Genomic DNA, 72,089 nt, shown 5'->3' with positions numbered 1-72,089 from the left:
AACATTATTATCTGCAAATATCCACAATATCAAACAGATAAAAGGCTGAGTACACCAATAGATGGTCAAGCAGACATATGAATCTGACAGGATACGGCTCATATGTACAAGAGACATATAAAGGCTATAGCTGACTTTCCAAGCCACAGTCAGATAGAACAGGTAGGTGTATCGGTAAGTTTAGGCAATGGATTACTTCTCTTATAACTACTACTGAGAGCTTTGTCCACAGATGGAAGAGGACACTTAAATCGCACATGTTTATATAGCAGAGAGTAGACCATATGATAACAGGACACAAGATGGCAGAAAAGCTACATCCACAGATGAATGAGGACACTTAAATCATACATATAGATAGGCGATGATAATGTCATATTGACCCCACAGGGAGCTAAGTCCACAGATGTATGAGGACACTTAAATCGTACATGTGAATATACAATGACAGTATCAGGTTGACCCTTTTTAACAAGACACAGGATAGCAGAATAGCTACGTCCACAGATGGATGAGGACACTTAAATCTTACATATAGATAGGTAATGATAATGTCAAATATACCCCACAGGGAGCTAAGTCCACAGATGTATGAGGACACTTAAATCGTACATGTGGATAGACAGTGACAGTATCAGGTTGACCCTATATATAAAGTCCACTGATAAAAGAAAATCTGTAAGTCACATATGTTCATGTTGCAAATTATTAGCAGGTTAATAGGTGACCCAGGTAAGATCTGGACAAGGAGAAGAAGGGGGGAAGGACCAGTACTCTAATGTACTCTACCAAAAGGTAAGTGGCGAAAAAAAAAAAAAAAAATATCAAACCTAAAAACGTGTCAAGTGTCTAATAAAATTATAAGTGAATGATAACACATTATATATAGTAGATATATATATATATATACCAGAAAAATAGATATATAAGGGGTGAAATTGACAGAATGTAGGATTGTGCTGTACTGAACGGAACCACCCCAAAAGGGTCAAAACGGTACCTCTAACAAGTTAACCATCTACCTGGATCCCACTGCCCACGACAGTCAAAAAAAGAGTGAATATATGTTGACCCAATAAAATGTTGAAAAATGTATAGTGTATATATAGGAATGTGCTCATCTCTTTGAGACCGCCCAAAAGGTCAATACGGTCTCATGCAGTAACAAATTAAGAGGATGCCCTACTCTATGAATAAAGAATACAACTATTTAATAATACAAATGAGGGAACGGGAGGGCGGGAGGGGGGAGAAGGATATGAAATTGTGTATAGTAATGAATTATAGAAATGATGAAAACAGGAAACCCTCATTGAGGCGTTGGGGGGATTGGGTATTGAGAATGTAAATCCACCGGCATTCACTTTGGCGTAGTTTCCGATCCCAATCCCCTTTCCTTGGACCCCACGGTATATGTTCAATTCCTATAAAAGTAAGGACAGACGAGTCACCTTGATGTTGATTCCTCACATGTCGAGACACTGGAGTGTCTGTTTCATTGCGAATTGATCCTAGATGTTACAACACCCTGATCTTAAGTTGTCTATGAGTTTCACCTACATATTGCTTACCACACTTACAGGAAATAAGATAGACCACCCCGGTGGTCAAGCAATTAATGAAACTTTTGATTGGAAAAACCTTGGTGGTAGTGGAATCTGTAAATGTTTTAGTGACCATCATAGTGGTACATGCTTTACATCGTCCACATGTGTAAAAGCCATGTCCGATTAGATTTGGTTTGATAATGGCTGTGTACTAGACGGTCTCTAAGGTTTTTGGGCCTACGACATACCATATCCGGAAATTTTTTAAGAACTTGTGATAAATCTGTATCCTGTGTGAGAATATGCCAATGTTTCTGTAGGGTTTGTCTGATGGATCCCCACTGGTCATTATATGTACCAATAAACCTAATGGTGGTATCAATGTTGGGTTGTGTATGTTGACCTTTCGTGAGGAGTGTGGACCTATCAGTGTTAAGGGCCTTATAGTATGCTTTCTTGATAACTGCTTTGTTATAGCCTCGTTCACTGAATCTGTCTGTCTGTCATGTCACGTGATTGTTGTTTGTATTCTTTGATGTTTGAGCAGTTCCTTCTAAGACGCAGAAATTGTCCTGTTGGGATACTGTTTATCATGTGTGGTGGATGATGACTGTCCGCCTTTAACAGGCTATTTGTCAAGTGGTTTTTGTAAAGATGGTGGATTCAAGTTTGCCATTCTCACCTTTCATGATAGTCAGGTCCAAGAAATTGATTTTGTCCCTGTGTGCCTCAAACGTTAATTTCAAATTATGATTATTTTGGTTCAGTTTATGTATAAACTGTTGTAGTGTAGTCAATGTCCCACTCCATAGTAGAAAGATATCATCTATGTATCTTGACCATAGATCAATATGGCCAATGTACATGTCATACTCCTCCATGAACACCACGGCCTCCTCCCACCATCCAAAATATAGGTTTGCGTAGGTGGGGGCGCACGTGGTGCAACGGGGAACTAGGGCAGCCTTGTCTTTCATCTCCGCCACCTCCATGGTTGAGGCAGAGAAGATAACGGCATATTCCTCTGTGAGTTCTGTAGGCGGGGGTATAATATAATATAATACTCCAATTTTATGGGGTAGATATATCAATTTTTGAGAAAATTAAGTAGTTTGTTCCTTTTATCCTTAAATGTTTTTTCACATGATTCATTTATGATACACTAGTTCACTAGAAGTGACACATATTAGTATATATATATATATATATATATATATATATATATATATATATATATATATATATATATATATATATATATATATATATACACACACATCTAATTTCCTTGTTCATATATTCTCTGTCTATAAAATTTCAAAAGTCTCTCTCAATTTGATATATATACATAATCCCAATAATAAATAGACATAGCATTAATTTGTTCTATTAATCATTCTATTCACTATGGTTAAGATCTTTTATGGTATATTCAGTTTATTCTATTTTAATATTTGTTTGTATATATATGCTTTATGTTTATTGTAGGCTGTTTTTTATATTCACCAATTTTGGTTCATACGATTAATTTTAGTGTTACATACAACATGTTTATTTAAAAATATATGTCTCATCTCTTCCTTAAGTCACACATCGTTCTACTATTCGTAGTATCACGATGTGTGATTAATTAATCAAGCTTAGACATTTATTTCATTAACATTATTGTAATATACTGTATTGTGTTTCAGTTTATTTATTTATTTTATATCCTTGACATCTTTATTATAATTGTGAGGAAGATTCATTGATGTATGACTGTTTAGATAGAATCATACTGATGTATTATAGATCAATTGTATTGTATTATATTGTATGTCTTTATTTATATAGCGCCATAAATGTACATAGCGCTTCACAGTAGTAATACATGTCATATAAATAACAAATATAAATAACAGATCATGGGAATAAGTGCTTCAGACATACTGTAAAAGTAACATTAAGGAAGGAGTCCCTGCTCCGAGGAGCTTACAATCTAATTGGTAGGTAGGGAGAACGTACAGAGAAAGTAGGAGGGAATACTAGTAAGTGCGTCTGCAGGGGGCCAAGCTTTATGTGTCATGTGTCCATGATTATCCAGTGCTACTCATATGCTTCTTTAAGCAGATGTGTCTTAAGGTGGGTCTTAAAGGTGGATAGCGAGGGGGCTAGTCGGGTATTGAGGGGAAGGGCATTCCAGAGGTGTGGGGTAGAAAGTGAGAAAGGTTTAAGGCGGGAGAGAGCTTTACTTGTTACCAGCAATTGAGATTAATGTATTTGTTATCTAAAAGTATACAAGATCAGCAACATCAGTTATATAGGTTGATTTTCAACTTTCAATAGTGAATAACAATATCAAATTGATCAATGGTATATTTTATGTAAGATACATTTTATACTTCCTTATAGCTAGTTCATCAATATTCCCTGTAATTACTGTTTTCTTTTAAAATAGTATGCTTAATATTAATCTGTTACCTTATAGTAACATCCAGCACAGATGACCTGAATTAATTATCAAAACCATTTGGGTTATATTTAATTGGACAGATGCATTATAAATAGCAAGCCATTACAATGATAGTCCATCCCCTGATGAAATCCGCCGAGTCGGAAGAAACGCGTAGGGTCACGTGGTTGAGGAACTACGGTGGTGGAGCAGTCCAGACGCCTAAACACAGACACCAGCATAGAAGTTCCCTGTCATCTCCTCCAAGTAGAGCTGTGCCAAATAGGAACTGCAAGCTGCTCATTCGGGTTGCCGTGGAGACGCTGAGACGGTGATACCAGCAGCAGTGAAGTCTTGCGGTTTGCACAGCCAGATGGAACGGAAGGAACTTGCTGCAGTCTGACATTTGTTTGGTCCATGGGTTTGTCCCATACAACGCATTTAATACACTGGCAAAGTGTGAGTGTGCAATTGTCTATGTTCATGGTAAATTAAACCTTTATTGTTGGATTTTACACATGGATCGGGCGCTTTTTCTTTCTCTTTTTTTCTAATATATATATATGTATGTTGAAAGCAGAAAGAAGGATATTCAGCGCTCGTGCTGCAGATATGAAGATTGGAAAATCCCTTTGCTGCACGTGCATGGAGCGTCTCCCCAAATGCTCCCACTTCAAAGGTGATCCCCCCTAAAAGGGGGGAGGACACCCTGAGAAACAGAAAAGAAAAAATGCACAGAAGCGCACCAGGGATTAGATAAATGTTATTTATTAATAAAAATACACAAGGATAACTGAGAGGATCCAAACCCTCCTCAGCTGAAAAAGGTTAAACTGCCCAGATACATGGACCATATATATGGACCCTGGAAAATCGATACCCTAAACAGTAAAACACACACAGCACACTAACAAAATATACATTCAATGTAACAGGAAATAAACAGAAAAAATAGCAACAGTCCAAGGTAATTTAAGTTAAAACCGCCATAGAGGACTATCACACTGGGGCAGAAGTGGGGGTCCACGGATGACCGCACAGGATCTGGATCGCGGCACCGCAGAAGTTGAAAAACACCACTTGTGCCTCAGGCAGGCTCCGTCTCAGCCTCTCAGCAAACACGCGCAGGATGACCGGTCGTGACCTCTGAAAAAAAGAAAACCTCTAAAAAGCACTCAAACAAGTATGTGCAAAATAGTTATGGTAATTTTAAGAGCACTCCTGCAACATGAATGCAGGTGGATTGTCACCCTAGGATCCATGCTACCCAATGGTCTTAATGACTATTTGGGATTTGCAATGTTCCTGTAAATGCCACTTGCTATCTCTTTCCCAATTTTTGGTCTCCTTTCTACCCGCTCACTCTTTTTTCCATCTATTCCATGTCTATGCAAAGTAATAATGTGTTTTAGGGGTGTTTTATTATAGGGGGGTTTGGTTGTAGAGGTTTAGGTTTACGACTGTTTTTTATGATTAATTTATTAACAGTTTTATACAGTTATTCACACACAGTCCTCGCTTTTTTATTTATCTTTAATGTTCCCCTTTTACATTCTTTCACCCTTACCTAGAGATTGATTTAAAATCTAAACAAAGATTTTTTCCTCTACAGATTATGGTTTGTGTTTTAATATGGCATTTTAATTATTTTTCTTTCCTCTCCACCACTTTAGAACATTATCACTGTTAACTTGCAGGTTATTCTTGCTCCTGCTAAAAAGATCCTTAAATTACCCTATTGTGGTTCTGACTTCCCTATATTATAAGGGAACATTATTATCACTGGCACTGATGGTGTTAAACCTCTCAGATGGACATTTTCATCATTGATCTATCTGTTTATATGGTCCATGGACTGGATTTTCAATAAGGAGTCTCATATCTACTCTATATAGGACCAGGAATGGCTCTGACATGGGCTGCTGCAAATATCATGCATCTTTCATTTCTCAGGAGAAGCGCAAGTATCATCAAACAGCCAAATATCTCTGTGGGGCTGGTGGAATCCGTTACACACACTGCGCATGAGCAAGGAATTGACTCCACTGATCGTGCATTGGAGCAGTTGCTCTGAGTAAGGGCAAAGTCATGACCTCACCAATGATGGCCGACACTATCGACAGGCTGTACTGAGCATGAGCGGGATGTGGTCCGCTGTTCTCGCGGGATTTCGTGATGTCATACAGCATTACTTAAATGAGTATTGAGAATATAGTAGGCACCTTGAGAATTACCAGCGCCATCTAGCTGGAACCAAGCTCCATCTACACAATAAACGGACACTAATAATGATGTATATGATGTGCACCTTTGTAAGGGTTTTTTTGGCGCGAAATACGTCATAATCAATAGCCCTATTTAAATGTTCTTGCTCCATGGCCCTAGTACCACTTGTGAAGAAGCCTTAGCGGGCGAAACGCGTTAGTGGGAATTTTTTTAACTGTTGCTGCTGCTGACCCTGCCTGCTTACACTCTATTGGGACAATTATTTTAGTTTTTTCCATGGAAATTATTTTTTGTGGGCTATGCTTACCTGAGACTGCAGTATCATGCCACCAAGGAGCTGAGTATCTTCCTACATTTTCCCCATTAATATGACATATGTATTTGGGTCACTGAAGTACTTAATATATATGCTTCCTTATTGATATACACTGTGTGTTTGGCATTAGGCTTACAGGTTTTCTATCATCTAATATCCTGTATTCTGGTATAGCATATTTGTTATTTATTTAGCAAAATTGTATATGTTTCCTTTAAGGTCAGATATCTAATTACCTTTAGCTTAAGTATCATTCATTATGACCGGCCGGTCTTTTTTCACTGCGGGAAGTATGTTCCCATAAGTGATTTATCATTCTATGATACTGTATTATTCATGCTGGGTTTACAATACTGTATTTTTGTTATTTTGAGTGTATCTATATGATTTTTTGTCTAATTTAGTCAGACAGTCTCTCCAGTCAGGTGTTTGTTTTTTCATTGTTTTTTGATTTAATAAAATTACCATAACTATTTTGCACATACTTGTCTGAGTGCTTTTTAGAGGTTTTCGTTTTTGTGTTTATATATTTACTTTTTCCTCTAGCACCACCTAGCAGTTAATGTGTTTGCTGTGATTTCTTTTTCAGATATATTTTTTCTGGTCAAGTTAGGCTTAGACATTGCATTTATTTATTGGAAGTTGATGCGGTATTCACTTTCTGTGTATGGTATATATGTATGTAGCCCTCTTAACCCTTTATGGGAAGAGTCTATGGGTGCTGATATTACCTGTTGGCTCACAGAGACCTGAGCCTCCGCCACTGAGAGCCTGGGGAACATCTGAGCTACTAGATAACAGCGCCTCCACCTGTACGGGATCCCTATTGTTGGGGATAACCCGTGCAGGAACAAATAATAGTACCACGCAACATATAACAATAACCTTTTACTAATATGATATGCAAGCAGTCTTATACTGTAACAGGATTACCGATATGAAATACCCCTTCCCCCTAGAGATAAAACTGACCAACGCACCTCGCAGGGCGCAACCCACACCGTGTCCATAATACTGTCTGAGGCCCTTGGCCACTCTACCACATAAGTGTCCCCAAGTAATACCCCCACCCTTTAGACGTGATCAGCGGTGTGTGGTACAGTGTTGGTGCACTTGTAGAACGATACCTGTCCGGGGCTCCTGCACCCGGGTATCGCAGAATACACATGGGACCGTCCTGTCCAACGTCTTCATCCGACACCGTGTGGGGTGAATTCCGGCATGGATAATATCACCGTATAGCCTGTGTCCTTGGTGGCGTTCTGATCCCAGAACCCACCTTGCAGGGCTGCTCTGCGCAGCACTGTGTCTCTGACTACCAAATAGATAATGGGGCAGAGTCCCTACCTAAGGGCCTGTCCCTAAAGCAATCACTGCTCTACTAGTAAGTCGGGGCCTAACTGGGGCCATGGGGACACAGTCTGGCCTAGCCTAGAGGAGTACCACTTCCTGGACAATACCTGACCCTTTGCTGTCCCTCTTCCGACTGGCGTGCTCTTCTCAGCGCGCAAAATGTATCTCATTCTGTGCAGGATAATCTGGCCACGCTATTGGCAACCTGGCGTCATGTGTGGTGTGCCCCTAGGCATCATGGGTCTTGTAGTTCCCCAGACAGTTTTATGTTCTGTCTCTGGTTTTAAATATATATTGCCATGCTCAGTAGCACTCCTCTGTGACACTCATATGCTTATATATATGTTGTGGTTATTTTGGGGGTTCAATAGGAGCTTGTTAGGTGTCCAGTATATTTTACAATTGTGTTTCAGCTAGTCCTGGCTGATTGGAGGGTGGCAACCTCCTACTTAATTTAAGCTCACCCCCTCCCACATTTAAATGGTTAAGGGCTCACTCCATAGCATCTTCCACACAGGGGAACTTGTTTGCTTGCAGGATGGTTGTGACAACTCTAATACAGAGTGCTTTTCCTGGTAATGTACAGGTTAATAAAGGCTTCAATCAGACTTAGAACTTTGCAACTAATATTGACAGATTTACTATAAATCATTCTTCCTGTTATTACACAGGTTATTAAGAATTTATATTAGCGTTAGGGACCCCTGAATTGTGGTCTGCCGTGAAGTTGGCTCAGGGGCTTACAACAATTTTGGCCAAAAATGTCAAACTAAAAGACCATTTTACTTAATAGATATTTATACATATATATTTAGGCACTGTACCGTGTATGAGTTTCACTGGATGTGCTAAAACTGAGCTTTGTCTGTGTTTTATGTTCTGTCTCTTGTTTCACCGACTCCCAAGTCTCCTGGACTTACTTCTGCTTACATCGCTACAGGTGCTTTACCTGACATCCGTCTATAAGGCTCCACAGGTAGTGACATATGTCTCGTGACTCTTATGCTGAGGATGTACTTACTGTACACTTGTTACCTGTAGTAAGGGATACATTGGCATAGAGTTAGTAATGCCCCATATCAAATGGGCCTTATCAGGAATACACTTCAGGCTGCTGAATTAGTAATATGCCGAGTACCGCATACTTCATCCATACCTATCTGATCAGGATTGCACTAGGAACCTTTCGGTTCTGCCGGTCCAAAAATACTCCAGAGTTACTATGCTGAGAATTCATTACTAACAGCATGCTTCCTCTTGTTCAATAGTGAGAACAGTCTCGGACCCGTAGTACTGGCGCTTCCGTAAAGGGGCAAGTTCCTTAACGGAAAACAACAAACGGTGACAGGACACAACTTAATAACCTTAAACTATACACACAAACCTATTTACAGGACTCACGGTGAGGACCACAGTCTGAACTCTGATGAACCTGTTTCTAGAACATTAGGTGGAACTATATATATCCTTCTATCTCCCAATGGTGACATCACAGTCACAAGACATACAAGGGAGTGACACTCCCTTCTGCATAGTCATCCTACATTACATGGTGGGGAGGGGAGAAACCTGAGTGAGCCCACCCGGTTATCCCATTAACTCCTTATATAATTAGTAGTCCCCAGAGTGGCCTGGGGGGGGAGCTACACTCACATCAAAGTTACCTTAATAATCTTTCATACAGATAGATAACCAACATACAGAATAAGTGACACATTCTTGGTAATAGAGAGGATGTTGCAGTAAATGTAGAGTCCAGCAGGGGGAGACACAAACAATGCAGAATGTAGGAGCTTCCAAGCTACATAATGAAACATTAACAGGCAGCAAAGAGATTTACTGCACTGTCTCCCAGGGGACAATTACTTTCTTACTTAATGTATCAACTAAACTGTGGCACACACGCGATTGTATAAAATACAGTATTGATAACCCAACTCCCTGTCATCATGACATTAACACATCCAGTCACGTTGTTTTGTCCCCCGCTCAGCAGAAAGGCTGTGCTGAAGCATTAATGCACCGGGGTTAGAGTCTGAAACACAAACTGGGTCAGAACCTCACAGTGACAGGGAGTCAGATTGAAGAACATTATACAGATCCGGGAAGCATAAAGAAACACGAGGAACTTATCAGGCGCCTCCTGACAAGAAAAATACTCTGTCAATTTCCCATAAATCTATGTATCAAATCCAAGTCAAATATCGAGATTAAAGCCCAAAGCGGATGCTATATGCCTGTCCCAGGTTTGATAAATACACTCAAACCGTGAGATGATAGAAATGTCCTGGAACGGATATCAGAGGTGACGGGGGCTCTCCAGCTGGCAGTCAGACGGACATCGGACCATGTGAATAAAGATGGCGGAAAGAATACATAGTGTAATACTGTATGATGTGATTGACTGATGGAAGGAAGGGGAGGGGTGTAGGGGGCACTGGGCAGACAAACGAGGGAAATGGGGAAACAGATGCAAAGCTATATCCCAATTTAATAAAACTCATGAAATAAAAATCCATTGATAAAAACAGATTGCAGAGAGTCTCAGGCGAAAGTGGAATCCTACTCGCTGGTGGGTGGATATAAACAGGCAGTACGTGCCGGTATCGCTGGCATGGGGACAGGGGAACCGCTGGAGGCAGATTGGCAATACTGGAAATAGCATCTCATGACATTACATTTTCTTGTATACAGCTGCCCCCGAATAACAAAAAGAATGTGACATACTTGATACTGAAAGCAGAAAATATCATTTACATTTCATACAATCTCAAATCTCAATGATTATCTGTGGGTTTCCCTGAGTATGAGACGCCGATGCTAACAGACTTCAACAGCCTCATAAATACAAACAGGGGGCCCATCGGGTCATACCTGGAAATTGGTCACAACTGGAATTGCACAGATCCCCCTCCCTCATTATATCTGGCTCTTTAATTACTTAGGGCTGTATATTTTCATGTTTATTCAGAACCTAGGAAACAAAGCGTGGGGCCGTCCCATCTAACTGCCAAGAATTTACCAAAATTTACCAAAATCATTGGCTTCCTTTACCATATTAGATCACGCTTGGTGTGTAAACATTAGTGTTTTATTTTCACCAATAACACTTATTCTTGTTAGTTTCAGACACTTAATGTCCTACACCCTTAGGGGTTTGTCTAAAGATAACATCATAATCACCTTGTCACTCAGAAAAAGGGAATGTGTAGGGGGTGACTACCTGTCGTAAAGGAGGTTTTATAAACTCCTGAAGCATCCAGAGAAATACTAAGGAAAGTTATGTACCAAAGTCTCCCGGGAACAGCAAAAGGGGGGTAGGACAGAGCACACGTTTCAGCAAAAAAAAGCCACAAGGGAGATCGAGGAGAAATAGACAATAGAGAGAAACACGCCCTGGGATGAGCACGATAAACCATTTCCAATAAGCATTGCACTCACACGGCCAGCAGTCTCTGGCAGTCGCTCCATCACGTACTTCCACCAGCCTCATGTACCTATTTTTCATGATATGCATCTACATCCCTTAAACACATCTCTCACAGACCCCATCACTCATAACCCTCCAGCTATATCCCTTCCACGCCATTACAAGACTCCAGTGCTATATCATACCATACACCTTCTACCCTCAGCACAGCTAACCCTGCACAATTATCAGTCACTTCTGACACACTTACTCATGCATCAACAGCCCTGTACTATCGACAAATGAACACACTTACCTTATTAATGTGATGAGACAAAAGTACACATACTTCTCTCCTCTGATGGTGGACAAGACAAACAGTTGGATATTTTCCTTTGCTCAGATAAGTTCCACTTCGGCTCCTACATACAGTAATGTATGGTCATCCATCAGTATTACCTGACCTGCTATGTCATCCTGCCATTGATCTGGTGCAATCTCAAAATGAGCCACAAAACATCCAGCTGCAGAATGATAGGACAACCTGCTGGAGCAAGAGAGAGTGGAATCACTGCCGTGTAACATGCACAGTTGCTCTTTCTTTACACACGAGCTCAAATTGGATGAGGCATCTTGCTCAGAAACAACACATCTGTCCTCAGTTTGACACTTATCTATTTCCATTACAAATGATTCTGCAGAAAGCGTGTCTTCCTCGGCTGAGTCACTGTAGGATTCTTCCATATTAGTGTCCACAGTTAAAATGCTGCTAATCTCTGTCTCCGTGTCATCCAGACTTATTCCACTTGAATGGGGAATATCTGTTTTCCAAGACTCACCAATATAGTTCAAGACTTCTGTAGCTTTTCTCCTCTCTTTAGGATCTATTGCCAATAGGGTATGAAACATTTTCAGTACTGCGGTGGTCAGTCTGTTCCATGGGGATGGTGGGTCAGCAACTATGGGGCTATTTTGCCAGTCTGCAAACCTGCTGTACCTTTGATCTGTGGGAAGAGCCACCCGCCATGGAAACTCACCAGTGAGCAAGCAGAAGAGAACCACTCCAAAAGCCCACACATCGATACTGGAATCAGCCTCCAAGGTGTCACTCTTTGCGAGTTGACACAGCTCAGGGGACATGTAAGGTACTTTTCCTTTCAGGGGTCTGATAGCAGTTCCTTGGAGATGTGTGAGACCAAAGTCACTCACTTTAATACAGTGACATTCTTTATCAAACACTAGAATGTTGTCGGGTTTAATGTCCCAGTGAACTAGTCCTTTGCTTTCCATAAATTCCAGTGCACTGGAGATCTGAACTGCACATCGCTTTGCTGCAGCTTCTGGGATCCCAACCTGAAATATAAAATGCGTCTCATTAACGGTCAATAAAAAGTATTTTCCATATTGTAAGATTTCTGCAATGTTTATCAAAAGTGCAGCTTAAAGGGAAAACAATATTTCCATATTGCTACATCTAACAGGTCTCAGTGTAACTGCAATTGTACTTGTAGAACTATTATGGTACGTGACTTCCTACTTACAGGAGCCTGAATGAGAGAGAGAAGATCAGCAACTGGTGAGAGCTCCTGGGCAAAGACGAAGTGTTCACAGGTCTGGAAGGCTAGACCATAGCTCCCGATGACATTGGGATGAGATGAGAGGAAGAAGGACACACTGAACTCCATGAGAAAGACTCTCTGTGTTGTTCTTTTCTTATCCAGGAGTTTCAAAGCCATCATCTTATCTGTAAGGAGGAGAGGAAATCGTGGTTAGTTGTGAATACATTAAATGTGCACTCACTGCGTATACTGTGAGCTCGATGTAAGTTTCAATTATGTCTGCAGCATTTGTCCATGTATTGATCCTCACACCTGTTTTATCAGTGCGGTACTGTATATTACATTGTAAAGTGCAGAGTACAGCATCAGTGCTATATATGAATAAAGAAGTTTGTGCATAAATATATGTATGCATCTTTTATAAAGACCAATGGGGAGCGCTCACTAACTACACCTGGGTAGCAGTTGGGCTTTTAGGAGTGCCAGAGAGCTGTCACTAAGAGGTCCACCTGTACCTGTCAGTGAATCGGACAGGGTGGTGAATGGAAGCATTGCCAAAATACTAACACTCATTGCATTATTAATATCTGCTACTTTTCCCAGGCCTGACCGAATAGGGGCACTAGTTTGTGGGGTTTTAGGGAGGAGCACTGGAGACTTACTCACAGGGTATGGCTGGGAACTTCGTCTTAATGGATGTGGTCCAATCACATATTTTCTAGTCTAACCATCTCTATTAGCTCAAATATTACCAATATGGTGGGCACGTGTTTCGCCAAATTTGACTTGATACTATCTATTTTATTCATTTGCTTCCCTGGTGAAACCTCTGTCCAACTCACTGGCTAACTCCTAGTGAAGGGGATACTACACAACATGTGGGAGTTAAGCCCTTGGTGGCCACATTTTGTACGTGAATGAACAGCAAGATCTTAAGACATGGATGGTAATTTGATCACTCACCTGTGTTTTTGTCCTTTACCATCATCACTGAACCATAAGACCCCCTGCCAAGCTCCTTTATGACATGGAAGTGTTCCTCCAGCTCTGTATGCTGCAGGCTTTGGGATGTTAAGGTCACCAGTCCTTCTAGGATAAGCTCAATATCTGACACATTTGAAGCCATTGTTCACACCTGTAAATAAAGGAATTGTAATTAGTTATATTTAATCAGTAGTTTTTATAAATATCTTAACTTTCTAATACAATAGTATTGCAGTCTGTGTAATCTAACTAATATATCTAAATGAGTTACATTGTAATAACCACTGTGTTTAAAAAATATTAATGAAAATGAATGTGTCCCTATTACCACACAGTTTTGATCTCATAGAAAATAAGAGACCACAAAATACATTATGGTCTGGGATTGTAATAGGAAAAATGTTGTATATTACGTGAGAATATTGGATATTTGCTAGTAGCAAAAGTGTCACAAAACTATCAACATTCATCCAGACTACAAAGAGTGAAATTGGAGCGAGGGAGAGAAAAGGGAGAGAGGGAGAAGAGTAAGGAAGGGTGAGAGGATGTGTGTGAAAATGTCACAAATATACAATATACTTAAACATTTTGCTAAAGTTTTTGTGAGCCAAAATTGGGGACATTTGCACATCTCTAGTGACCACGATTCATTCCTCTAAACAGATCTCAGAGCCTCTCTGACAAGTACAAATGACCACACAGCATATTGATTAGGGGCCATAGAATGAAATGGGAAATAGTCCATCTGGTCTTATTACAAACACAAAACATTTAATATCAATGTTTTTGCCAATATATAACAAAGCTCGTAAATCAGTTACCTCTTCTTTCAGATGATATAACAAAGCTTGCTGTAGAGATATGACAATCCTTTGACTGTGGGTCTATAATTTGTGTCTCAGAGTCTGATGGATTCTCCAGCTCAGGGTCCTGCAGAAGAGTCCTCCAGAGGATCACCAGGCACTTGTGAAAGGGAATCTGTAGAGTGGCACTATTTATTTAGACCACTGCATTGTGGGTGGAAACCTTGTAAGTCATGTGACTCACATATTAGCATACTAGGCATTGTTAAATAATTAGGTGTTAATGTAACAGATCTACAGTGGGACCCCACCCTTATCCCTGAATTGTGCACATTAAGTATCCATTGATTAGTGGTATTAGGAGTAGCCCAAACTGTTAATGTTTCTATAGAATGGCAGTTTCTACACACAAATAATATCTGGTAAGACATTTCTCATAATTATCTACAGGAATCAGATGTTATGGTAAGACCAATTGAATAAAAACAAAAACGAATTAAAAATAGTAAATTGAGAAACCCCAATGTTATGAAACATTTTGGAACCAGCACAAGGGTTTATCACAGATGTTATTTTTATAATTTTTCAAAAGCTTAAATCTCTCTTCTTTAGGAGAGAAGGTAAAACAGCAGAATCAGAGACATGTGGACATTGAAGTCTCACAAAGAGCAAAATATATGAAGAATTCTTATGTTTGTTCAATAAAGAGAACTACAACATTTGATATAATTTCTGTACCTACTCAGTGCTTTCAAACTCATATTATTTAATGTGATTAAAAGTTCATATCTATCATACTGTAGCGTGACGATCCAGAGGAAATTAAAAAGACTAAAGTCAATTAATGTATATGTGTGAGTGTGTATATATATATATATCTGACAAAGTGGATACTGCCACGAAACGCGTAGGAGTGGTGCTGTGCTGCAATTGTTACGATCGTGGGAAGCGTTACATGAGACCCTCCTGTCCTACTAAGAGTTTCTAAGAACTTTTGCTAAAATCATCACTTCAGTTTCCGCTTCTGTGATATCAGCTAACGCTGAGACAGCATGAACACAGGACGCGAGTGACAGAGACGTTCCGAGAAGTCTGGAGACGGACATCATCCGCAGTTCACAATTAGCTCTATCGTTATATACCCTCTGTAAGGGCTCATCTGTTGTTTCTATTGATCAGAAAGATACTTTTGTAACGTACTTCCCTATGGCAGTTTGTGCTTGTATTTGGTCTTATAGATAACATCCAAGGCTGTGGAGATCCTTTTTGAAGCCGCATCTTCCTAGAAGTTTTTGTTCCTTATATATCATTTTTATATACAATTCAGTTTTGCAATTTCTTTCCTTTTCCTATCTCCCCTCTCACCCACCCCTATTTTCTATATATCTTTAGTCCCACATTATCGGACCTCATGTGGACACTGTACGAGCACTTTCTCTTTTAAAATGTTGTACCTTAGATAACAGGTTCAGTAGGTTACTTTATGCATTGGACTATTATTGAATACAATACAGTTTCAGTTCTGTGATGGTCAGTCTGTACCATGGGGATGGTGGGTCAGCAACTATGGGGCTATTTTGCCAGTCTGCAAACCTGCTGTACCTTTGTTCTGTGGGAAGAGCCACCCGCCATGGAAACTCACCAGCGAACAAGCAGAAGAGAACCACACCAAAAGCCCACACATCAAGGCTGGAATCAGCCTCCAAGGTGTCACTGTTTGGGAGTTGACACAGCTCAGGGGACATGCAAGGTATTTTTCCTATGATGGGTCTGATGTCGGTTCCCTTGACATGGGTGAGACCAAAGTCTCTCATTATAATACAGTGATATTCTTTATCAAATACTAGAATGTTTTCAGGTTTAAGAAGTAATGTTTTTGATAAGAAGTATTTTCCACATTGTAAGATTCCTGCAATGTTTATCAAAAGTAAAATATAAGGGAAAACAACATTTCCATATTGCTGCATCTAACAGGTCTCAGTGTAACTGCAATTGTACTTGTAGAACTATTATGGTACGTGACTTTCTACTTACAGGAGCCTGAATGAGTGAGAGAAGACCAACAGGTGAGAGATCGTGGGAAAAGACAAAGTGTTCACAGGTCTGGAAGGCTAGACCATAGCTCCCGGTAATTTTGTGATGAGATGAGAGGAAGAAGGACACACTGAACTCCATGAAGAAGATTCTCTGTGGTGTTCTGTTCTTATCCAGGACTTTCAGAACCACCATCTTATCTGTAAGGAGAGGAAAATGTGTCTATGTATTGATTCTGCTGCACACCTGTTTTATCAGTGCTGTACTGTATATTACTTTGTAAAGTGCATAGTACAGCATCAGTGCTGCATAGCAATAAAGGGGTTTATGTATAACTATATGAATGCCGTTTTATAAAAACTCAAAGTGCACTCAGTAACCAGACCTGGGTATCATTTGGGATTTAGAAGTATGAGAGAGCAGTCACTAGCAGCTCTACCTGTCAGGGAATCAGACAGGATGGCAAAAGGAAGTATACCATCTATGTTATTCTGGGGCTTCCCTGTTGAAACCTCATAGAAGCGCAATTCACTGGCTAACTCCTAGGTGGCCACATCCTTTACATGGATGAACAGCAAGATCTTAAGCCAGTGATGGTAAATTGCTCAGTGACCTGTGTTTTTGTCCTTCACCATCATCACTGAACCATAAGCCCCCCTGCCAAGCTCCTTTATGACCTGGAAGTGTTCCTGCAGCTCTGCATGCTGCAGGTTTTGGGATGTTAAGGTCACCAGTCCTTCTAGGATAAGCTCAATATCTGACACATTTGAAGCCATTGTTCACACCTGTAAATGAAGGAACTGTAATTAGTTATATTTATTCAGTAGTTTTTATAACTATATTTATGGGTGGAAACCTATCTTATTTTTAAACACCTGTATTAAGATCATGGAATATTTGTAAATCGGTATCGCTGACCTGAGGGAGAGAGAAAACTCTCAAACGCTTGTCTTATATTATTAATTGTTAGTCCAAATAAAAAAGGTATCACCCAATACTGAAAGTACTCATTATGGGTGGGATTCTTGTAAGTCATGTGACTCACATATTAGCATACTAGGCATTGTTAAAGAAGTGAGGTGTTAATGTAACAGATCTGCAATGGGACCCCACCCGTATCCCTGAATTGTGCACATTAAGTATCCATTGATTAGTGGTATTAGGAGTGGCCCAAACTGTTAATGTTTCTATAGAATGGCAGTTTCTACACACAAATAATATCTAGTAAGACATTTCTTATAATTATACTGAATACAGGAATCAGATTTTATGGTAAAATCAATTGGATATAATAATTAACAAAAACAAATATTGAAAAGACAGCCCAATGTTATGATACATTTTGGAACCAGCACAAGGGTTTGTAATAAATCCATTTTGTATAAGCTTTCAAAATCTTCAATTTCTCTTCTTTAGGCAGAGAAGGTAAAACACCAGAATCAGAGATTTGTGGACATTGGAGACTGACGAAGAAACAAAACTATGAAGAGTTCTTATGTTGGTTCAATAGAGTGCTACACAATTGTATATAATTGCCATACTACTCAGGGTTGGAAACCGATGCTTTCTATAGTTATGACAATGTTTATGTTGGTTTGTGATATATCTGGATTTCCTTATTGCCTATGAATTTGTGCTCAGCTGTAAATATGATCATTGCTGATACCTCCTAACTTCCATGTTTCTGTTTGCTGCTGGTTTTACCATATACAGTACTGCCAGTTTTTATATGAACATTACTATTCACTATAGTTTTTACCATTTACTATTTCTATTTCTATGTATATGTGGAATGTGCTGCCATGTTCTTCATACAATGCTGTGCAGATGTAACACTAACATTCCTTATATCAGAGATATCTTCTTCATCCTTCATAGAAACCAACAGAGTTTCTGCATTTCATATATTCCTTAATCCGGGGCCCTTTTTGATCAGATTAAATGCAGCATTGCCAACACACCTTCATGTCCACATAAGAACACAATAGTGTCTGGGTTTGTGGGTGGAAACCTTGTAAATCATGTGACTCATATTAGCATACAAGGCATTGTTAAAGAAATGAGGTGCTAATGACATCCTTATTGAACAGATCTGCAATGGGACCCCACCCTTATCCCTGAATTGTGCATATTAAGTATCCATTGATTAGTGGTATTAGGAGTAGCCCAAACTGTTAATGTTTCTATAGAATGGCAGTTTCTACACATACATAATTTCTGGTAAGATCTTTCTTATACTTATATACAGGAATCAGATTTTCTGGTAAAATATAAAATTGATGTCAACACTAATAGAAAATAAAATGTAGATAGAAAAAAAGAGAAACACTGAATGTTGTGATTCCTTTTGGTACCAGCATGTGGGTTTGTCAGAGATGTTATTTTTTTATATGCTTTCAAATCCTTCAATTTCTTTTTAGGGAGAGAAGGTAAAACACATGTGTGGCAGGGTAAATAAAAACCACCAGCTATATGCCTGGCAGACATATGTTTAGTCTGCAGTACAGCAGTGATGAGGTTAATTTCAGCTGGGAATCTCATGACAATTAGTTGGATCCCAGCTGCTTAATCAAGGTGTGTTAAAAACCCCAGGCTATACACACATCTAGCCTAGTTGGTCAAGAGACAGGAGTGAGTTACTGAAGAGATTACTGATATAAGGTCTGTTTGCAAAGTACATGGTTGATGAACTGTTGTGTCCTGCATGCTGAAGAGAAACTGCTTTGTTTGTCATGCTGAAGATAAGCTATTTTGTTTTGTCTGCTGAAGAGAAGCTATTTTGTTTTGTGTGCTGTATGTTTTAAGGCTAAATAAATAAGCCTTGTCAAGAGACCGCGCGTGTGTAGTTGCGTGTATTCTGCAACAACCTGAATGAGACTTGTGGACATTGAAGGTTTATTTAAGAGCAACATACTGTATACAAATACATCTTATTTTAGTCCAATACAAGTTTGTTACAACTATAGCAGGGCTGGTTTCTGGCTACCAGTCTGCCCTTACTGGCTGGAAGCCCTGGTAAGAGCAGCTTTGCCAGTAGTACTCATGGGGTTTTCCAACTTCCTGCTGTACCCTTGAGTGACAGGGGGAGGAGGTGGAACTAGGCCTGAGTATACCCAATCCTGGCTCAGACCTGGTGCCCTCCTCCTGGCTGTACTTAAGGGGTATTGCCACCCAAATTTAGTAGTGCCTCTCCCCATTTGAGAGAGGCAGGTAACACAGCAGCGTGCCTGAGTATTGGGCCTTCTCTGTTCCTCTTCCCCTCAGGGGAGAGTGAGTGTGGACAGTTGCAGGGGCCCTTAACCCGTAGTGGTTGCCCAGGGACCATCCTACAGCTGGGTAGCCGACTCAGAGACTGTGTTGGGCAGGCCACTGCCGTGCTTGTGAGTGTGGACCCAATAAAACCATTCCTGTTCATATACCTTCTGCCTGGTGTGTGATCTTACTGGGGAAGGAGAGGGAGTATTTCTACTGTAGGCGATCGCCTCCATACATCTGGAGCCTACAGCAGATGGAGGTGCTGCACTGCTAGAGAACCATGTGGGGTATGTACCCCAGAAACCTGTCCTGTGTCCCCACAACCATCGGTGGACGACTCATCCCTCCTGATTACCAACAGGTAGCATGCACCACACAAGCGGTAATGGCAGAATCTCCCATCGGGTTGGGGAAACACCGTTAAACAACCTTTTACATAAGTGTAGCACACTTTCCCCCACCAACTGGGAGATGTGTGGCTACGGTGTGTCTTAAGGTGCAATACCTGTGGCTCACAGGAGGCCTGAGCCTCCGCTGCTGGGAACCTGGATCGATGCTCAGAAGAGCCTCCACCTGTACGGGAAGTATGACGAGAGAGAGAGCACGCGAGAGAGAGAGAGCGTGAGCGAGAGAGAGAGCGCGAGAGAGAGAGAGAGCGCGAGATCTCTAAGGCACAGTCATGGACCTGTTGCTGCGTGGGAGTGAACATGGTGTTTGTATGATTTACAATTTTGTCTGCTGAGTAGGGCACCCCAGGTCTGAGATCTCAGCAGCGCCTGCAATTGTAGCGCACTAGTGACATCCATACGAGTTTTGCTCTGTGCGGTTTGGGCAAATTGGATATTTATTCCCCGCATATGCCTTGACCAGCGACCTATGATTACTGTGTTATTTACCTTATTACTAAGTGGACATTAGTCCAAACACTTAAGCTACGGTTTATTATACACCTGCTTATCTCCCGGCTCCACCGTCCTTTCCACCTGAGGATTTTATCCTGTATGTATTTGTATATGTATGTTGGTTTGTTAAATATAGTTTAATAAAATTTTGTTATTTTTGGTTTTAAATTAGCACTTGAGTCTGCTATTATAGGGGATTGGACCCTTCTTTTGGTCCTATATTTATATACAATACCCACTTAGCACAGTGTCTGATAGGGACACTGTAACTTTAGAGTGCAATATATAGGGCTTTAGGTGACCCCTAGTGGTCACTTGTTCAAGTGTTGATTCCTTTTGTTGTATGCTAATCTCATTGCCCCATTCTATGTCTGGATAATTAAAATCCCCCATTATGCAAACATGACCCAGTTTTGATGCCTTCTCCATTTGCAAAAGTATTTTAGCCTCCTCAATCTCACAGATATTTGGTGATTTATAGCATATTCCCACAAACATTTTCTTAATACTTTTTCCACCACTGCTAATTTCTATCCACAAAGTCTCTACATTTTCATCATTCCCTTCATAAACATCATCGCTTATAATAGGTTTTAGATCCGGTTTAACATATAGACATACTCCACCTTCCCTTCTATTTGTTCGATCCTTCCGAAAAAGGGAATAACCCTCTAAATTAACTGTCTAGTCATGAGTTTCATCCCACCATGTTTCAGTAATGCCTATGATATCATACTGCTCCCTTGCAGCTATTAATTCAAGCTCCCCCATTTTATCTGTCAGGCTTCTTGCATTAGCAAGCATGCATTTCAGTTTTTTTTCAGTCTGTACTATTATCTTAACGTGCAAAAAACTAACTAAGCCCTGATTACGTCAGCGCTTGACCTATTTGCTGCTAGTGTTAAACTATTACAGTGTTATATAAATACATACAATATTACAATTGTGATTGTGCTGCGATTGGTAGCTGCCGAGGTTTCCCACAGTACAAGTTATTTCCGTAACTTGTGTTGGACAAATGGTAATGGAAAAGAAGGATACCTGGCGCTGAAAAAGACACTTAGTCCATGTGGTACACAGTTCTTATATTGTCCCATTTCTTGATGAGAGATGGTGACAACGTTCTTGTCCGCTACGCTTCTCAATTATCCCCCTAATAAAGGTTAGAATAAAAGCACAACATAGCGCTGTATGCCTGGACTGGAAGGTCTGAACTGAACTTGGTGTAGAGTGTCTACTTACAAGATGTCTCTTGTCAGAATACGGTTGAGAGAATCTGTGCTTTTACCTCTTCTTCTCCTCTGCTGTCACGAATCCCACGTGCAGTAGTTCAATCTCCTTCACCTTAGAATTTCTCAGATGACCGGTGAGTTTCAACCCAGTAGAGGAGAAAGTATAGAGATAGTGCAGATAGTATAACAATTTTATTAAAAAAACGGCTACAACAGCCAAAAGAACACTCACATGTGAATGCTGTAATAAAATAACATTAGGACTCCGTCCGCTACTTGTAATGGAGTCCCCTAAGTGCCGCAAAACATCTGAGCGTTAGTACCGACCCTCTGCAGTGGGTTCTGTAACAGGATCCACCGACAGAGGAGTCTCCTGGTCACTAAGGCAACGCGCAAGGTGTGACGTCAGCAGGACCAGTGCCGGAGTACACCACGAGCAGCAGCAGGAGCTAGCACTGGAGCACCTGTACCGGAACCCACTGCATAAGTGAATGATAACACATAATATATATATATATATATATATACCAGAAAAATAGATATATAAGAGGTGAAATTGACAGAATGTAGGATTGTGCTCTACTGAACGGAACCGCCCCAAAGGGGTCAAAACGGTACCTCTAACAAGTTAACCATCTACCTGGATCCCACTACCCACGACAGTCAGAAAAGGAGTGAATATATGTTGACCCAATAAAATGTTGAAAAATGTATAGTGTATATATAGGAATGTGCTCATCTCTTTGAGACCGCCCAAAAGGTCAATACGGTCTCATGCAGTAACAAATTAAGAGGATGCCCTGCTCTATGAATAAAGAATACAACTATTTAATAATACAAATGAGGGAAGGGGAGGGCAGGAGGGGGGGGAGAAGGATATGAAATTGTGTATAGTAATGAATTATAGAAATGGTGAAAACAGGAAACCCTCATTGAAGCCTTGGGGGGATTGGGTATTGAGAATGTAAATCCACCGGCATTCACTTTGGCGTAGTTTCCGATCCCAATCCCCTTTCCTTGGACCCCACGGTATATGTTCAATTCCTATAAAAGTAAGGACAGACGAGTCACCTTGATGTTGATTCCTCACATGTCGAGACACTGGAGTGTCTGTTTCATTGCGAATTGATCCTAGATGTTCCAACACCCTGATCTTAAGTTGTCTATGAGTTTCACCTACATATTGCTTACCACACTTACAGGAAATAAGATAGACCACCCCGGTGGTCAAGCAATTAATGAAACTTTTGATTGGAAAAACCTTGGTGGTAGTGGAATCTGTAAATGTTTTAGTGACCATCATAGTGGTATATGCTTTACATCGTCCACATGTGTAAAAGCCACAGGGTTTGGGGCCAAGCCATGTCCGATTAAATTTGGTTTGATAATGGCTGTGTACTAGACGGTCTCTAAGGTTTTTGGGCCTACGACCTACCATATCCGGAAAATTTATAAGAACTTGTGATAAATCTGTATCCTATGTGAGAATATGCCAATGTTTCTGTAGGGTTTGTCTGATGGATCCCCACTGGTCATTATATGTACCAATAAACCTAATGGTGGTATCAATGTTGGGTTGGGTACGTTGACCTTTCGTGAGGAGTGTGGACCTATCAGTGTTAAGGGCCTTATAGTATGCTTTCTTGATAACTGCTTTGTTATAGCCTCGTTCACTGAATCTGTCTGTCATGTCACGTGATTGTTGTTTGTATTCTTTGATGTTTGAGCAGTTCCTTCTAAGACGCAGAAATTGTCCTGTTGGGATACTGTTTATCATGTGTGGTGGATGATGACTGTCCGCCTTTTACAGGCTATTTGTCGAAGTGGTTTTTCTAAAGATGGTGGATTCAAGTTTGCCATTCTCACCTTTCATGATAGTCAGGTCCAAGAAATTGATTTTGTCCCTGTGTGCCATCAAACGTTAATTTCAAATTATGATTATTTTGGTTCAGTTTATGTATAAACTGTTGTAGTGTAGTCAATGTCCCACTCCATAGTAGAAAGATATCATCTATGTATCTTGACCATAGATCAATATGGCCAATGTACATGTCATACTCCTCCATGAACACCACAGCCTCCTCCCACCATCCTAAATATAGGTTTGCGTAGGTGGGGGCGCACGTGGTGCCCATGGCTGTACCTTGTATTTGATGGTAAATTTTCTGATCGAAGAGAAAATAGTTTTTGGTAAGGACTAGTTCAAGTAATCGAAGAATAAACTGATTGTGTGTCCGACAGTTCTCATCTCGTACTCTAAGAAAAAACTCTACTGCTTTAATACCTGCTTGATGTGGGATGCTGGTGTAAAGACTTTCAATGTCAATACCTTGCATCCATGTGTCAGCATGTACAATTACATCATCAATACGGAGAAGTACATCCTTAGTGTCTTTAAGGTATGATGGTAGTGTACCTACATAGGGTCTTAAAAATCGATCCAGGTATGCACTCGCATTAGAGGTGATGTTATTAATACCTGAAACGATTGGTCTCCCTGGCGGGGGGATCTTATCTTTATGTATTTTGGGAAGGTGGTAACCAGTTGCCAAAGTGTTTTTTTTTACCAAGATGAAATTATATTCTTCCTTTGAGATGACCTTAGAGTCTAGACCCTCTCTCAGCAGAATCATAAGTTCATCTTGAAAGATGTTTGTTGGATCTGTTTGTAGGACCTTATAACACTTTTTGTCCAAAAGTAGTCTAAGACATTCTGTAACGTAGGATTCCTTATCCAGGACAACTAGGTTTCCACCTTTGTCAGAAGGTTTTATGACAACGGTGTCATCCTTTTCAAGATCCAGTAATGCTTTGTATTCACTAAATTTGAGATTATAATTGGTCTGTCTAAGTGACAGGGTTTCCAAGTTCTGTGTAACAAGTTTAGCGAATACATCAACGTTGGTACATGTTTCAATCGGGGGAGTGAATCTTGATCGACTACGTAGGTCGGTGAAAGGGCCTTCGCCAAGAGGTCTTTCGTTCTCCTGTAGAAGGCTATTCATAGTAGTCAGAAAAGCATGATCTCTATGGTCAAATTGCTCGAAGGGGGTATCCTGATTCATCAAGATTTGACGTCGCCTAAAAAACTTATGTAGGGAAAGTTTCCGAGAAAAAAGATTAAGATCTTTAATACATTCAAAGACATTAAATTTATAGGTAGGGCAGAAGGTAAGGCCTTTTAACAGGACTGTCATGTGATCATTGTCCAAAACTTTCTTGGACAGATTGATCACCTGTAGCGCCGTTTCCGGCTTCTCCTGTATGGGCTCCTCGTGCCCTGGTCCTTGTATGCCCAGATGGCCCTGTCCCTGAGATAGTCCTCCCACCCCTCTCCTGGTCTTCCTGGTCCTGGGGCGATATGTTGGGGGCCAGGGAGATCCAAAAAATTAGGATTGGAGGTACTAGGTGTAGCATAACGTCCCTCCTGCCTAGTGTTCATACTCCCAGGTGGATGGGTATGTGTATCGGTTTCTAGGTCGCTTGCTGATGCTTCCCATTCGGTAGAAGAATCAGTCACTCTAGCTTCTGCTTTTTTGAGGTTTTTCTTAATTTTATATCGAAAGATCTTATCTTCCATAAAATCAAAAAAATCTCTGGTGTATTTATTATGTTTTCTCTCTTTGATCTCTTTGGTAAATCTCTCAGTATGTGCTTGGAGTTTATTTTCCAAGGTGTTGAATTCTGTGTCTGTTTTCCATGTGTCCATATTGGATAGTAATATGTCTATTTCCTCATTCACTTTGGCCAGTCTAGTATTCTCATACTCTACAAGCTGTTTCATAAGTTCCCGTGAACAGTTCAAAAGTGTTTTTTCCCATTTTTTAATAAAGCTTTGATCCTCACTTTGGTGAGAGGTGGGAATATACAGTCTAAGGCCCCATGGTACGAGGTCAGCTCTAATGTAGTTGTTAAGACTTGCCACCTCTCACCATATTTTGATCCTTGAGCTGTAAGTTTTCTCAAGATCAGCAAAATATTTATTAATGTCCTCAGGAGAGACATTGGTTGGGTTGGGTTGGGTAAAGCCAAATTAGAGAAAAGATGTGTAGCTTCATCATTCCAACTGTCAAAATCTGGTTTGGACAGAAGAAACCCAGACATATTGGGAAAATGGATACAGATATATAACACTACTGGAAAATCAAAGAGAGAGGTATAGAGAACATATAGAATCTCGGAGAGTAATGATACTTGTAGATAATAAGGAAAGACAACAACTCCCTGGGAGCTGACTAGTCAAGAAAAGGGGTACCACGTATCCCTAACTCTACACGACATACACATAGTGACTAGTCGCTCACCTAATAGTACCGTATAAAAAACTTGGTGCATAGGGAATAAACCATAATCAACACTTGAACAAGTGACCACTAGGGGTCACCTAAAGCCCTATATATTGCACTCTAAAGTTACAGTGTCCCTATCAGACACTGTGCTAAGTGGGTATTGTATATAAATATAGGACCAAAAGAAGGGTCCAATCACCTATAATAGCAGACTCAAGTGTTAATTTAAAACCAAAAATAACAAAATTTTATTAAACTATATTTAACAAACCAACATACATATACAAATACATACAGGATAAAATCCTCAGGTGGAAAGGACGGTGGAGCCGGGAGATAAGCAGGTGTATAATAAACCATAGCTTAAGTGTTTGGACTAATGTCCACTTAGTAATGAGGTAAATAACACAGTAATCATAGGTCGCTGGTCAAGGCATATGCGGGGAATAATTATCCAATTTGCCCAAACCGCACAGAGCAAAACTCGTATGGATGTCACTGATGTAGCATGCTGTGGCACATAGAAAATATCCCAAAGTGCCTGCAGTATTGTCTCTACTCAGACACTAATGTTATTGCATGTGCTGCGATTTCACCAAAGGAACCGTGGAAGTATCCAAAAGAGTCTGCAGTACTATCTCTGCTTAAACGCTAGTGTAGTTATATGTGCTGCGACTATACCAAGGGAAAAAAATCGTGGAAATCGGTTGGATGCAGCGTTGTTTTACCTCGTGTGTATTCCCCCTTACCCAACCGTCCCTTCTGGTGTACGTCACGGGTCCGACGTCACCATGCCCCGATGTACGTTTCACGTGCTAGGCACGCTTCTTCAGGGGGAGGAGTCACAAAACTTGAATGTGGAAGCCACAATTTGAGTCTGAAACTAGGGGAGAAACCGCTGTGTCAACCAATGGAAATACAGGTAAGCTTCCGCCTTATACAGGCATGTATACATAGCGGGGAGATAAGGGTAATGTACAAGGAGTGTTTGAGATGTTCAATTAATCCCCAATATAAATCGAAACATTATTATCTGCAAATATCCACAATATCAAACAGATAAAAGGCTGAGTACACCAATAGATGGTCAAGCAGACATATGAATCTGACAGGATAGCTCATATGTACAAGAGACATATAAAGGCTATAGCTGACTTTTCAAGCCACAGTCAGATAGACAGGTAGGTGTATCGGTAAGTTTAGGCAATGGATTACTTCTCTTATAACTACTATTGAGAGCTTTGTCCACAGATGGAAGAGGACACTTAAATCGCACATGTTTATATAGCAGAGAGTAGACCATATGATAACAGGACACAAGATGGCAGAAAAGCTACGTCCACAGATGAATGAGGACACTTAAATCATACAAATTGATAGGTGATGATAATGTCAAATTGACCCCACAGGGAGCTAAGTCCACAGATGTATGAGGACACTTAAATCGTACATGTGGATAGACAGTGACAGTATCAGGTTGACCCTATATATAAAGTCCACTGATAAAAGAAAATCTGTAAGTCACATATGTTCATGTTGCAAATTATTATCAGGTTAATAGGTGACCCAGGTAAGATCCGGACAAGGAGAAGGGGGGAAGGACCAGTACTCTAATGTACTCTAACCAACAGGTAAGTGGCGAAAAATAAAAAAAATTTAAAAAAAATATCAAACCTAAAAACGTGTTACGTGTCTAATAAAATTATAAGTGAATGATAACACATAATATTTATATATATATATATATATATATATAGCAGAAAAATAGATATATAAGGGGTGAAATTGACAGAATGTAGGATTGTGCTATACTGAACGGAACCGCCCAAAGGGGTCAAAACGCTACCTCTAACAAGTTAACCATCTACCTGGATCCCACTACCCACGACAGTCAGAAAAGGAGTGAATATATGTTGACCCAATAAAATGTTGAAAAATGTATAGTGTATATATAGGAATGTGCTCATCTCTTTGAGACCGCCCAAAAGGTCAATACGGTCTCATGCAGTAACAAATTATGAGGATGCCCTACTCTATGACTAAAGAATACAACTATTTAATAATACAAATGAGGGAAGGGGAGGGCAGGAGGGGGGGGGGAGGATATGAAATTGTGTATAGTAATGAATTATAGAAATGATGAAAACAGGAAACCCTCATTGAGGCCTTGGGGGGATTGGGTATTGAGAATGTAAATCCACCGGCATTCACTTTGGCGTAGTTTCCGATCCCAATCCCCTTTCCTTGGACCCCACGGTATATGTTCAATTCCTATAAAAGTAAGGATAGACGAGTCACCTTGATGTTGATTCCTCACATGTCGAGACACTGGAGTGTCTGTTTCATTGCGAATTGATCCTAGATGTTCCAACACCCTGATCTTAAGTTGTCTATGAGTTTCACCTACATATTGCTTACCACACTTACAGGAAATAAGATAGACCACCCCGGTGGTCAAGCAATTAATGAAACTTTTGATTGGAAAAACCTTGGTGGTAGTGGAATCTGTAAATGTTTTAGTGACCATCATAGTGGTACATGCTTTACATCGTCCACATGTGTAAAAGCCACAGGGTTTGGGGCCAAGCCATGTCCAATTATATTTGGTTTGATAATGGCTGTGTACTAGACAGTCTCTAAGGTTTTTGGGCCTACGACATACCATATCCGGAAATTTTTTAAGAACTTGTGATAAATCTGTATCCTGTGAGAATATGCCAATGTTTCTGTAGGGTTTGTCTGATGGATCCCCACTGGTCATTATATGTACCAATAAACCTAATGGTGGTATCAATGTTGGATTGGGTATGTTGACCTTTCGTGAGGAGTGTGGACCTATCAGTGTTAAGGGCCTTATAGTATGCTTTCTTGATAACTGCTTTGTTATAGCCTCGTTCACTGAATCTGTCTGTCATGTCACGTGATTGTTGTTTGTATTCTTTGATGTTTGAGCAGTTCCTTCTAAGACGCAGAAATTGTCCTCTTGGGATACTGTTTATCATGTGTGGTGGATGATGACTGTACGCCTTTAACAGGCTATTTGTCGAAGTGGTTTTTCTAAAGATGGTGGATTCAAGTTTGCCATTCTCACCTTTCATGATCCTAGATGATAAAAGCCTTTACTTGTTTCACCGACTCCCAAGTCTCCTGGACTTACTTCTGCTTGCATCGCCTACAGGTGCTTTACCTGACATCTGTCTATAAGGCTCCACAGGTAGTGACATACGTCTCGTGACTCTTATGCTGAGGATGTACTTACTGTACATTTGTTTCCTGTAGTAAGGGATACATTGGCATAGAGTTAGTAATGCCCCATATCAAGGGGGCCTTATCAAGAATACACTTCAGGCTGCTGAATTAGTAACCTGTTACTATATGCCGGGTACCGCATACTTCATCCATACCTATCTGATCAGGATTGCACTAGAAACTTTCCGGTTCTGCCGGTCCAAAAATACTCCAGAGTTACTATGCTGAGAATTCATTACTAACAGCATGCTTCCTCTCGTTCAATAGTGAGAACAGCCTCGGACCCGTAGTACTGGCGCTTCCGTAAAGGGGCAAGTTCCTTAATGGAAAACAACAAACGGTGACAGGACACAACTTAATAACCTTAAACTATACACACAAACCTATTTACAGGACTCACGCTGAGGACCAAAGTCTGAACTCTGAGGAACCTGTTTCTAGAACATTAGGTGGAACTATATATATCCTTCTATCTCCCAATGGTGACATCACAGTCACAAGACATACAAGGAAGCGACACTCCTTTCTGCAGAGTCATCCTACATTACATGGTGGGGAGGGGAGTAACCTGAGTGAGCCCACCCGGTTATCCCATTAACTCCTTATATAATTAGTAGTCCCCAGAGGGGGGCTCCACTCACATCAGAGTTACCTTAATAATCTTCCATACAGATAGATAACCAACATACAGAATAAGTAACACATTCTTGGTAATAGAAAGGATGTTGCAGTAAATGTAGAGTGCAGCAGGGGGAGACACAAACAATGCAGAATGTAGGAGCTTCTAAGCTACATAATGAAACACTAACAGGCAGCAAAGAGATTTACTGCACTGTCTCCCAGGGGACAATTACTTTCTTACTTCCTGTATCAACTAAACTGTGGCACACACGCGATTGAATAAAATACAGTATTGATAACCCAACTCCCTGTCATCATGACATTAACAAACCCAGTCACGTTGTTTAGTCTCCCCGCTCAACAGAAAGGCTGTGCTGAAGCATCAATGCACCGGGGTTAGAGTCTGAAACACAAACTGGGTCAGAACCTCACAGTGACAGGGAGTCAGATTGAAGAACTATATACAGTGCAATGCGTCAATGTTAAAAGTGCATAATATGTGCATAACGTGCAAATTAATACATGCGGCAGGCTCCCTATATTTGGGTACTTAGCCTGAATAAAGTGAAGTGAATATTAGAGTGTGTGATGGGGTATATTATGTAATAGAGGCAGCCTAAGGGGGTCCTCTGATTGATCAGATCCGGGAAGCATAAAGAAACACGAGGAACTTATCAGGCGCCTCCTGACAAGAAAAATATTCTTCAATTTGCCATAAATCTATGTATCAAATATATGAGTCAAATATCGAGATTAAAGCCCAAATCGGATGCTATATGCCTGTCCCAAGTTTGATAAACACACTCAAACCGTGAGATGATAGAAATGTCCTGGTACGGATATCAGATGTGACGGTGGCTCTCCAGCTGTCAGTCAGACGGACATCGGACCATGTGAATAAAGATGGCGGAAAGAATACATCATGTAATACTGTATGATGTGATTGGCTGATGGAAGGAAGGGGAGGGGTGTGGGGGCACTGGGCAGACAAACAAGGGAAATGGGAAAACAGATGCAAAGCTATATCCCAATTTAATAAAACTCGTGAAATAAAAATCCATTGATAAAAACAGATTGCAGAGAGCCTCAGGCGAAAGTGGAATCCTACTCGCTAGTGGGGGGATATAAACAGGCAGTACGTGCCGGTATCGCTGGCATGAGGACAGGGGAACCGCTGGAGGCAGATTGGCAAGACTGGAAATAGCATCTCATGACATTACATTTTCTTGTATACAGCTGCCCCCGAATAACAAAAAGAATGTGACATAATTGATACTGAAAGCAGAAAATATCATTTACATTTCATACAATCTCAAATCTCAATGATTATCTGTGGGTTTCCCCGAGTATAAGACGCCGATGCTAAGAGACTTCAGTCTCATGAATACAAACAGGGGGGCCCATCGGGTCATACCTGGAAATTGGGCCCAATTGGAATGGCACAGATCCCCCTCCCTCATTAAATCTGGCTCTTTAATTGCTTAGAGCTGTATATTTTGATAGTTATTCAGAACCTAGGAAACAAAGCGTGGGGCCATCCCATCTAACTGCCAAGAATAAGAACTTACCAATATCATTGGCTTCCTTTACCATATTAGATCACGCTTGGTGTAAACATTAGTGTTTTATTTTCACCAAACACAAATTCTCGGTCATTTCAGACACTTAAAGTCCTACATCCTTAGGGGTTTGTCTAATGATGACATCATAATCACCTTGTCACTCAGAAAAAGGGAATGAGTAGGGGGTGACTATTTGCCTGTCATAAAGGAGGTTTTATAAACTCCTGAAACATCCAGAGAAATACTAAGGGAAGTTATGTACCAAAGTCTCCCGGGAACAGCAAAAGTGGGGTAGGACCGAGCAGACGTTTCATCGGTAAAAAAGCCACAAGGGAGATTGAGGAGAAAGAGACAAGAGAGAGAAAAACTCCCTGGCATGAGCACGATAGACACTTTCCAATAAGCATTGCACTGACACGGCCAGCTGTCTCTGGCAGTCGCTCCATCACTTACTTCCACCAGCCTCAGGTACCTATTTTTCATGATACGCATCTACATCCCTTAAACACATTTCTCACAGACCCCATCACTCATCACCCTCCAGATATATCCCTTCCACGCCATTACAAGACTCCAGTGCTTTTTCATACCATGCACATTCTACCCTCAGCACAGCTAACCATGCACAATTATCAGCCACTTCTAACACACTTACTCATGCATCAACAGCCCTGTAAGACCCCAATCTCTTACATGTACATCAGATTACGATTGACAAATGAACACACTTACCTTATTAACATGATGAGACAAAAGTACACATACTTCTCTCCTCTGATGTTGGACAAGACAAACAGTTGGATAATTTCCTTTGCTCAGATAAGTTCCACTTCGGCTCCTACATACAGTGATGTATGGTCATCCATCAGTATTACCTGACCTGCTATGTCATCCTGCCATTGATCTGGTGCAATCTCAAAATGAGCCACAAAACATCCAGCTGCAGAATGATAGGACAACCTGCTGGAGCAAGAGAGGGTGGAATCACTGCCGTGTAACATGCACAGTTGCTCTTTCTTTACACATGAGCTCAAATTGGATGAGGCGTCATGCTCAGAAATAACACACCTGTCCTCAGTTTGACACTTATCATCTATTTCCATGACAAATGATTCTGCAGAAAGCGTGTCTTCCTCAGCTGAGTCAATGTAGGATTCTTCCATATTAGTGTCCACAGTTAAAATGCTGCTAATCTCTGTCTCCGTGTCATCCAGACTTATTCCACTTGAAAGGGGAATATCTGTTTTCCAAGACTCACCCGTATAGTTCAAGACTTCTGTAGCTTTGCTCCTCTCTTTAGGATCTATTGCCAATAGCGTACGAAACATTTTCAGTACTGCGGTGGTCAGTCTGTTCCATGGGGATGGTGGGTCAGCAACTATGGGGCTATTTTGCCAGTCTGCAAACCTGCTGTACCTTTGATCTGTGGGAAGAGCCACCCGCCATGGAAACTCACCAGTGAGCAAGCAGAAGAGAACCACTCCAAAAGCCCACACATCGATACTGGAATCAGCCTCCAAGGTGTCACACTTTGCGAGTTGACACAGCTCAGGGGACATGTAAGGTACTTTTCCTTTCAGGGGTCTGATAGCAGTTCCTTGGAGATGTGTGAGACCAAAGTCACTCACTTTAATACAGTGACATTCTTTATCAAACACTAGAATGTTGTCGGGTTTAATGTCCCGGTGAACTAGTCCTTTGCTTTCCATAAATTCCAGTGCACTGGAGATCTGAACTGCACATCGCTTTGCTGCAGCTTCTGGGATCCCAACCTGAAATATAAAATGCGTGTCATTAACGGTCAATAAAAAGTATTTTCCATATTGTAAGATTTCTGCAATGTTTATCAACAAAAGTGCAGCTTAAAGGGAAAACAACATTTCCATATTGCTACATCTAACAGGTCTAAGTGTAACTGCAATTGTACTTGTAGAACTATTATGGTACGTGACTTCCTACTTACATGAGCCTGAGCCTGAATGAGTGAGAGGAGATCACCAACTGGTGAGAGCTCCTGGGCAAAGACGAAGTGTTCACAGGTCTGGAAGGCTAGACCATAGCTCCCGATGACATTGGGATGAGATGAGAGGAAGAAGGACACACTGAACTCCATGAGGAAGCCTCTCTGTGTTGTTCTTTTCTTATCCAGGAGTTTCATAGCCATCATCTTATCTGTAAGGAGGAGAGGAAGTCGTGCTTAGTTGTGAATACATTAAATGTGCACTCACTGCGTATACTGTGAGCTCTATGTAAGTTACAATTATGTCTGCAGCATTTGTCCATGTATTGATCCTCACCCCTGTTTTATCAGTGCGGTTCTGTATATTACATTGTAAAGTGCAGAGTACAACATCAATGCTATATATGAATAAAGAAGTTTGTGTATACATATATGTATGCATCTTTTATAAAGACCAATGGGGTGCGCTCACTAACTACACCTGGGTAGCAGTTGGGCTTTTCGGAGTGCCAGAGAGCAGTAACTAAGAGGTCCACCTGTACCTGTCAGTGAATCGGACAGGATGGTGAATGGAAGCACTGCCAAAATACTAACACTCATCGCATTATTAATATCTGCTACTATTCCCGGGCCTGACCGAATAGGGGCACTAGTCTGTGGGGTTTTAGGGAGGGCACTGGAGACTTAATCACAGGGTATGGCTGGGAACTTCGTCTTGATGGATGTGGTCCAATCACATATTTTCTAGTCTAACCATCTCTATTAGCTCAAATATTCCCAATATGGTGGGCACGTGTTTCGCCAGATTTGACTTGATACTATCTATGTTATTCATTTGCTTCCCTGGTGAAACCTCTGTCCAACTCACTGGCTAACTCCTAGTGAAGGGGATACTACACAACATGTGGGAGTAAAGCCCTTGGTGGCCACATTTTGTACATGAATGAACAGCAAGATCTTAAGACATGGCTGGCAATTTGATCACTCACCTGTGTTTTTGTCCTTTACCATCATCACTGAACCATAAGACCCCCTGCCAAGCTCCTTTATGACATGGAAGTGTTCCTCCAGCTCTGCATGCTGCAGGCTTTGGGATGTTAAGGTCACCAGTCCTTCTAGGATAAGCTCAATATCTGACACATTTGAAGCCATTGTTCACACCTGTAAATCAAGGAACTGTAATTAGTTATATTTAATCAGTAGTTTTTATAAATATCTTAACTTTCTAATACAATAGTATTGCAGTCTGTGTAATCTAACTAATATATCTAAATGAGTTACATTGTAATAACCACTGTGTTTAAAAAAGATTAATGAAAATTAATGTGTCACTATTACCACACATTTTGATCTCATAGAAAATAAGAGACCACAAAATACATTATGGTCTGGGATTGTAATAGGAAAAATGTTGTATATTACATGAGAATATTGGATATTTGCTAGTAGCAAAAGTGTCACAAAACTATGAACATTCATCCAGACTACAAAGAGGGAAATTGGAGCGAGGGAGAGAAAAGGGAGAGAGGGAGAAGAGTAAGGAAGGGTGAGAGGATATGTGTGTGAAAATGTCACAAATATACAATATACTTAAACATTTTGCTAAAGTTTTTGTGAGCCAAAATTGGGACATTGGCACATCTCTAGTGACCACGATTCATTCCTCTAAACAGATCTCAGAGCCTCCCTGACAAGTACAAATGGCCACACAGCATATTTATTAGGGGCCATAGAATGAAATGGGAAATAGTCCATCTGGTCTTATTACAAACACAAAACATTTAATATCAATGTTTTTGCCAATGTATAACAAAGCTCATAAATTACTTACCTCTTCTTTCAGATGATATAACAAAGCTTGCTGTAGAGATATGACAATCCTTTGACTGTTGGTCTATATTTTGTGTCTCAGCGTCTGATGGATTCTCCAGCTCAGGGTCCTGCAGAAGAGTCCTCCAGAGGATCACCAGGCACTTGTGAAAGTGAATCTGTAGAGTGGCACTATTTATTTAGACCACTGCATTGTGGGTGGAAACCTTGTAAGTCATGTGACTCACATATTAGCATACTAGGCATTGTTAAAGAAATGAGGTGTTAATGACATCCTTATGGACCAGATCTGCAATGGGACCCCACCCTTATCCCTGAATTGTGCACATTAAGTATCCATTGATTAGTGGTATTAGGGGTAGCCCAAACTGTTAAGGTTTCTATAGAATGGCAGTTTCTACATACAAATAATATCTGGTAAGACATTTCTTATAATTATATACAGGAATCAGATTTTATGGTAAGACCAATTGAATTAAAACAAAAACAAATTAAAAATAGTAAATTGAGAAACCCCAATGTTATGATACATTTTGGAACCAGCACAAGGGTTTATCACAGATGTTATTTTTATAATTTTTCAAAAGCTTAAATCTCTCTTCTTTAGGAGAGAAGGTAAAACAGCAGAATCAGAGACATGTGGACATTGAAGTCTCACGAAGAGCAAAATATATGAAGAATTCTTATGTTTGTCCAATAAAAAGAACTACAACATTTGATATAATTTCTGTACCTATTCAGTGCTTTCAAACTGATATTATTTAATGTGATTGAAAGTTCATATCTATCATACTGTAGCATGACGATCCAGAGGAAATTAAACAGACTAAAGTCAATGAATGAATATATATATATATATATATATATATATATATATATATATAATACTGAATATATATACAGTATATACAGTATACATTTTCTGTAGAGAAAATTGAGAGAGAGGGAGAAGAAAAAGGAAGGGTGAGAGGATATGTGTGTGAAAATGTCACAAATATACAATATACTTAAACATTTAGCTAAAGTTTTTGTGAATCAAAATTGGGGACATTGGCACCTCTCTAGTGATCACGATTCATCCCTCTGAACAGAGCTCAGAGCTTCCCTGACAAGTACAAATGGCCACACAGCATATTGATTAGGGGCCATAGAAGGGAATGGGAAATAGTCCATCTAGTGTTATTACAAACTCAAAACATTTAATATCAATGTTTTTGCCAATATATAACAAAGCTCATAAATCACTTACCTCTTCTTTCAGATGATATAACAAAGCTTGCTGTAGAGATATGACAATCCTTTGTCTGTTGGTCTATATTTTGTGTCTCAGCGTCTGATGGATTCTCCAGCTCAGGGTCCTGCAGAAGAGTCCTCCAGAGGATCACCAAGCACTTGTGAAAGGGAATCTGTAGAGTGGCACTATTTATTTAGACCACTGCATTGTGGGTGGAAACCTTGTAAGTCATGTGACTCACATATTAGCATACTAGGCATTGTTAAAGAAATGAGGTGTTAATGACATCCTTATGGACCATATCTGCAATGGGACCCCACCCGTATCCCTGAATTGTGCACATTAAGTATCCATTGATTAGTGGTATTAGGAGTAGCCCAAACTGTTAATGTTTCTATAGAATGGCAGTTTCTATACACAAATAATATCTGGTAAGACATTTCTTATAATTATATACAGGAATCAGATTTTATGGTAAGACCAATTGAATAAAAACAAAAACGAATTAAAAATAGTAAATTGAGAAACCCCAATGTTATGAAACATTTTGGAACCAGCACAAGGGTTTATCACAGATGTTATTTTTATAATTTTTCAAAAGCTTAAATCTCTCTTCTTTAGGAGAGAAGGTAAAACAGCAGAATCAGAGACATGTGGACATTGAAGTCTCACAAAGAGCAAAATATATGAAGAATTCTTATGTTTGTTCAATAAAGAGAACTACAACATTTGATATAATTTCTGTACCTACTCAGTGCTTTCAAACTCATATTATTTAATGTGATTAAAAGTTCATATCTATTATCAAATTAAAAAGACTAAGGTCAATTAATGTATATGTGTGTGTGTATATATATATATATATATATATATATATATATATATCTGACAAAGTGGATACTGCCATGAAACGCGTAGGAGTGGTGCTGTGCTGCAATTGTTACGATCGTGGGAAGCGTTACATGAGACCCTCCTGTCCTCCTAAGAGTTTCTAAGAACTTTTGCTAAAATCATCACTTCAGTTTCCGCTTCTGTGATATCAGCTAACGCGGAGACAGCATGAACACAGGACGCGAGTGACAGAGACGAGAAGTCTGGAGACGGACATCATCCGCAGTTCACAATTAGCTCTATCGTTATATACCCTCTGTAAGGGCTCATCTGTTGTTTCTATTGATCAGAAAGATACTTTTGTAACGTACTTCCCTATGGCAGTTTGTGCTTGTGCTTGTGTTATAGATAACATCCAAGGCTGTGGAGATCCTTTTTGAAGCCGCATCTTCTTAGAAGTTTTTGTTCCTTATATATCATTTTTATATACAATTCAGTTTTGCAATTTTCTTTCCCTTTCCTATCTCCCCTCTCCCCCACCCCTATTTTCTATATATCTTTAGTCACACATTATCGGACCTCATGTGGACACTGTACGAGCACTTTCTCTTTTAAAATGTTGTACCTTAGATAACAGGTTCAGTAGGTTACTTTATGCATTGGACTATTATTGAATACACTGGACTTTCAGTACTGCGGTGGTCAGTCTGTACCATGGGGATGGTGGGTCAGCAACTATGGGGCTATTTTGCCAGTCTGCAAACCTGCTGTGCCTTTGATCTGTGGGTGGAGCCACCCGCCATGGAAACTCACCAGCGAACAAGCAGAAGAGAACCACACCAAAAGCTCACACATCAAGGCTGGAATCAGCCTCCAAGGTGTCACTGTTTGGGAGTTGACACAGCTCAGGGGACATGCAAGGTATTTTTCCTATGATGGGTCTGATGTCGGTTCCCTTTACATGGGTGAGACCAAAGTCTCTCATTATAATACAGTGATATTCTTTATCAAATACTAGAATGTTTTCAGGTTTAAGAAGTAATGTTTTTGATAAGAAGTATTTTCCACATTGTAAGATTCCTGCAATGTTTATCAAAAGTAACACAGGACACGAGTGACAGAGACGTTCCGAGAAGTCTGGAGACGGACATTATCCGCAGTTCACAATTAGCTCTATCGTTATATACCCTCTGTAAGGGCTCATCTGTTGTTTCTATTGATCAGAAAGATACTTTTGTAATGTACTTCCCTATGGCAGTTTGTGCTTGTATTTGGTCTTATAGATAACATCCAAGGCTGTGGAGATCCTTTTTGAAGCCGCATCTTCCTAGAAGTTTTTGTTCCTTATATATAATTTTTATATACAATTCAGTTTTGCAATTTTCTTTCCTTTTCCTATCTCCCCTCTCCCCCACCCCTATTTTCTATATATCTTTAGTCACACATTATTGGACCTCATGTGGACACTGTATGAGCACTTTTTCTTTTAAAATGTTGTACTTTAGATAACAGGTTCAGTAGGTTACTTTATGCATTGGACTATTATTGAATACACTGCACTTTCAGTACTGTGGTGGTCAGTCTGTACCATGGGGATGGTGGGTCAGCAACTATGGGGCTATTTTGCCAGTCTGCAAACCTGCTGTGCCTTTGTTTTGTTTGAAGAGCCACCCACCATGGAAAGTCACCAGTGAGCAAAGAAAAGAGAACCTCATCAAAAGCTCACACATCAAGGCTGGAATCAGCCTCCAAGCAGTCACTGTTTGGGAGTTGACAGCTCAGGGGACATGCAAGGTATTTTTCCTATGATGGGTCTGATGTCGGTTCCCTTGACATGGGTGAGACCAAAGTCTCTCATTATAATACAGTGATATTCTTTATCAAATACTAGAATGTTTTCAGGTTTAAGAAGTAATGTTTTTGATAAGAAGTATTTTCCACATTGTAAGATTCCTGCAATGTTTATCAAAAGTAAAATATAAGGGAAAACAAAATTTCCATATTGCTACATCTAACAGGTCTAATTGTAACTGCAATTGTACTTGTAGAACTATTATGGTACGTGACTTCTTACTTACAGGAGCCTGAATGTGTGAGAGAAGACCAACAGGTGAGAGATCGTGGGAAAAGACAAAGTGTTCACAGGTCTGGAAGGCTAGACCGTAGCTCCCGATGACATTGTGATGAGATAAGAGGAAGAAGGACACACTGAACTCCATGAGGAAGCTTCTCTGTGGTGTTCTGTTCTTATCCAGGACTTTCAGAGCCATCATCTTATCTGTAAGGAGAGGAAAATGTGTCTATGTATTGATGCTGCTGCACACCTGTTATATCAGTGCTGTACTGTATATTACTTTGTAAAGTGCATAGTACAGCATCAGTGCTGCATAGCAATAAAGGGGTTTATGTATAACTATATGAATGCCGTTTTATAAAAACTCAAAGTGCACTCAGTAACCAGACCTGGGTATCATTTGGGATTTAGGAGTGTGAGAGAGCAGCCACAAGCAGCTCTACCTGTCAGGGACAGGATGGCAAAAGGAAGTATACCATCTATGTTATTCTGGGGCTTCCCTGTTGAAACCTCATAGAAGCGCAATTCACTGGCTAATTCCTAGGTGGCCACATCCTTTACATGGATGAACAGCAAGATCTTAAGCCAGTGATGGTAAATTGCTCAGTGACCTGTGTTTTTGTCCTTCACCATCATCACTGAACCATAAGCCCCCCCTGCCAAGCTCCTTTATGACCTGGAAGTGTTCCTGCAGCTTTGCATGCTGCAGGCTTTGGGATGTTAAGGTCGCCAGTCCTTCTAGGATAAGCTCAATATCTGACACATTTGAAGCCATTGTTCACACCTGTAAATCAAGGAATTGTAATTAGTTATATTTAATAAGTAGTTTTTATAACTATATTTATGGGTGGAGACCTATCTTATTTTTAAACACCTGTGTTAAGATCATGGAATATTTGTAAATCGGTATCGCTGACCTGAGGGAGAGAGAAAACTCTCAAACGCTTGTCTTATATTATTAATTGTTAGTCCAAATAAAAAAGGTTATCACCCAATACTGAAAGTACTCATTATGGGTGGGGACCTTGTAAGTCATGTGACTCACATATTAGCATACTAGGCATTGTTAAAGAAATGAGGTGTTAATGTAACAGATCTGCTATGGGACCCCACCCCTATCACTGAATTGTGCACATTAAGTATCCATTGATTAGTGGTATTAGGAGTGGCCCAAACTGTTAATGTTTCTATAGAATGGCAGTTTCTACACACAAATAATATCTGGTAAGACATTTCTTGTAATTATACTGTATGCAGGAATCAGATTTTATTGTAAGATCAATTGGATATAATAACCAATAAAAATAATATTGAAAAGACAGCCCAATGTTATGATACATTTTGGAACCAGCACAAGGGTTTGTAACAAATTAATTTTTTAATAAGCTTTCAAAATCTTCCATTTATCTTCTTTAGGCAGAGAAGCTAAAACACCAGAATCAGAGACTTGCAGACATTTTAGACTGATGAGGAGACAAATCTATGAAGAGTTCTTATGTTGGTCCAATAGAGTGCTACACAATCTTAATATATAAAATCGAATGGTTAGTGAGGTTAGTGCTATCTGCGGTGAATCTCATTGGTCCGTGACTGTCATTGCCCAAGAGGTACGCCCGGTGAATCTCATTGGTCCAAGAGGTACGCCCCACTGTGACATCACCTCCTTCACTCTCACACACTTGCAGTCACACCACACGGCCAGAACCTCTGACGACTCCTTGGTAAGTTGACATGTCACACTCTCACCCCCCACACTCACACACAACCCCCCACACTCTCACCCCCCACACTCACACACAACCCCCCACACTCACACCCCCCACACTCACTCGCCCCCCACACTCACACACAACCCTGTACACACAGTCACCCCCTCACACTCACACTCACTCAGTGTCACTCACCCCCCACACTCACACACAACCCCCCACACTCACACACAACCCTGTACACACAGTCACCCCCTCACACTCAGTGTCACTGAACACTGTACACACACCCACTGTCACACACACACTGTCACCCCACACACACTCAGTGTCACTCACCCCCCACACTCACACTCACACACACTCAGTGTCACTCACCCCCCACACTCACACACAACCCCCCACACTCACACACAACCCTGTACACACAGTCACCCCCTCACACTCAGTGTCACTTAACACTGTACACACACACACTGTCACCCCTGTGCACACACACACACATCTTACACACATCTTACACATTACACACATTTACAATTCTCCCTCCGCAACGACAATTGCCCATTACCGTTACTAAACTGCCGCCCATTACCTTCATTCTCCCTCCGCAACGAACCGCTCATATTACAGCGGACCTTACACCGCCCGCTCTCTGCCCACCTCATATATGGGCGCCTCTCCCTCCGCAACGACAATCCTCTAAACCGCACATATTACTGCCGCCCATTACCTTCATTCTCCCTCCGCAACGACCCGCTCATATTACAGCGGACCTTACACCGCCCGCTCTCTGCCCACCTCATATATGGGCGCCTCTCCCTCCGCAACGACAATCCTCTAAACCGCACATATTACAGCGGCCCATTACCCTTACTAAACTGCCGCCCATTACCTTCATTCTCCCTCCGCCACGAACCGCTCATATTACAGCGCCCGTTACACCGCCCGCTCTCTGCCCACCTCATATATGCCCGCCGCCGCGCACATTACACCGCCCGCACGCGTCCATTAACTCGCGCGCACATTACACCGGCCGCCCGTAGCCCTACTACTTCAATGTCTGTGCAAATACCCCTATAAACCGCCACCCACAACGCACTCTTTCTACATTTTTACTAATGCCCCACAAACTCTGGTACTAATTCAAATGTATTTCTCTTTCTACAATGCCGTGCACCTACGCAGTGTAAATTCTATTTGTAAAATGGCCGACACACTTAACATTCTACATCATTCACACATCAACTACATTAATTTACCAAACTTTTGCCTTTACAACTACTAAATACAAAGATTTGCCTCTACAAACACATGGACGCCGCTCACCGCCTACTCTTTATCAACTTCAATTTCTTCTCAAACTACTCACTTACAATTACAATAAATTTCTATCACTACAATGCCGTACGTTTGGCGTGCACCTACGCAGTGTCAATTAAATGTCTAAAATGGCCGACACTAATTTTCTTTTCCTATTATCCATTTATACCATCTTTTCATTTATTTTCTCTTTATTTCATAGCCGCTATAATACATTTTCTTTACACTTTGCTAATGTATTTTTTTTATCCATTCTTATAATTTATTCCTTTCTTTATTTTTTGGCATAGCCGCTATATCATACTTTCACTTTTACTCAACTTTCCTTCATTCACACATCGCCACACATATTACATTAATACATTCAACATCATTCACACATCAACTACATACATTTTAATCTTCCAATGCGCTCCGCACGCCAATCTCTGGATGCGCTCCGCACGCCAATCTCTGGATGCGCTCCGCACGCCAATCTCTGGATGCGCTCCGCACGCCAATCTCTGGATGCGCTCCGCACACACCACTTTCACCAACAACTCATTTCAAAATAATTTTTTTTTTTTTTTCTGACAACATTTTTAACTTTATTAACAAACATTTGTACAAACATTTGACATCTAACAATGCCCTCCGAACGCCAATCTCTGGATGCTCTACGCTCGCAAACTTTTATTTTAAAATATTCTTTTTATTTGTACCAATATTTTTTTCTTTATTAAATGCTCTTTTTAACTACTTTTAATAAAAATACATCATATTTACTCTTCTTTACTGCTATTTCACAACACCCACCCACACTTCCTCTTCCCACACCCCCACACACCCACCCTTCCTCTTTCCACACCCCCCCACCCTTCCTCTTCCCTCACACCCCCCCACCCTTCCTCTTCCCTCACACCCCCACCCTTCCTCTTCCCACAACCCCACCCACCCTTCCTCTTCCCACCCCCACCCACCCACCCTTCCTCTTCCCACACCCCCCCACCCTTCCTCTTCCCTCACACCCCCCCACCCTTCCTCTTCCCACAACCCCACCCACCCTTCCTCTTCCCACCCCCACCCACCCACCCTTCCTCTTCCCACACCCCCCACCCACCCACCCTTCCTCTTTCCACACCCCCCCACCCTTCCTCTTCCCTCACACCCCCCCACCCTTCCTCTTCCCACAACCCCATCCACCCTTCCTCTTCCCACCCCCACCCACCCACCCTTCCTCTTCCCACACCCCCCACCCACCCACCCTTCCTCTTCCCACACACCCCCACCCACCCACCCTTCCTCTTCCCACACACCCCCACCCACCCTTCCTCTTCCCTCACCCCCACCCACCCACCCTTCCTCTTCCCACACACCCCCACCCACCCACCCTTCCTCTTCCCACACCCCCCCACCCTTCCTCTTCCCTCACACCCCCCCACCCTTCCTCTTCCCTCACACCCCCACCCTTCCTCTTCCCACAACCCCACCCACCCTTCCTCTTCCCACCCCCACCCACCCACCCTTCCTCTTCCCACACCCACCCACCCACCCTTCCTCTTCCCACACCCCCCCCACCCACCCACCCTTCCTCTTCCCACACACCCCCACCCACCCACCCTTCCTCTTCCCACACACCCCCACCCACCCTTCCTCTTCCCTCACCCCCACCCACCCACCCTTCCTCTTCCCACACACCCCCACCCACCCACCCTTCCTCTTCCCACACACCCCCACACACCCACCCTTCCTCTTTCCACACCCCCCCACCCTTCCTCTTCCCTCACACCCCCCCACCCTTCCTCTTCCCTCACACCCCCACCCTTCCTCTTCCCACAACCCCACCCACCCTTCCTCTTCCCACCCCCACCCACCCACCCTTCCTCTTCCCACACCCACCCACCCACCCTTCCTCTTCCCACACCCCCCCACCCACCCACCCTTCCTCTTCCCACACACCCCCACCCACCCACCCTTCCTCTTCCCACACACCCCCACCCACCCTTCCTCTTCCCTCACCCCCACCCACCCACCCTTCCTCTTCCCACACACCCCCACCCACCCACCCTTCCTCTTCCCACACACCCCCACCCACCCTTCCTCTTCCCACACACCCCCACCCACCCTTCCTCTTCCCACACACCCCCACCCACCCACCCTTCCTCTTCCCACACACCCCCACCCACCCACCCTTCCTCTTCCCACACACCCCCACCCACCCACCCTTCCTCTTCCCACACACCCCACCCACCCTTCCTCTTCCCACACACCCCCACCCACCCTTCCTCTTCCCACACACTCCCACCCACCCTTCCTCTTCCCACACACCCCCACCCACCCTTCCTCTTCCCACACACCCCCACCCACCCTTCCTCTTCCCACACACCCCCACCCACCCTTCCTCTTCCCACACCCCCACCCACCCTTCCTCTTCCCACACACCCCACCCACCCTTCCTCTTCCCACACACCCCACCCACCCACCCTTCCTCTTCCCACACACCCACCCTTCCTCTTCCCACACACCCCACCCACCCACCCTTCCTCTTCCCACACACCCCACCCACCCTTCCTCTTCCCACACACCCCACCCACCCACCCTTCCTCTTCCCACACACCCCACCCACCCTTCCTCTTCCCACACACCCCACCCACCCACCCTTCCTCTTCCCACACACCCCACCCACCCACCCTTCCTCTTCCCACACACCCCACCCACCCACCCTTCCTCTTCCCACACACCCCACCCACCCTTCCTCTTCCCACAACCCCACCCACCCACCCTTCCTCTTCCCACAACCCCACCCACCCACCCTTCCTCTTCCCACAACCCCACCCACCCACCCTTCCTCTTCCCACAACCCCACCCACCCACCCTTCCTCTTCCCACAACCCCACCCACCCACCCTTCCTCTTCCCACAACCCCACCCACCCACCCTTCCTCTTCCCACAACCCCACCCACCCACCCTTCCTCTTCCCACAACCCCACCCACCCACCCTTCCTCTTCCCACAACCCCACCCACCCTTCCTCTTCCCACAACCCCACCCACCCTTCCTCTTCCCACAACCCCACCCACCCTTCCTCTTCCCACAACCCCACCCACCCTTCCTCTTCCCACAACCCCACCCACCCTTCCTCTTCCCACAACCTCACCCACCCTTCCTCTTCCCACAACCCCACCCACCCTTCCTCTTCCCACAACCCCACCCACCCTTCCTCTTCCCACAACCCCACCCACCCACCCTTCCTCTTCCCACACACCCCCACCCACCCACCCACCCTTCCTCTTCCCACACACCCCCACCCACCCACCCACCCACCCACCCTTCCTCTTCCCACACACCCCCACCCACCCACCCTTCCTCTTCCCACACACCCCCACCCACCCACCCTTCCTCTTCCCACACACCCCCACCCACCCACCCTTCCTCTTCCCACACACCCCCACCCACCCTTCCTCTTCCCACACACCCCCACCCACCCACCCTTCCTCTTCCCACACACCCCCACCCACCCACCCTTCCTCTTCCCACACACCCCCACCCACCCTTCCTCTTCCCACACACCCCCACCCACCCTTCCTCTTCCCACACACCCCCACCCACCCTTCCTCTTCCCACACACCCCCACCCACCCTTCCTCTTCCCACACACCCCCACCCACCCTTCCTCTTCCCACACTCCCCCACCCACCCTTCCTCTTCCCACACACCCCCACCCACCCACCCTTCCTCTTCCCACACACCCCACCCACCCACCCTTCCTCTTCCCACACACCCCACCCACCCACCCTTCCTCTTCCCACACACCCCACCCACCCACCCTTCCTCTTCCCACACACCCCACCCACCCACCCTTCCTCTTCCCACACACCCCACCCACCCACCCTTCCTCTTCCCACACACCCCACCCACCCACCCTTCCTCTTCCCACACACCCCACCCACCCACCCTTCCTCTTCCCACACACCCCATCCACCCTTCCTCTTCCCACACACCCCACCCACCCTTCCTCTTCCCACACACCCCACCCACCCTTCCTCTTCCCACACACCCCCACCCACCCACCCCCACCCACCCACCCTTCCTCTTCCCACACACCCCCACCCACCCACCCTTCCTCTTCCCACACACCCCACCCACCCACCCTTCCTCTTCCCACACACCCCACCCACCCTTCCTCTTCCCACACACCCCACCCACCCACCCTTCCTCTTCCCACACACCCCACCCACCCACCCTTCCTCTTCCCACACACCCCACCCACCCACCCTTCCTCTTCCCACACACCCCACCCACCCTTCCTCTTCCCACACACCCCACCCACCCACCCTTCCTCTTCCCACACACCCCACCCACCCACCCTTCCTCTTCCCACACACCCCACCCACCCTTCCTCTTCCCACACACCCCACCCACCCACCCTTCCTCTTCCCACACACCCACCCTTCCTCTTCCCACACACCCTTCCTCTTCCCACACACCCACCCACCCACCCTTCCTCATTCCACACACCCACCCACCCACCCTTCCTTTTCCCACACACCCACCCACCCTTCCTCTTCCCACACACCCACCCTTCCTCTTCCCACACACCCTTCCTCTTCCCACAACCCCACCCACCCACCCTTCCTCTTCCCACACACCCACCCACCCACCCTTCCTCTTCCCACACACCCACCCACCCACCCTTCCTCTTCCCACACACCCACCCACCCACCCTTCCTCTTCCCACACACCCACCCTTCCTCTTCCCACACACCCACCCACCCACCCTTCCTCTTCCCACACACCCTTCCTCTTCCCACCCACCCACCCTTCCTCTTCCCACACACCCTTCCTCTTCCCACACACCCACCCTTCCTCTTCCCACACACCCTTCCTCTTCCCACACACCCACCCACCCTTCCTCTTCCCACACACCCTTCCTCTTCCCACACACCCACCCACCCTTCCTCTTCCCACACACCCTTCCTCTTCCCACATACCCACCCACCCTTCCTCTTCCCACACACCCACTCACCCTTCCTCTTCCCACACAGCCTTCCTCTTCCCACACACCCACCCACCCTTCCTCTTCCCACCCACCCTTCCTCTTCCCACACACCCACCCACCCTTCCTCTTCCCACACACCCACCCACCCTTCCTCTTCCCACACACCCACCCTTCATTTATGTTCCCACACCCCCACCCAACCACCCTTCCTCTTCACACACCCCCACCCACCCACCCTTACTCTTCCCACATCCCCCACACACCCACCTTTACTCTTCACACACCCCCACCCACCCACCCTTGCTCTTCACACCCCCCCACCCACCCACCCTTGCTCTTCACACACCCCCACCCACCCACCCTTGCTCTTCACACCCCCCCACCCACCCAGCCTTACTCTTCACACCCACCCACCCTTACTCTTCCCACACCACCACCCACCCACCCTTCCTCTTCCCACCCACCCACCCTTCATTTATGTTCCCACACCCCCACCCACCCACCCTTCCTCTTCCCACACCCCCACCCACCCACCCTTCCTCTTCCCACACCCCCACCCACCCTTTCTCTTAGCACACCCCCACCCACACCCTTGCATTTCATAACAATCATTTATTACTATACCAATTATTATCACATGGACTCTTACATATGTTTATTACAAATGTATATACCAGTTTTTATTCTTCATCAACGACAATAAAATATTTTTACAAATTTTATATATTAATCTTTCTTTTCATTCTATTTCATTCATATACTTTTTATTACAAACAACATTATTTTTTATTTTATCCATTCACATTCCGGGCAACGCCGGGTCTATCAGCTAGTTGTATATAATTGCCGTACTGCTCAGGGTTTGAAACCGATGCTTTCTATAGTTATGACAATGTTTATGTTGGTTTGTGATTAATCTTGATTTCCTTATTGCCTATGAATTTGTGCCCATCTGTGAATATGATCATTGCTGATACCTCCTACCTTCCATGTTTCTGTTTGCCGCTGGTTTTACCATATACAGTACTGCCAGTTTTTATATGAACATTACTATTCACTATAGTTTTTACTATTTCTATTTCTATGTGGAATGTGCTTCCATGTTCTTAATACCGTGCTGTGCAGATGTAACACTAACATGCAAAACAAATATATGATCACCTGCGCTTCATCCATGTCGTAGTGAAAAACGGAAAGTGAATCCCTGCGCTTCTGCCTAATGGGTTAACAATATATGTGAAATAAATATATATATACATGATGTGCAAATCTATGAGATAAGGGAGACTTTTAGTTACATCCTTTGATTAAATAATGCCTAATGCCTATGCCTGCCACCAAACGCCAAGGTAAGTCTCATAGGCATGATCAAAGGATGTAACTAAAAGTCTCCTTTATCTCATAGATTTGCAGGGGGGTGGAGGAGGGAGATAATTACTAAAATACCATGAATAAAGTGCCTCAGCTGACAGGAGTAAATGATTGGTACACACTGAAGGAAACCTAGTTGGTAGGTAGGTAAGTATATGTAATACACAGTGGGTTCGCTGCATCCATAATGTGTCAGTAGTAATCTGAAGTGTCAGATAACTGCACACACTAGGATAGGGTGAACCAATGGTAGCAAGCGTGTGAGCAAAGATCTTTGGTATAGATAGTTGTTTAACATGGAGTTAGTATGTTGTTGGTAAACATATGAGGTTAGATGAATATACTTGTGTAGCGCACTTTCCCCCACCCCTGGGAGATATGGCGGCTACCGTGTATGTGGTGTGTTACCTGCGGCTCACAGGAGGCCTGGGCCTCCGCTGATGGGAGCCTGGGGTGTGCCTGATCCGTCGGGTGACAGCACCTCCACCTGTAACGGATCCTACTATGTAACAGTCCCTCCAACTAGGCCACGCACGGCCGAACCTTCACCGTGCCCTCCAACACCTTGTCCACACCTGGTAAAATAGTCCCCAAAGTCCCTTGGGGCCCTTGGGCACCCAACCACCCTGGTGTCCATGTGACGGGGAAGGAAGGGGTTCAACTTATTTGCTATGCATTACTGTGTTTGCCCTGTCCCAGCCATTTTTATTCCCCATTTGCAGGCCATTCCCTGCCTGCGAGGGTAAAAGACAAGATGCATTGCTTGCCATACCCTCTAACCGACACATGGCAGTATAGAAGCCGGCATTTCAATGAGAAATACTAATTCTAGAACGAAAGCACCCAGAAACCTGATTTTTGAGGTGCAAATACAGTGAACCCTACATGCGCGTACATATCATTTTTACAGTTATGACGCGAATAGAACGTGGCATTTTAATAAAGCGTGTATAAACTGCAGATTGTAAATGTAAGGCAGGAGCTATTTTTTGTAAGTCCAAGCAGGAATTACTTGGACATCCAGCTGTGATATGGGTGACTGAGCTGGGGGTATTTTTATGATGGAGTCTCAAAGGGATCGCTGAATTAGCATCTCCCTGTCTAAAAGAGTGTCAGTTATGAAAAAACCCAGCAGACCCATAATGTATACAAAACTGACATACTAATGCACAGCAGATGTCAGGCTAGTGACCCCTCCGCGTCAAAAATCATACTTAGTGGTGCCAAGATATGGGTGTCATGGGCGTCAACCTGACCCATGTGCCCTGCCCACTGGACAGCCCTTTTGACCGGTCTTATGAACTGTGGGTAACTTGGCTATTCGTGGGTGTTTGTGTTCCCACGAGGGGGATTGGATCCACATGTTAAAGATAGCTTTGGGCAGTCTATAACTGTGGCTCACCATAAATGAGTGAGGTATATATGGGTGAGTATATGTGTCTGACACCTAAATAAATGTCCTGGTGAGTGTGGGTAATGGAGATATATGAGCCCCACCCCCTCACTGCCAATGTGGACTGGTACTGACAACTTGTAAAAACACCAATAAAATACCTTTAAGTTCTGTTTAAGGTACAAACTCACGTGACCTTGCCCATTGTGCCTTCTGGGATGCGCGCTTCTGCAAGTTGAGATAATTGAGGTGGCCACAAGTGTAGAGATGCAGCGCACAGCAAAGAACTGGATCCACAGGACAGCAGCAGTTTGATAAAAATGAAGTTCTTTATTGAAACATTTTGCAGACAGGCATGGGTGCAGGAAAAAAGCCTCTGTCTCTAACGCGTTTCACGCCTGTGTGGCGCTTCGTCGGAGAGTACAGTTAGGTGTGCTATACTCGCCCTCTTATAGCGGTCCCAATTTGCTAAATTTGGAACCTCCGTGAAAATAATTTCTTGAATCTGAATAGTATTATTCATTCTCTTGATCTTGCTCCAATATAGTTCTTTACTATAAAAATTGTTGTGCTTATTAACTAACAATATATGCTGAGGACCTCTGATATGGTATTATACATGTTACAATTGTTTTTAATATATCTTGCCTTATGAAGGTCAAATGACCATTTAGCAAGATATTTGTGCCATACTCTCGCTCATTTGACTATCTATTTTTTCTCCTCCCTGGATTATCTCAGGGTCTGTGTACAGGTCGCTATGACTACCTAGACAGCATGTAAACAAATAGCTGTCGTGCACATAATAGCGATACGTCACTTCCGGTTTGGTAATGCGGCCACATCTTATCCGGTTTGACTCTAACCTCCATTGCTATTTGTCTTGTCAGTCTCCCCACGAGGTAAGGTGACGTGTATACCAAGGCAAAGACAGCCGGTAAACAACAGTGACTCGCGCATTGCAACACGTCACTTCCAGTTCACCGAGAGAGCCGCGTCACTTCCGGTTCATGAATTCTCACGGAGGTTCCAAATTTAGCAAATTGGGACCACTATAAGAGGGCTAGTATGGCACACCTAACTGTACTCTCCGACGAAGCGCCACACAGGCGTGAAACGCGTTAGAGACAGAGGCTTTTTTCCTGCACCCATTCCTGCCTGCACCATGTTTCAATAAAGAACTTCATTTTTATCAAACTGCTGCTGTCCCGTGGATCCAGTTCTTTGCTGTTCTCTGGTAAAGAAGCCTGTAACCCTAGTAGTATGGTGTAAATATATACATGGTCAGGAATAGGCACCTCAGGGGTTAATACATATAGTATAGTCCCTGAATAAAATAGCACAGTGTAACCTGCAAATAGGATAATACCCCCCCAAATAGGCTAGTATATTAACAATAAAACCTATTGATAATATGATCACTGTTCAGCATAGGTATAAGCTAAGGCCAGACTATAAAACTGACGTCTGGGGTGGATACGGTGAATGAGGAGTATGCAGGTAGACCGGGAATATGTTTACCCAGTTACAAGGTACAGAGACCATAAGTGCCTTAAATGATATCTCTCCCCCCTTGGAGGGGTGCTCCGTAGGACCGTCAGATGGTAAACAGAAGCCTATAATGTGCAGGAGCAGGGCAGCGCGAGCACTCCCGTTTGGAGTCCATGTCTGCGATCAGAAGTGTCACATGATCAGAAGTAACGACCGCGCGTTTCGCGAGGAGTACCCTTTGTCAAAGCCAGAAGGAGGAGGGTGTCCCATAGCCACTAGGTGAGTTTAAATAGCGGCGCCAATTGATTTTTTTGCCTGCTTTGTGACGGTTGTTGCTAGCCACCTGCTAGTTCCTCACTGATACTATATGTGCTTTCATATGCGTTTGTAGCAATTGGTAGGGGCTATTTTATCATTCCTGTGCAGTTACACCTGCGGCTGTGCCGGTACGTCCTCCGTCTTGTTGCTTATGCAGCGCAATGGTGATGTGATCAGCTACCGCCCACTGCAACGTCGGAGCCCACACAGGAAGGATTCATCATCTCCGCGGACGTCGCCCATACACCACCTGTGAGAGGAGGCTGCTTCACTAAAGTATCCTGACGATCGGATCCAGCAGCTGACGACACTGTCCCTCTGCGGTAGACGCTTACCGACTGTGGTGACACCATGCTGATTGTTGCATGACATGCTTTAAAGAACTTATTTTTTGTACGCGCGATACTTACCCTTTTTATATCTCCACCAATATAATGTTTAATTTATTACACCGTGAGTCGTGCGCTTGTTTTAATACCTGCCAAGGCTGTTGGACCTCAGAGAGCGAGGGGTTAATACCTGCCTGGTAAAGGCCAGGTGATTAACGAGCACAGCTGAAGCCTGTCAGAAAGGCCTTTAAAAAGCTAGGCAGCTGGAGCACACTGCCTGCTGCTGGGAAGAGAAAGCTGTGCTGCTGAGGCTGAGTGCAGATCCCAGGTCTGAGTCCCTGAGCAGGAAAAGGGAAACCCACTATATATATATATATATATATATATATATATATATATATATATATATATATATATACACAAATTTAGCTGTATGCTCATCTGCATGTCTTAGGCAGATCTGCAACCCCGCCTTTCCCCATCATCACCCAGCATACAGCACTTCCACTGCAGCAAGGGACTCTGGGAAATGACATGCAAATGAGCACACAGTGTCACTTTTTGCCTCAAAAAACATTTTTAACATGGTTCCCTATAGGCTTAAGCTTGCTGCATGGTCACAGCTTTGAGCACAGCCATATATATATATGTAGCCCTCTTACTCCTTTATGGGAAGAGTCTACGGGTGCTGATATTATCTGTTGGCTCACAGAGACCTGAGCCTCCGCCATTGAGAGCCTGGGGAACACCTGAGCTACTAGATGACAGCGCCTCGTGCAGGAACAAATAATAGTACCACACAACATATAACAAAAACCTTTTACTAATATGATATGCAAGCAGTCTTATACTGTAATAGGATTACCGATATGAAATACCCTTTCCCCCTAGAGATAAAACTGGCCAACGCACCTCGCAGGGCGCAACCCACACCGTGTCCATAATACTGTCCGAGGCCCTTGGCCACTCTACCACATAAGTGTCCCCAAGTAATACCCCCACCCATTAGGCATGATCAGCGGTGTGTGGTACAGTGTTGGTGCACTTGTAAAACGATACCTGCCCGGGGCTCCTGCACCCGGGTATTGCAGAATACACAGGGGACCGTCCTGTCCAACGTCTTCATCCTTAACCGCGTGAGGTGAATTCCGGCGTGGATAATATCACCGTATAGTCTGTGTCCTTGGTGGCGTTCTGATCCCAGAACCCACCTTGCAGTGCTGTGCTGCATAGCACTGTGTCCCTGACTACCAAATAGATAACGGGGCAGAGTCCCTACCTAAGGGCCTGTCTCTAAAGCAATCACTGCACCACTAGTGAGTCGGGGCCTAACTGGTGCCTTGGTGACACAGTCTGGCCTAGCAAAGAGGAGTACCACTCCCTGGACACTACCTGACCCTTTGCTGTCCCTCTTCCGACTGGCGTTCTCTTCTCAGCGCGCAAAATGTATCTCATTCTGTGCAGGATAATCTGGCTGCGCTATTGTCAACCTGACGTCATGTGTGGTGTGCCCCTAGGCATCATGGGGCTTGTAGTTCCCCAGGCAGAGCGTCTGTGTAATGGCTGCCGCTCCCTACTGTGCCTCTGCCCAATTGCGCCTCTCGCGCCTGGACAGCGCATGCGCAGCACCTCGCGCATGCACGACAACTAAAATGGCGGCGGCTGGAGGAGAAAGCCACCGGCGCGAGTCGTTCGCCGCTTCCTGCACCCGCCACAATTCTGCCTGCTCCTGTCCCAGTCCCCATTACTGAGCGCTAAGGGCAGGAAACAGATGGGCACCGGGGGAACCCATGCCACATAGGTAAATAGACTTTCATGTGGTGGACTGTCATCCTGAAAGCTGTATGCTGCTGGCGCCCTGTTTGGCTGGATAAAAGCCTTTACTTGTTTCACCAACTCCCAAGTCTCCTGGACTTACTTCTGCTTGCATCGCCTACAGGTGCTTTACCTGACATCTGTCTATAAGGCTCCACAGGTAGTGACATACGTCTCGTGACTCTTATGCTGAGGATGTACTTACTGTATACTTGTTTCCTGTAGTAAGGGATACATTGGCATAGAGTTAAAAATGCCCCATAGCAAATGGGCCTTATCAGGAATACACTTCAGACTGCTGAATTAGTAAAATGCTACTATATGCCGGGTACCGCATACTTCATCCATACCTACTGCTGCGACACACTTTATTCGAGCAAATACCCAGTATGTACCTGGCAGATACCTGGAATGCGCCGCTCCTCACCTCTGACAAGCCCCGTTGTGTTTGCCTTCCCAGCCATGGTTCATGCCTGGCTGACGGGCGGCTGATCTGTTAAATGATAATGATTAGGATTTAATAGGCTGCAATGCTTCGCGTGTCTACCAGATGGCATAAATTCATGAATTGTAATGCAGTATATATATATATATACTGTGCAGTATTGCAGCCAGCGTGAATAAAATGCTTCAATCCCTGCCTGGAAAATAACCCAATGCACTCGGGCAGAAAACAGTCACAAACCTCAATACACCCGGGTATACCCGAATTCGTGGGACTAGCCGAGCTCGAATAAAGTGTGTCGCCAGTGTATCTGATCAGGATTGCATTAGGAACCTTCCGGTTCTGCCGGTCCAAAAAGACTCCAGAGTTACTATGCTGAGAACTCATTACTAACAGCATGCTTCCTCTCGTTCAATAGAGAGAACAGCCTCGGACCCGTAGTACTGCCGCTTCCGTAAAGGGGCAAGTTCCTTAACGGAAAACAACAAACGGTGACAGGACACAACTTAATAACCTTAAACTATACACACAAACCTATTTACAGGACTCACGCTGAGGACCACAGTCTGAACTCTGATGAACCTGTTTCTAGAACATTAGGTGGAACTATATATATCCTTCTATCTCCCAATGGTGACATCACAGTCACGACATACAAGGGAGTGACACTCCCTTCTGCATAGTCATCCTACATTACATGGTGGGGAGGGGAGTAACCTGAGTGAGCCCACCCGGTTATCCCATTAACTCCTTATATAAATAGTAGTCCCCAGAGGGGGGCTCCACTCACATCAGAGTTACCTTAATAATCTTCCATACAGATAGATAACCAACATACAGAATAAGTAACACATTCTAGGTAGTAGAGAGGATGCTGCAGTAAATGTAGAGTCCAGCAGGGGGAGACACAAACAATGCAGAATGTAGGAGCTTCCAAGCTACATAATGAAACATTAACAGGCAGCAAAGAGATTTACTGCACTGTCTCCCAGGGGACAATTACTTTCTTACTTCCTGTATCAACTAAACTGTGGCACACACGCGATTGAATAAAATACAGTATTGATAACCCAACTCCCTGTCATCATGACATTAACAAACCCAGTCACGTTGTTTAGTCTCCCCGCTCCACAGAAAGGCTGTGCTGAAGCATTAATGCACCGGGGTTAGAGTCTGAAACACAACCTGGGTCAGAACCTCACAGTGACAGGGAGTCAGATTGAAGAACAATATACAGTGCAATGCGTCAATGTTAAAAGTGCATAATATGTGCATAACGTGCAAATTAATACATGCGGCAGGCTCCCTATATTTGGGTACTTAGCCTGAATAAAGGGAAGTGAATATTAGAGTGCGTGATGGGGAATATTATGTAATAGAGGCAGCCTAAGGGGGTCCTCTGATTGATCAGATCCGGGAAGCATAAAGAAACACGAGGAACTTATCAGGCGCCTCCTGACAAGAAAAATATTCTGTCAATTTGCCATAAATCTATGTATCAAATATCGAGATTAAAGCCCAAATCGGATGCTATACGCCTGTCCCAAGTTTGATAAACACACTCAACCCGTGAGATGATAGAAATGTCCTGGTACGGATATCAGAGGTGACGGTGGCTCTCCAGCTGTCAGTAAGATGGACATTTGACCATGTGAATAAAGATGGCGGAAAGAATACATAGTGTAATACTGTATGATGTGATTGACTGATGGAAGGAAGGGGAGGGGTGTGGGGGCACTGGGCAGACAAACAAGGGAAATGGGAAAACAGATGCAAAGCTATATCCCAATTTAATAAAACTCATGAAATAAAAATCCATTGATAAAAACAGATTGCAGAGAGTCTCAGGTGAAAGTGGAATCCTACTCGCTGGTGGGGGGATATAAACAGCAGTACGTGCTGGTATCGCTGGCATGGGGACAGGGGAACCGCTGGAGGCAGATTGGCAATACTGGAAATAGCATCTCATGACATTACATTTTCTTGTATACAGCTGCCCCCGAATAACAAAAAGAAAGTGACATAATTGACACTGAAAGTAAAAAATATCATTTACATTTCCTACAAATCTCCGATATCTCAAATCTCAATGATTATCTGTGGGTTTCCCTGAATATGAGACGCCGATGCTAACAGACTTCAATAGTCTCATGAATACAAACAGGGGCCCCATCGGGTCATACCTGGAAATTGGGCATAACTGGAATGGCACAGATCCCCCTCCCTCATTATATCTGGCTCTTTAATTGCTTAGAGCTGTATATTTTGATAGTTATTCAGAAACTAGGAAACAAAGCGTGGAGCCGTCCCATCTAACTGCCAAGAATAAGAACTTACCAATATCATTGGCTTCCTTTACCATATTAGATCACGCTTGGTGTAAACATTAGTGTTTTATTTTCACCAAACACAAATTCTCGGTCATTTCAGACACTTAAAGTCCTACATCCTTAGGGGTTTGTCTAATGATGACATCATAATCACCTTGTCACTCAGAAAAAGGGAATGAGTAGGGGGTGACTATTTTCCTGTCGTAAAGGAGGTTTTATAAACTCCTGAAACATCCAGAGAAATACTAAGGGAAGTTATGTACCAAAGTCTCCCGGGAACAGCAAAAGTGGGGTAGGACCGAGCAGACGTTTCATCGGTAAAAAAGCCAAAAGGGAGATCGAGGAGAAATAAACAAGAGAGAGAAACACTCCCTGGCATGAGCACGATAGACACTTTCCAATAAGCATTGCACTCACACGGCCAGCTGTCTCTAGCAGTCGCTCATTCACTTACTTCCACCAGCCTCAGGTACCTATTTTTTCATGATACGCATCTACATCCCTTAAAAACATTTCTCACAGACCCCATGACTCATCACCCTCCAGATATATCCCTTCCACGCCATTACAAGACACCAGTGCTATTTCATACCATGCACCTTCTACCCTCAGCACATCTAACCATGCACAATTATCAGCCACTTCTAACACACTTACTCATGCATCAACAGCCCTGTAAGACCCCAATCTCTTACATGTACATCAGATTACGATCGACAAATGAACACCTTACCTTATTCATGTGATGAGACAAAAGTACACATACTTCTCTCCTCTGATGTTGGACAAGACAGACAGTTGGATAATTTCCTTTGCTCAGATAAGTTCCACTTCGGCTCCTACATACAGTGATGTATGGTCATCCATCAGTATTACCTGACCTGCTATGTCATCCTGCCATTGATCTGGTGCAATATCAAAATGAGCCACAAAACATCCAGCTGCAGAATGAGAGGACAACCTGCTGGAGCAAGAGAGAGTGGGATCACTGCCGTGTAACATGCACAGTTGCTCTTCCTTTACACATGAGCTCAAATTGGATGAGGCATCTTGCTCAGAAACAACACATCTGACCTCAGTTTGACACTTATCATCTATTTTCATGACAAATGATTCTGCAGAAAGAGTGTCTTCCTCGGCTGAGTCACTGTAGGATTCTTCCATATTAGTGTCCACAGTTAAAATGCTGCTAATCTCTGTCTCCGTGTCATCCAGACTTATTCCACTTGAATGGGGAATATCTGTTTTCCAAGACTCACCAATATAGTTCAAGACTTCTGTAGCTTTTCTCCTCTCTTTAGGATCTATTGCCAATAGGGTACGAAACATTTTCAGTACTGCGGTGGTCAGTCTGTTCCATGGGGATGGTGGGTCAGCAACTATGGGGCTATTTTGCCAGTCTGCAAACCTGCTGTACCTTTGATCTGTGGGAAGAGCCACCCGCCATGGAAACTCACCAGTGAGCAAGCAGAAGAGAACCACTCCAAAAGCCCACACATCGATACTGGAATCAGCCTCCAAGGTGTCACTCTTTGCGAGTTGACACAGCTCAGGGGACATGTAAGGTACTTTTCCTTTCAGGGGTCTGATAGCAGTTCCTTGGAGATGTGTGAGACCAAAGTCACTCACTTTAATACAGTGACATTCTTTATCAAACACTAGAATGTTGTCGGGTTTAATGTCCCAGTGAACTAGTCCTTTGCTTTCCATAAATTCCAGTGCACTGGAGATCTGAACTGCACATCGCTTTGCTGCAGCTTCTGGGATCCCAACCTGAAATATAAAATGCGTCTCATTAACGGTCAATAAAAAGTATTTTCCATATTGTAAGATTTCTGCAATGTTTATCAAAAGTGCAGCTTAAAGGGAAAACAATATTTCCATATTGCTACATCTAACAGGTCTCAGTGTAACTGCAATTGTACTTGTAGAACTATTATGGTACGTGACTTCCTACTTACAGGAGCCTGAATGAGTGAGGAGATCACCAACTGGTGAGAGCTCCTGGGCAAAGACGAAGTGTTCACAGGTCTGGAAGGCTAGACCATAGCTCCCGATGACATTGGGATGAGATGAGAGGAAGAAGGACACACTGAACTCCATGAGGAAGCCTCTCTGTGTTGTTCTTTTCTTATCCAGGAGTTTCATAGCCATCATCTTATCTGTAAGGAGGAGAGGAAGTCGTGCTTAGTTGTGAATACATTAAATGTGCACTCACTGCGTATACTGTGAGCTCTATGTAAGTTACAATTATGTCTGCAGCATTTGTCCATGTATTGATCCTCACCCCTGTTTTATCAGTGCAGTTCTGTATATTACATTGTAAAGTGCAGAGTACAGCATCAGTGCTATATATGAATAAAGAAGTTTGTGTATACATATATGTATGCATCTTTTATAAAGACCAATGGGGTGCGCTCACTAACTACACCTGGGTAGCAGTTGGGCTTTAGGAGTGCCAGAGAGCAGTAACTAAGAGGTCCACCTGTACCTGTCAGTGAATCGGACAGGATGGTGAATGGAAGCACTGCCAAAATACTAACACTCATTGCATTATTAATATCTGCTACTATTCCCGGGCCTGACCGAATAGGGGCACTAGTTTGTGGGGTTTTAGGGAGGGCACTGGAGACTTAATCACAGGGTATGGCTGGGAACTTCGTCTTGATGGATGTGGTCCAATCACATATTTTCTAGTCTAACCATCTCTATTAGCTCAAATATTCCCAATATGGTGGGCACGTGTTTCGCCAGATTTGACTTGATACTATCTATGTTATTCATTTGCTTCCCTGGTGAAATCTCTGTCCAACTCACTGGCTAACTCATAGTGAAGGGGATACTACACAACATGTGGGAGTAAAGCCCTTGGTGGCCAGATTTTGTACATGAATGAACAGCAAGATCTTAAGACATGGATGGCAATTTGATCACTCACCTGTGTTTTTGTCCTTTACCATCATCACTGAACCATAAGACCCCCTGCCAAACTCCTTTATGACATGGAAGTGTTCCTCCAGCTCTGCATGCTGCAGGCTTTGGGATGTTAAGGTCACCAGTCCTTCTAGGATAAGCTCAATATCTGACACATTTGAAGCCATTGTTCACACCTGTAAATCAAGGAACTGTAATTAGTTATATTTAATCAGTAGTTTTTATAAATATCTTAACTTTCTAATACAATAGTATTGCAGTCTGTGTAATCTAACTAATATATCTAAATGAGTTACATTGTAATAACCACTGTGTTTAAAAAAGATTAATGAAAATTAATGTGTCACTATTACCACACAGTTTTGATCTCATAGAAAATAAGAGACCACAAAATACATTATGGTCTGGGATTGTAATAGGAAAAATGTTGTATATTACATGAGAATATTGGATATTTGCTAGTAGCAAAAGTGTCACAAAACTATGAACATTCATCCAGACTACAAAGAGGGAAATTGGAGCGAGGGAGAGAAAAGGGAGAGAGGGAGAAGAGTAAGGAAGGGTGAGAGGATGTGTGTGAAAATGTCACAAATATACAATATACTTAAACATTTTGCTAAAGTTTTTGTGAGCCAAAATTGGGGACATTGGCACATCTCTAGTGACCACGATTCATTCCTCTAAACAGATCTCAGAGCTTCCCTGACAAGTACAAATGGCCACACAGCATATTGATTAGGGGCCATAGAATGAAATGGGAAATAGTCCATCTGGTCTTATTACAAACACAAAACATTTAATATCAATGTTTTTGCCAATATATAACAAAGCTCATAAATTACTTACCTCTTCTTTCAGATGATATAACAAAGCTTGCTGTAGAGATAGGACAATCCTTTGTCTGTGGGTCTATATTTTGTGTCTCAGTGTCTGATGGATTCTCCAGCTCAGGGTCCTGCAGAAGAGTCCTCCAGAGGATCACCAGGCACTTGTGAAAGGGAATCTGTAGAGTGGCACTATTTATTTAGACCACTGCATTGTGGGTGGAAACCTTGTAAGTCATGTGACTCACATATTAGCATACTAGGCATTGTTAAAGAAATGAGGTGTTAATGACATCCTTATGGACCAGATCTGCAATGGGACCCCACCCTTATCCCTGAATTGTGCACATTAAGTATCCATTGATTAGTGGTATTAGCAGTGGCCCAAACTGTTAATGTTTCTATAGAATGGCAGTTTCTATACAAAAATAATATCTGGTAAGACATTTCTTATAATTATATACAGGAATCAGATTTTATGGTAAGACCAATTGAATAAAAACAAAAACGAATTAAAAATAGTAAATTGAGAAACCCCAATGTTATGATACATTTTGGAACCAGCACAAGGGTTTATCACAGATGTTATTTTTATTATTTTTCAAAAGCTTAAATCTCTCTTCTTTAGGAGAGAAGGTAAAACAGCAGAATCAGAGACATGTGGACATTGAAGTCTCACGAAGAGCAAAATATATGAAGAATTCTTGTTTGTTCAATAAAGAGAACTACAACATTTGATATAATTTCTGTACCTACTCAGTGCTTTCAAACTCATATTTAATGTGATTAAAAGTTCATATCTATCATACTGTAGCGTGACGATCCAGAGGAAATTAAAAAGACTAAAGTCAATTAATGTATATGTGTGTGTATATATATATATATATCTGACAAAGTGGATACTGCCATGAAACGCGTAGGAGTGGTGCTGTGCTGCAATTGTTACGATCGTGGGAAACGTTACATGAGACCCTCCTGTCCTCCTAAGAGTTTCTAAGAACTTTTGCTAAAATCATCACTTCAGTTTCCGCTTCTGTGATATCAGCTAACGCTGAGACAGCATGAACACAGGACGCGAGTGACAGAGACGTTCCGAGAAGTATGGGGACGGTCATCATCCGCAGTTCACAATTAGCTCTATCGTTATATACCCTCTGTAAGGGCTCATCTGTTGTTTCTATTGATCAGAAAGATACTTTTGTAACGTACTTCCCTATGGCAGTTTGTGCTTGTGTTTGTGTTATAGATAACATCCAAGGCTGTGGAGATCCTTTTTGAAGCCGCATCTTCTTAGAAGTTTTTGTTCCTTATATATCATTTTTATATACAATTCAGTTTTGCAATTTTCATTCCCTTTCCTATCTCCCCTCTCCCCCACCCCTATTTTCTATATATCTTTAGTCACACATTATCGGACCTCATGTGGACACTGTACGAGCACTTTCTCTTTCAAAATGTTGTACCTTAGATAACAGGTTCAGTAGGTTACTTTATGCATTGGACTATTATTGAATACACTGCACTTTCAGTACTGTGGTGGTCAGTCTGTACAATGGGGATGGTGGGTCAGCAACTATGGGGCTATTTTGCCAGTCTGCAAAACTGCTGTACCTTTGCTCTGTGGGAAGAGCCACCCACCATGGAAACTCACCAGTGAGCAAGGAAAAGAGATCAGTGAAAGTATCAGTGCTGTACTGTATATTACTTTGTAAAGTGCATAGTACAGCATCAGTGCTGCATAGCAATAAAGGGGTTTATGTATAACTATATGAATGCCGTTTTATAAAAACTCAAAGTGCACTCAGTAACCAGACCTGGGTATCATTTGGGATTTAGGAGTGTGAGAGAGCAGCCACTAGCAGCTCTACCTGTACATGTCAGTGAATCGGATAGGATGGCAAAAGGAAGTATACATCTATGTTATTCTGGGGCTTCCCTGTTGAAACCTCATAGAAGCGCAATTCAATGGCTAATTCCTAGGTGGCCACATCCTTTACATGGATGAACAGCAAGATCTTAAGCCAGTGATTGTAAATTGCTCAGTGACCTGTGTTTTTGTCCTTCACCATCATCACTGAACCATAAGACCCCCTGCCAAGCTCCTTTATGACCTGGAAGTGTTCCTGCAGCTCTGCATGCTGCAGGCTTTGGGATGTTAAGGTCACCAGTCCTTCAAGGATAAGCTCAATATCTGACACATTTGAAGCCATTGTTCACACCTGTAAATGAAGGAACTGTAATTATATTTATTCAGTAGTTTTTATAACTATATTTATGGGTGGAAACCTATCTTATTTTTTAAACATCTGTGTTAAGATCATGGAATCTGTGTAAATCGGTATCGCTGACCTGAGGGAGAGAGAAAACTCTCAAACCCTTGTCTTATATTATTAATTGTTAGTCCAAATAAAAAAGGTTATCACCCAATACTGAAAGTACTCATTATGGGTGGGATCCTTGTAAGTCATGTGACTCACATATTAGCATACTAGGCATTGTTAAAGAAGTGAGGTGTTAATGTAACAGATCTGCAATGGGACCCCACCCCTATCACTGAATTGTGCACATTAGGTATCCATTGATTAGTGGTATTAGGAGTAGCCCAAACTGTTAATGTTTCTATAGAATGGCAGTTTCTACACACAAATAATGTCTGGTAAGACATTTCTTATCATTATACTGTATGCAGGAATCAGGTTTTATAGTAAGATCAATTGGATATAATAATTAATAAAAAAAATATTGAAAAGTGAGCCCACTTTATGATACATTTTGGAACCAGCACAAGGGTTTGTAACAAATTAATTTTTTATAAGCTTTCAAAATCTTCCATTTCTCTTCTTTAGGCAGAGAAGGTAAAACACCAGAATCAGAGACTTGTGGACATTGGAGACTGATGAAGAAACAAAACTATGAAGAGTTCTTATGTTGGTCCAATAGAGTACTACACAATTGTATATAATTGCCGTACTACTCAGGGTTGGAAACCGATGCTTTCTATAGTTATGACAATGTTTATGTTGGTTTGTGATATATCTTGATTATCTTATTGCCTATGAATTTGTGCTCAGCTGTAAATATGATCATTGCTGATACCTCCTACCTTCCATGTTTCTGTTTGCTGCTGGTTTTACCATATACAGTACTGCCAGTGTTTATATGAACATTACTATTCACTATAGTTTTTACTATTTCTATTTATATGTGGAATGTGCTGCCATGTTCTTCATACAGTGCTGTGCAGATGTAACACTAACATTCCTTATATCAGAGTTATCTTCTTCATCCTTCATAGAAACCAACAGAGTTTCTGCATTTCACATATTCATTAATCCGTGGCCCTTTTTGATCAGATTAAATGCAGAATTGCCAACACACCTTCATGTACACATGAGAACACAATAGTGTCTGAGTTTGTGGATGGAAACCTTGTAAGTCATGTGACTCATATTAGCATACTAGGCATTGCTAAAGAAATGAGGTGCTAATGACATCCTTATGGAACAGATCTGCAATGGGACCCCACCCTTATCCCTGAATTGTGCACATTAAGTATCCATTGATTAGTGGTATTAGGAGTAGCCCAAACTGTTAAAGTTTCGATAGAATGGCAGTTTCTATACATAAATCATTTCTGGAAGATCTTTCTTATACTTATATACAGGAATCAGATTTTCTGGTAAAATATAAAATTGATGTCAACACTAGATGTAGTTAGAAAAATGTAGATAGAAAAAAAGAGAAACACTGAATGTTGTGATTCCTTTTGGTACCAGCATGTGGGTTTGTCAGAGATGTTATTTTTTTATATGCTTTCAAATCCTTCAATTTCTTTTTAGGGAGAGAAGGTAAAACACATGTGTGACAGGGTAAATAAAAAGCACCAGCTATATGCCTGGCAGACATATGTTTAGTCTGCAGTACAGCAGTGATGAGGTTAATTTCAGCTGGGAATCTCATGACAATTAGTTGGATCCCAGCTGCCTAATCAAGGTGTGTTAAAAACTCCAGGCTGTACACACATCTAGCCTAGCTGGTCAGGAGACAGGAGTGAGTTACTGAAGAGATTACTGCTGTAAGGTCTGTTTGCAAAGTACATGGTTGATGAACTGTTGTGTCCTGCATGCTGAAGAAAAACTGCTTTGTTTGACATGCTGAAGATAATCTATTTTGTTTTGTCTGCTGAAGAGAAGCTATTTTGTTTTGTGTGCTGTATGTTTTAAGGCTAAATAAATAAGCCTTGTCAAGAGACCCCGCGTGTGTAGTTGCGTGTACTCTGCAACAACCTGAATGAGACTTGTGGACATTGAAGGGCCATTTAAGAGCAACATACTGTATACAAATACATCTTATTTTAGTCCAATACAAGTTTGTTACAACTATAGCAGGGCTGGTTTCTGGCTACCAGTCTGCCCTCACTGGCAGGAAGCCCTGGTAAGAGCAGCTTTGCCAGTAGTACTCATGGGGTTTTCCAACTTCCTGCTGTACCCTTGAGTGACAGGGAGAGGAGGTTGAACTAGGCCTGAGTATACCCAATCCTGGCTCAGACCTGGTGCCCTCCTCCTGGCTGTACTTAAGGGGTATTGCCACCCAAATTTAGTAGTGCCTCTCCCCATTTGAGAGAGGCAGGTCTGAAGAAGCCACAGCGAAACGCGTAGAATCGATCCGCTGTGGGAGGTGATTGTGCTGAGGAGATCGGGAGACAACTGCTGGCAAACCATCAGGAGACGGACACACCAGGCAGCCTCTTCCGCCCTGACCCAAGACAACACAGGACGTGACGAGGGCATCCGTGACGTATGCGGAAGGGCTCCTCCGCTCCTGGAAAAACCGGCGTTCTCCATCCACAGCTGTCCTCTCCCTCGAACATTATTTTATTACAAAATGTGAGTGTATTATACATATATTTATCGATTGCTGCTAATACAATTTAGACTATACTACTCTATTGAACGTTCTCTCTTTTACTTTCACATACCCCTGGGAGAATAATTGACCAACCATACTACAAGCTTCCAGTATCAAGACACCACTCTGAGGGGTATCCATTAAAGGGCTCCCATCAGAGAGAGAAGGGTCTCTGATACACTTATATTTGATAGTACAATCTGTGAGTACAACTATTACAGAGAACAGTTTTATTCAGACTATCATTGTTATACCATCTGCACTATTGCATTTCTTTTTCTTTTTCATAACCCTGAGTCACCCAGCGCTCCGCTCCAATTTGAAAACCTGCACAAGAACCATCTGGACCTGAACAGTCCGTCTTAAGGGTGTAGAGCTGCTTTTTTCATTATTGTATTGCACTTTAATATTTATATATTTTTTCACACATTGGTGAAGGTCACTAAACACAATTTGTGTATTGATTATTAATTGAACATCACTGTCACATATATCATATAATTACTTAATTATTTAATATTCACTTATCTTTGAGAAGCGCCCGGTTTTTATTTTTTGTCTTCACACAGCAGCGTGCCTGAGTATTGGGCCTTCTCTGTTCCTCTTCCCCTCGGGGGAGAATGAGTGTGGACCTTTCCTCTGCCCCTGCTAGAGGGGTAGGAAAGAGCCAGGACAGTTGCGGGGGCCCTTAACCCATAGTGGTTGCCCAGGGACCATCCTACAGCTGGGTAGCTGACTCAGAGACTGTGTTGGGCAGGCCACTGCCGTGCTTGTGAGTGTGGACCCAATAAAACCATTCCTGTTCATATACCTTCTGCCTGGTGTGTGATCTTACTGGGGAAAGAGAGGGAGTATTTCTACTGTAGGCGATTACCTCCATACAGTACATCTGGAGCCTACAGCAGGTGGAGGTGCTGCACTGCTAGAGAACCATGTGGGGTATATACCCCAGAAACCTGTCCTGTGTCCCCACAACCATCGGCGGACGACTCATCCCTCCTGATTACCAACAGGTAGCATGCACCACACAAGTGGTAATGGCAGAATCTCCTATCGGGTTGGGGAAACACAGTTAAACAACCTTTTACATAAGTGTAGCGCACTTTCCCCCACCCCCTGGGAGATGTGTGGCTACGGTGTGTCTTAAGGTGCAATACCTGCGGCTCACAGGAGGCCTGAGCCTCCGCTGCTGGGAGCCTGGATCGATGCTCAGAAGAGCCTCCACCTGTATGGGTAGTATGTAGAATAACCCTGTTACAGGACTAGAGAGAGAGCGTGAGAGAGAGCGCGAGAGAGAGAGCGTGAGCGAGAGATCTCTAAGGCACAGTCATGGACCTGTTGCTGTGTGGGAGTGAACATGGTGTTTTTATGATTTACAATTTTGTCTGCAGAGTAGGGCACCCCAGGTCTGAGATCTCAGCAGCGCCTGCAATTGTAGCGCACTTTCCACCACCCTTTGGGAGATGTGTGGCTACGGTGTGTGTAAGGTGCAATACCTGCAGCTCACAGGAGGCCTGAGCCTCCGCTGCTGGGAACCTGGGGTGTACCTGGTTCGATGCTCTGAAGCGCCTCCACCTGTACGGGATTCTAGTATGTAGAAAAACTCCATTACAGGACCCGCATACAATAAACCACACACCTAGTGAAAAGATAACAGTTTTACTGCATGAACTTAATAGATATTCCGGTTTCACCTGGTCACGCACGACCATATATCACCTTCAATTGTACTGTCCCACACCTAAGGGGCGCTCGGGCACTCAACCACCCCTGTGTCCACAAGGTAATACCTCACCCTCTGTGTGGTACAGCGCTGCCCGCTAAAGTGTTTGTTGGTGCATGTGTTGAGTTGGGTACCTGCCGGGTGCTCCCACACCTGGGAGCGCTGCTGCGGCAAGATGGGATCCACGGATCTGTTGACGAACCGCGACGCCTCTGCCTCTACGTTGGGTGGTATCCCATCTGGACTGGGCCACCATGAGCAATGTCTCTTTGTACAGAGGGGTTATCTGGTCCCAGACCACATCCTGCCTGTGTCCCTCACTCTGGTACTACAGGGGTAGTGTCCCTATCTATGGACCTGTCCCTGCAGCAACCACAAGCTGAGGGGAGTAGGGCCTAGCTGGGACCTAATGGGGGTCTCTGGCCTAAAGCAGGGTCACAGACACCTGCACACACACACCTTGATAAAGTCCCTACGGGATGAAACGCGTTGGTGCGTTTGCTTTTGTCATCTCCATTGTGTTCTGATGAATTAAAATCCTTTTACTTTTTATCTGGAGTTGCCCTCAAATTATTATCTTCTGGACAACGTTTTTGCTGTGCTCCTTTGCTCTACAATACTCATTTGCTGATTCTACTCTATAGGACTGCATGCTCTGGAACCTTGGACTCATTCCGGAGACCCCCAGGGGCAGGTAATGGGCCTTGGCCCTTACCTTTGACTGTAAATTTGGGGATGTTCATGCTCTATAGGGGGTTAATATACAAAGGCCCTTGGTTGCGGTAGTCAAGCGGACACCGCTAGGTCATTTGTCCCCTGGATATATGTTTATGGACTGTAAAGCACTATGATTGGTTCCAGTATGGTTATTATGGCCTGGATTTTGTATGATCAGAGTACACACTTATATTGAGCACCATTATTCCAAAAAACCCACATACACCCTACTCTGATGGCATCCCAACTATGACTGGCGTGGCTTACAGCGTGCCAAATGTATCTATCTTGAGAGCAGGGAAACCTCTCTGCCCTATTGGCTTAGCTCAGTCCATGTGACATGCCCCAGTGCAACGTGGGGCTTGTAGTTCCCCTTTGACCCCTACTCTGTGCATGCGTGCGCTTCCCTCTAATGGCCGTCGCAAAAGATCATCATTCGCATGATGATCTAGAGGAACCTAACCCGGCTGCAGGGACATACACTACGGGAACCATAGCTTTCCTTTTCCCCACTATTTAGCTTCTTACATAGTTACATAGTTACATAGTTACATGGTAGATGAGGTTGAAAAAAAGACGTAGGTCCATCAAGTTCAACCTATGCTAAATTTAGACAACAGATACTTTATCCTATATCTATACTTACTTATTGATCCAGGGGAAGGCAGACAAAAAACCCCATTAAAGGGGAAAAATTAATTCCTTCCTGACTCCAAGAATTGGCAATCGGATTAATCCCTGGATCAACATCCTTCCCATGTATACTTATTTGGTATATCCCTGTATACCTTTCCCATCTAAAAAGATGTCCAACCTTTTTTTGAACAAATCTATTGTATCTGCCTTCACAGTTTCCATGGGTAATGAATTCCACATTTTAACTGCCCTTACTGTAAAGAGCCCTTTCCTTTGTTGCTGGTGAAATTTCCTTTCCTCCAACCTTAAGGGATGTCCCGAGTCCTTTGTACTGCCCGTGGGATGAATAGTTATTTTGAAAGCTCCTTGTATTGTCCCCGAATATATTTGTAAATAGTTATCATATCCCCTCTTAGACGCCTCTTTTCTAATGTAAATAAATCTAATTTAGCTAGCCACCCCTCATAAGTTAGATTGTCCATCCCCTTTATTAATTTGGTGGCTCTTCTCTGCACACTCTAGTTCCATAATGTCTTTTCTTAGGATTGGGGCCCAAAATTGTACTCCATATTCAAGGTGAGGTCTTACTACTGCTTTGTAAAGGGGCATAATTATATTTACTTCCCTTCCATCCATTGCCCGTTTGATGCAAGATAAGATCTTGTTTGCCTTTGCAGCTACTGCATGATTTTGGGCACTATTGCTAAGCCTGCAGTCTACAAGCACTCCTAAATCCTTCTCCATCAAGGATTCCCCCAATTTATCTCCATTTAATTTGTAAGTCGTCTTTTTATTCTTATACAAAAAATGCAATGACCCGGCGCTTCAGGCTACAACAATACCCCAGTCCAATGATTAGTCCATATAGATATGGAAAGTTCTTTTCAATATTCCAGCTGATGGAGCATGGTGATCCAATTGCTGGCTGCTGGTTCCAAACTCCTCCTAGTATGTAATGGACAAAAAGGAAAAGATCATTGCGCAGCCACAAGAATCCATAAATAACTCCACAACAGATTAAAGTAATGAACTTACAGACTTGCTGTGTTATTGTTCCTTTGAGACAATCTGTGCTTTTAACCTCTTCTCTTCCAGATATCACGAATCCCACGTGTTGTATGTCTATCCTCCAGGTTTTCTGTCTGTTCACAGCATTACCACTTGGTCATAGTTCCCATGTGTTCCCAGAAAAGAAATAACATGAAAGATGATGGTGCAGATTGATAAAAATTTATTACAATAAAAATAAAAAACAGCCATGGGCTTACTCACATAAACCAGGCTGTATAAAAACAGCTGACAACGTGCCGTCCGCAGCTTGATACAATCAGGTAGGCAGGCTTCTGGGAGGATGGCGCTATTGTTGTTTGCAAACCCTGAAGTGGCGTCTAACTCTCAGTAGTTACTCTGCGAGATTCGCCCCCTCTATTTGCTATAGCTTCCTCTATCTCAGCTTGAGGTGGCTAGCACTGCAGAATGTGCTCTGCTCACCTCTCTGGGTAACTGCCGTCAGCCCGCGCTAAGCCTCGTGATGTCACACTCTGGCGTCTCTCCTGATCTCTATGCTCCTGATGCTGAAGACCGTGTCAGTTCTAGCTCCTCCCTCTCCAAATGCGTTTCGTGACGCAATGTGGTCACTTCATCAGTGGATGAGGGGGGAGTTGCTACCTACTGATATATATACCCTGGAAGGTGATGAATACTAATTGCAAATTAATTACAAATTAATTGATTAAAAGCGAATAAACTGATTAAAATTGCACACATCTACTTACATGATAAGAGCCACTAGGGAATCATCCCAGGGATTAAGTGGCAATGCACCAAGCTCATAGACATAACATTTCTTACCATTCCACATAAAAAATAATAATAATGAAAACAATTATTACATGATTGATCATTACATACAGCAGTGGGGGGTCACTTCAATCTATCAAAAAGGAGGCCAGATCGAAGTCTATATTTAAACCATGCGGTGACAAGTTTTTGAGGGTATAAATGAGTCAGCCTGTCACCTCCTCTCCAATTGGCATTCTATGCCCTTACATGTCAATCCCTCTGGGTTTTGGTTGTGTTTGCTTTTAAAGTGGTTTGACACACTATGAGTTTCCAACCCCCCTTTTATGTTGTATACATGCTCTGCCAGTCTACATTGGAGTTTCCTCCCTGTTCTCCCCACGTACTGCAACCCGCATGGGCACTCTAATAAGTATACGCAGTACATACTTTTACAGTTTATAAAAGTGTTTACATCATAACTTTTACCTGTTACATTTGATTTAAATTTACTGCCTTTAACACTGAAAGAACAACCTATGCATTTGTTGCATGTAAAGAAACCTTTCAGGTTAGATAACCACATGGTGCTACTTATTTTAGGCCCACTGAGGGGACAACTAGGTGATAGTTTACTTTTCAAGTTGTCAGCACGTTTATAAACAATTTGTGGGTGTTCTGGCAGGAATGTATTCAATATTGGGTCTCTAAGGAGGATCCCCCAATGCTTATTTATAATTTTCTTTATTTCTGAGGCCATACTATTGAATTTGGTGATAAAGGGGATAAATTCTCCTTGAACAGTGGACATCTTTTTACTGTTATTAGGGTTGATAAGACTAGACCTATCTATATCTTTAACTGCACAGATAGCTTTATTAACCCTTTCCCTGCTGTAGTCTGGCTCAAGAAATTTTTCTCTAAAGGAGTTCAATTGGTTTGTGCAAACATCCTTCTGTGAGCAGTTTGTTTTTATTCTTAGGGCTTGTCCCCGTGGGATATTTTGTATCCATTTTGGATGGTGGTGGCTAGAAGCCAAAAGATACGTATTAGCATCCACCTCCTTATGGTATGTTTTTGTTTGTATCTGATTGTTTTCTACATACAGGGTTAAGTCTATGAAATTGATACTTATACTACTGCAGGTAAATGTGAATTTTATATTAAAAGGATTATTATTGAAATATACTTTAAACAATTCTAGATCATCTATCGTCCCCCTCCAGACACACAGCACATCGTCGATAAATCTCTTCCAGGGCACCAGGTTTGCACCATATGGGTTGTTGTTCCATATGTAGCCACGCTCCCACATATCCATAAATAGGTTAGCGTAGCTAGGTGCAAACCGGGTGCCCATTGCGGTG

The 72,089-nt window shown here is 42.9% G+C and overlaps 2 protein-coding genes across 2 annotated transcripts; both read right to left on the bottom strand.

The window, feature by feature from the left end:
• Positions 1-11,681: 11,681 nt before the first annotated feature.
• LOC142468031 (serine/threonine-protein kinase SBK1-like) lies at positions 11,682-13,967 on the bottom strand. The gene is made up of 3 exons (XM_075574099.1): positions 13,805-13,967; positions 12,824-13,026; positions 11,682-12,635 (listed from the first exon to the last, which is right to left on the bottom strand). The coding sequence occupies exons 1-3, from the start codon at positions 13,965-13,967 to the stop codon at positions 11,682-11,684; spliced, it is 1,320 nt and encodes a 439-aa protein (XP_075430214.1).
• Positions 13,968-40,479: 26,512 nt separating this feature from the next.
• On the bottom strand, positions 40,480-63,169 carry LOC142468025 (serine/threonine-protein kinase SBK1-like). The gene is made up of 5 exons (XM_075574086.1): positions 63,007-63,169; positions 59,169-59,363; positions 59,101-59,114; positions 58,078-58,974; positions 40,480-40,485 (listed from the first exon to the last, which is right to left on the bottom strand). Exons 1-5 carry the CDS (start codon positions 63,167-63,169, stop codon positions 40,480-40,482), a joined length of 1,275 nt encoding a protein of 424 aa, XP_075430201.1.
• Positions 63,170-72,089: the final 8,920 nt, after the last annotated feature.

Source organism: Ascaphus truei, chromosome 1 (genome assembly GCF_040206685.1).
Source record: "Ascaphus truei isolate aAscTru1 chromosome 1, aAscTru1.hap1, whole genome shotgun sequence".
NCBI lineage: Eukaryota > Metazoa > Chordata > Amphibia > Anura > Ascaphidae > Ascaphus > Ascaphus truei.
Note: the sequence above shows the minus strand (reverse complement) of the source record. Positions and strands in the feature narration are given on the sequence as shown.

Excerpts from the sequence above, each read along its gene's own strand:
- LOC142468031 (XM_075574099.1), bottom strand. The coding sequence starts at position 13,967 with ATGGCTTCAAATGTGTCAGATATTGAGCTTATCCTAGAAGGACTGGTG. Across the intron at positions 13,027-13,804 it reads GGTAAAGGACAAAAACACAG|ATAAGATGATGGCTTTGAAA; the intron begins GTGAGTGATCAA and ends TCCTCCTTACAG. Across the intron at positions 12,636-12,823 it reads TCTCTCTCATTCAGGCTCCT|GTTGGGATCCCAGAAGCTGC; the intron begins GTAAGTAGGAAG and ends TTTATATTTCAG.
- LOC142468025 (XM_075574086.1), bottom strand. The coding sequence starts at position 63,169 with ATGGCTTCAAATGTGTCAGATATTGAGCTTATCCTTGAAGGACTGGTG. Across the intron at positions 59,364-63,006 it reads GGTGAAGGACAAAAACACAG|ATAAGATGATGGCTATGAAA; the intron begins GTCACTGAGCAA and ends TCCTCCTTACAG.